Source organism: Benincasa hispida, chromosome 4, assembly GCF_027475165.1.
Source record: "Benincasa hispida cultivar pf3 chromosome 4, pf3_genome.v1.1, whole genome shotgun sequence".
NCBI classification, from domain to species: Eukaryota; Viridiplantae; Streptophyta; class Magnoliopsida; order Cucurbitales; family Cucurbitaceae; genus Benincasa; species Benincasa hispida.
This window is the reverse complement of record NC_143481.1, coordinates 21541433-21613521: the sequence shown is the minus strand read 5'-3', so window position 1 is coordinate 21613521 and position 72089 is coordinate 21541433. Positions and strand designations below refer to the sequence as shown.

Here is a 72089-nt window from a genome sequence, read left to right as displayed (position 1 = left end):
TAAATAACAAGGGAGAGAGTTCTGTACCAGTTGAAGACGTTCTTCACACTTCGGAACTTCAACGTAGCGGAAACCCTCTACGCGATCTATGTTATCATTATTACTTATAGTGTTAACTAAGCGCATAGCAATATAGGCATCCTTCTGATCAACGCCCAGCAGTAACATCAACAACAGTAGCACGAACAACCGCACGAAAACGGAACGCCATGGGAATGACACCACCATTAGAGAGCCCCAGGTATTCTCGGAGTGAAAACTCAAAGGGTGGTCTTTGGTGAATTTAGTAGAGGAAGGAGGAAACACGAATCGTATAGGCGATAAGCAAGTGGGAGGGAAAAAAATGCTATCGCATAGCAGACTGCTTATCGTTTAGGAGAAGCTACACGATCATGTTGGATTTACTGAACGATCATTTAGGAAAAGGTATACGATCGTTTAACAAAATTGGCACACTATACGATCGTTTAGAGAAGCTATCCGATCGTGTAGGAAATAGCGTATGATCGTTTAGGCACAAGGTAGATGATCGTTTAGGCAGAAAGGACTATCGTATAGGCTTTCATTTTACGTAAACGATCGTTCTCTATTCTCCAACGCGCGCTTTCTATCTTTTCTTTGGGACGACCGATCAGAATGAAAACCATTTTCATTTTAACTCATCGGTTACAATAATGGACGTTGCCCCACTAACCCATGTTCGAACATGAATTTTGGATTAATTATCATATAGTTAACCAACTAATTAATTAATAAATATAATCATATTATATTTTTAGTCTATAGTTTGATATCACATATCTACTATAGTATTTTCTCCTCTACTTGATATAAATCATATTTATATCTAATTTTCTCCAAAATAATGTATCTCATACATTTAGCTAATTATATCATATATAATTAACCAGTCCAACTATATCATATATAATCGAACTTCCTCTTGTCAATTTGAACATTTCAAATTAACCCAAATACTGGTTATCGACTTTATCAAAGCTACTCAGGGGATCTAATGAATCTGTGGCTCGAAGCTCCAATGGTCTGTGAATAGCTGACTAAACTCTTTAGCCACGAGATCCACCATCCATTAACTGTCAGGCATTCCACTAAAGACGAACAGCTGAATTCTTGTTACCGAAGATATATTTCTGTGTCCATCGGATATAACCAATCATTAGTACGATGACCCTTCACATATGCTCATAAGTACAGCTGGCCAAATTATCGTTTTATCCCTATAGTTACATCTCACTCCTTAAGTACCACTAATTTCTCTAATGAACAATACAACATAGTCCAACTATGTGTGAACACCTCTCGGGCCAAGAGAAGGTGTGTGGCTCCACATCGTTCAATCCCCGGAATCAACCCTTAAGGGAGCTATCTATCTACGTACCCCTGCCTCGGGGAAGGAGTGAATTCCATCTTGTGTACCTGAGTTCTCAACTCTTAAATTAGACGAATCCCCAAAATGGTAGGTTTGAATCGGCGAACTGGCCACTCGCACCCATACAAATCAAAGGAACGCCCTCAATGGCAGAAGTTCCCAACTCACTCAGGATTGAGGTCATGTTACCTATGGTCATCCCAGTGAAGTGAAGTCTCTGTCATGAACGGTTTTATATAACAAGACGTTAACACTTTGTGGTCCAGTCTTTTACAAACTCTTTGTATAGGACGCCCCTGTTCGCATGTCCCTAACACGAATGATCAGGATCAGACCATTTGTGACAAGTCACAACACTTGTGACCATTCCACAAAGCGGGCCGCATCCGTAGCGTTACCAGGATAATGTTTCCCTCCTATATCCATATACTACAGATCATTTTGGTTATCACTCAAGACATGATCCACTTGTATGTCACCATATACATGCTTGAGTCACATACAGATAACCAGAGATTTTATGTTTATTGGTTTGTGGTAAAGTAAATAAAACATACAACTGAGCAAAAATTTAAGATGTGAAGTAAATATCATATATTAACAACACAAGCGTTCGTACAAACTGTTTACAAACTACAGGACACGAGACTTTAGGGCATCAACCGCAACAGTCTTAACATCTGCCTCTGAAATTACTATTTCTTATATAACATTTTTCTTTTCTAATCTATAAATTATTTGCGAAATATCTTTAATACCTAATATGGGAAATCTTAATAGAATTATTTTGATCAATATTTTCCTTATTTATGTTGCATTTATTTTGACAAAAAAGAGAAATATTTTCAAGAAATTCTTTTCTTTATTTGGCCTCGGCTTTTAAAAGGTGAATTCTGGTCTTCTTTGAGCATTGTTGCATCTGTTCATCTTGAGAATAGTGTTTTTATTCTTTAAGGTCGAATTGTGATTTAACCTTGGCAGCAGATTTGCTTTTGACGGCTGACACATCTTGGAGTTTTTCATATTTGCCCACTTTATTTTGTTATGCGTATTCTTGGTCAATTCGTTAAAACAGAACTTGAAGCTAACTTCTGTCTTAGGGGGAGCCTAAAATGTCGTTGAAGAGAATGGATCCTCGATCTTAGGGGAGCCTAAGACTTCATTCTCGAGAAGGATTTCTCCATCTTAGGGAAGACCTTGTAGGATTATATCAGCATGCAGTGGAAGTAACAAGGATCAATAAACATTCTAATTCTTCAATTTTGGTTATAAATGAAGTATGTTTATACAATAATAAGAGGGTTTTAAGTCATACCTTTGTAGGATCTTTAGAATCTCGAATTCAACTACAAATCTTATCGAATTCTTCTTGTTAACCACCTTAAGATCTTCTCCACTATTCTCTTGAAGTTTTAGATTGAGTTGTGGGATTTAAAATAAGCTTGAATGAAGGAAATTTAGAGAAGAACTCACTACTGCACCCACTTGAAGAACACCTTTCTTCAACTCGAATTTTTCAGCAAAAACTCAACTGATGCATGCTTCAATTCCACTTCAATCTTCTCTATATATTGCAAGACATGCAAAGGAGAAGCTTGCATGAGATGCAGCTCATGCTTGGAGTATTGAAGCTAGAGTCAAGTGGGTTTGGTGTGATCTCCTTGGTTAGGTGAGTGGAGAAATCCCATATTTCTTTTTTGTTTTTTTTTGCATCTTTACCAATTACAATATGATTTTCCAAAATCAATTTTATTTCAAAAATTGGAAAACCTTATCAATTTTATAAAATTAATTTTCTAATTAATAATAAATAAATAAATAATTCTAATTAATTCTAATTAATTTAATATCAAATATTAAATTCATTTTACCGAAAATTCCACCTTTATGAATTTAATATTTAAATCATATTTAAATATTAATTCTCCAATTTCGTTTAATTTCAAAATTAAATGCATAATTATATCTCATATAATTACTAATTTCCTTGATTCTAATTTGAACGTTTCAAATTAAATTATCATGCTACTCTAAAGCTAATCCATTTACGAGCTAGTAGGGGGACCTTTTGGACCTACAGATCATGGGCTTCGACGATCCGAGATTAATCTGCTAAACTCTTTATACCAAATTAATCCCCATTTGTTAACTAATGGGTCACTCCACTAAAGTCCATAGTTGCACTCCCCTCACTGTAGATATATTATGTCGACTCGATATAACCATGATTAGTAAGTTAACCCTTCACAGGTTGTTCGTAATAACGGTTGGGTCAAATGACTGTTTTACCTTCGAGATTACCTCTTGTTCCTGAAGTGCCACTGATCCTTTAATGAACAATTGGTTTGTGATCCGATTAACAAACCGTGTCCCTCTTGGGCTAATGAGAGGGTAGGGCCCCTTGTTCAAGACCCGAAGTCAACACGTACTATCCCTAAAAGCGGGTAGGAGTGAATTCCATCTTGCACCCCTGAAATGGAGGTTTATTGAGTTGGCACTGTTGAGCAATCCTTACCTATTTAAATCTAAGGATAATCCCGAATAAACGGGAATTCATAGTTAATTCAGAATTAAAGTCAAGTTCCTAGGTCATCGCTTTGAAATAGTCAGTCTTAAATAGTAAACAGTGTATGACATAACATGTATGAATTAGGATCACATTGTCTGTTGCAGTTTACAACTCTTTGTAACAACTACAGAGTGGGCCACATCCAATAGTGTTACCAGAATATGGCATCCAACCTCATTCATATACTATAGATCATTTTGATTATTTACTTGAACCTGGTCCACTTTTATGTCTCTACATAAAGTTCAAGTACTCTTGTAATAGGCATGGATCTTTTAGTTTATTGGATTCATTTCTAAAATAAAATACCAATACATATATTCAATAACAACTTATTGATTTTTCAGAATAAGTTTTATTGTTTACAAACTACGAGTTTTAGGACATAAAACCCAACAGGCCTAAGATTCGTCAATGAAAGGAGTTCACTGCATTACAAGGAAGATAATCAAGTAGAGAGGAGTCTTACACACCATCGGAAGTGAAAGTGTTGAACACTAATATTATCACGCTTAGATGGGCTTAAGTACAATTGCGAGGAAGTCTCACATCTAGGGGGAGCCTTGGTAATTTGTGAGTTAGGCTCTACGTGAGCCACTGTAGTAGTCGGTTTATTATAGATAAGTACTGCGTTGTAATTACTTAACTCTTTAATATTAGTGGATTATCTTTCCTAGGCACTCTGCCCCCTAAATGTAGGTGGTTTATCTCCTAATTGGAATACCTACTGCTATGTGCAATTACTTGTTTTCTTGTTGTTAGTACTTTGTTGTTACAGTGCTTGTCAGTACTTTCCATTTGACATCCATAATTCGAGTGACGAGTCAACCCAATGCTTTTCCAATGGTATTAGAGAGGGCCACCTTTATCTTAGGTGTTTCGATCATGTACGAAATCAAGGAAGGTGACTTCATCACTCGTCCTTCTATCATAGATGGGACAAACTATTCATACCAGAAAGCTCGAAAGACTGCCTATCTAAAGTCGATTGATAACAAAACATGGAAGGTTGTGGTTACTTGATGGTCTCATCTAACCATCAAAACTGATGATGAGAAGGAAATCTTGGAACTTGAATTACAGTGATCAAAAGCAAAGGATGTGGCATTCTTAAGAAATTCTCATGCCTTAAATGACATATTTAATGGTGTGGATTTCATATATTTATATTGATTAATACATGCATTTTTTCAAATGAGGTATGAGATATTCTACCCGTTACTCATGAAGGAACTTCAAAATTTAAAATGTCAAGGTTACAATTGTTGACTTTAAATTTAAGAATCTCAAAATGCAAGATGATGAACCAATTACTAAATTCAATGCTTGATTACTAGACATTGATAATAAGTCATTTGCTCTAGGAGAGAAAATTTCAGAAGAAAGACTTGTCAGAAAAGTACTTAGATCTCTATCTAAGAAATTTGATATGAAAGTTATTGCGATTGAGGAGGTTCAAGACATTACATCACTAAAAGTCGATGAACTATTTGGCTCCTTGCTCATTTTTTAGATGTCTCTAGATGGAAAGCTTGAGAAGAAGAATAAGAGAATTGCTTTACAGCCCTCAGTTGTTGATGAATAAGAAGATGTTGACAGAGAGTCTGAGGATTGTTGGGGGTGATGCCCTAAATCTCGTAGGGTCATGTAGTTTGTAATTGTATTGTATAATTTTACTTTTTTTTATTAAAATATGATATATTTATTTGACATTTAGTAGCATTAAACCCATAAATCAAAAAACCAAAATCCAAGGTTATCATTTAGCTTAAAAATATAGAGACATATAGGTGGATTATGTTTAAGTGATAACCTAAATGGTCTTTAGTAGATGGATAAGGCTGGATACCTTATCCTGGTGACACTACGAGTATGACCTGCTTTGTAGATGTTACAATTGTTGTAAAGTGCTGCAAATGATCTGATCTTGATCATTCAGTGGAGACATGTGAGTGCGAATATTCTATACAATGAAATTTGTATAAGACCGGACCATGAAATGACTAGTCTCATTATATAACGTCGTTCATAATAGAGACTTACATTTCACCAGGATGACCAACCTGAATCCTTTATGAGTTGTGAACTCCTGCCTATGAAAGTAGTTCTTTTGGGGATTCGTCTGATTGGAGAGCTGAGAACACAACTACACAAGAAGGAATTCACTCCTTCCCCGATGTCGGGGTAAGTAAATTAATTACTCTCATAAGGGCTGATTTCGGAGCTTGAACACTGTGGCACCACACCCTCTCCTAGTCCGAAGGGATTTGGTCATAGTTGGACTATTACTGATTATTCATCAGATGGATCAATGGTACGTAAGGAGTTAGAGGTAACTACAAGGGCAAAATTGTAATTTTGACATAGTTGTACTTATGAGCAATTTGTGAAGGGTCATCGCATTGTTGACTGGTTATATCAAATGGACACATAAATATATTTGTAGTGCGAAGTGTGCAGTTGTCGATCTTTAATGGAGTGCTCGACAATTAATAGATGTTGAATAATCTAATTAAAGGAGTTTAATTAATTATTCAAGTACCATTAGAGTTTCAAGCTATAGGTTCATGAGGTCCCCTCTGTAGCTTAACATAGATTAAATGAGAATCAATTTTGGATTAATTTGAATTGTTCAAATTAATTAAGAGTATTAATTATATGTGATATAATTAATTTAATTTAATTATATATGATATAATTTCTATAATGTATTTGATACATTATAATATAAAGTTTATTTGAGAGGAAATAGATATTTGAATATGATTCAAATATTAATTATGTGAATTGGATTCATATAATTGAATTTAGTTTAAATGATATTTATATTAAATACCATACATTAATGAGAGAATGAAAATTATATATTATATTGTATTTGATACAATATTAAACTATAGATTAGATGTTATATTTGATATAACATGTTATAAAGTTTAATGTATATTATATGATAAAGTGGTTATCATATAAATATATATTAATGTTTTATTAAAATATATTTTTAAAATTTTATTCATTTAAATTTTGAAAAATGATTTTGGGAGGGAGTTGTAACTCCCTGTCCCATCTTCTCCCTACTATGTGAAACTGGGGTGGTTGAGTAGATTGGTTGGTTTTCTCCTTCTTCCATTTTTTTAACAGAGAAATCAGTAAAAAGAACTCCTTGAGAAAAAGTTCTTAAGTTCTCACCATCTCCTTCTCTCAATCTCACTCCCTTTCTTCCAAAATACCAAGAGCCCACAACTCTTTGGACTCTCATCCTAGAGAACATAGAGGAAGCTTTTGTGGTGGTGGCCAATTAGGCTTTCGAGCACCCTGCAACTTTGGAGAAGGAATTACATGAAGATATGATCTTCAAGAGTTAGTGTTCTTCCCATCTCTTTTCTTTTTTTCATAATGCATGTTGTAAATTTTAAACTATTGATCAATGCATAATGTGTATGATTTTGTAAAATGGAATGTCTGAAAAAATTAGGATTTGGGACCGATCCCCAATTTCACTGTAAACCTTCACTGGTTCCTTCAAGGATTTTTGTTGAATCTATTTCACTGCTTTCAAAATAATTCAAACGATTTGGAATGAAGCCTGACAGTCTCAATTCTCAAAATAATAAGTTTGGTGGTTCTCATCCACTCAAGAAAGTCAGAACTCAAGGTAGTTGGAAGGAAGTCAATAAGTCAAGTGCTTTAATCCTTAAAAAAGAAACGTTATTCAAATGCAAATAGTGTGGAGGTTATGGTCATTTTCAAGCAAAAATGTCATATTTCTTGAAAGGTAAGGTAAAAGTTATGTTTTAACTCTATCCGATAACGAGATTGAAGACAACACTAATTCAGAGGAAGATGCCAAAGCTCTTGTCAGTAACATCTCGTCGGACACATTGTCATTTGAGATTTCGAAATAAATCCTTCTTATCAAGCTCTTTTTATTAAATGACAAGATGACTAGAAAAGAGTTGTAGTTACCTCTAACTCATACAAGGGCAAAATTGTAATTTTGGTTCTATTTTGTTCTAATTTTGTATCATATAAACGAAAAATCGAAATGCAAGATGTTCACATGCTTTCGCTTGGGATTCGATCCCTTCAAATGTAATGCTGGTTGAAGGACTAACATCAGTCAGTTATGTGATAAGCATCTGAACGTGAGTTTTACAAAAGACCAGTGTATTGTCACAAATGATGTTAATGATAGAGTAAATATGCACAAAACAGAATGTGATAAGCATCTGAGACGACGTACCTGGTGCCTACTTGCATCATCATCTCACCAGCCTCTAGTTGTCACCAGGATCTAATCCCCTAAAAAGAAGAACAAACGTGGTTGATGGCGCCCGAATCAATTATCCAGGCAGAATCATCATTCTCCATTAAACAAGTTTCAAGTACAAGTAAATCATATTTACCTTTATCTGCCTTGGCCTTAGCCTTGGCTGCTTTCTTCTCTTTTAGATAGCAAGAATAGTTCCTCTTCCAGTGTCCATCTTGGTTGCAGTGGAAACACTTTCCCTTTTCAACCGGTGGACACCTCCTTGGGGCGACAGGCGGTGGGTTAGCAAGCGCTTTCCCTTTTCCCTTACCATCTTTCTTCTTCTTCCCCTTTGCAGAGTTAGAAATAAAAGGTGCAGACTTCGTTCCTGAGCTCAAACCTCTATGGAACGTCTGGAGGATGAAGCAACATTTTCCTCACCCTTCTTCCTCTCCTTACTTTTCAGTAAAGATTGGTAGGTCTACAAGTCGTTGAGGAGAGTTGTAAGATTATATTTCACTTTGTTAAGAATCACATTGCTAACAAAGTATAGGAAGTTCTCCGGCAATGAATACAGGATTATGCTAACCTGGTTACCCTCATCTATGGTAGACCTATTCAACTCTGCCACATTGAAGTGGACCATCTTGTTAAGCACATGTTCACGAACAGAGGTGCCTTCTTCCATTTTGGAGTTGAATATATATTTAAGAGTCTCATGCATAAACTGTTCAGACGGTTGTCCAAACATCCCCCGCAAGGACTCCATGATCTCACGCACTGAGACCATAGGCTCATGTTTCTTGGCCAAGACTTCAGAAAGACTTGCCAAGATGTAGGCTCGGGCCTTCTCATTCACCCGTGTCCATCGCTCATATGCCTCCCAAATATTTCGAGCAGCAGTTAGAGCTGGAATAGGAGGATAGGCATCCGTAAGAGCGAACATGAGATCCTCGATGATAAGGATCATTGTGATCATATGTTTCCATGTCACGAAATTATCGCCAATTAATTTTTCGGCGCTTAATAAAGCTAACGTGGCTGTTGCCATTTTGAAAAAGATGTTGCTAAAAATACGAATAAAACTTTGTTAGATTTTGTTAAACCACATTAAACCAATCGGTTTTGCAAAAAAATTTCAAGTACCCTAAGTGAAAAACTTCTATTTTGCAATGATGCCCCAATAAGGCAGGACAAACGTCACAAGTGGGGTGATCAAATGCCCCTTCGCTGGGATGAGACATTCTCAACTACTAGGCAGAACCAACTCTTGGAACTGAACCTAACAACCACCATTTTTCGGTCCAGAATTGTTAACCTTTAACTATTCTGCGTAAGTGTCACCCCTCGCTTTCAGTGCTAGAGTCCTGCCCTAATGAGCCCACTGTAGGGAAGAAGCATATTAGGACAAAAGACTAAGTTACCTTATCTTCTTACATGAGATCAAATAAAGAAACGTGTAATACTAACAAATATGTTAATATGTCAACCCAACAAAATTCATTTTCTAAGTTCAACATATAAAATCTAAATATTATACATTTAAATCAACCCAAATCTAATATCCATAAACTATACATTTAAATCAGCCGAAATAAAAACAAAATAATATATCCATGAATCATACATTTAATTTAGCCCAAATGCAAACAAAATAATATATATATGAAGTCATCTTCATTTTTATAAACATATACATATATTTCTAAGTTTAATCCAATAAATTAATCATTAAAAAAAACCAAGAAATAGGCCAACATAATCATCCAAAAAAATAGTCTAACAAAATCTAATTTCTAAGTTCAACATATATCCAAATAAATCATGGATCCATAAACTACACATTAAGTTCAGCCCAAATGCAAACAAAATGATATATATATGAAGATTATACATTTAAATCGTGGATCCATAAACTATACATTTTCGAACTTGATCTTCATTTTTATAAACAAATACATATATTGAAAAAAAATTAAAGAAAATACTTTATCTCAGTCAAAGAAAATGCTTCAGATGAAGAAAATCCTTCTGTAGATCGACTCACGGTGGTAGCAATAAGAGAAAATAAGTCAAAGCGGAGGTGTTCGGACAACGTTTGGACGGAGGAAGATCGAAGTTTTCGGAGGAAGAAAGTTTCGGATGGAGGAAGAAGAAGATGAGTCGCGGCTGTTTAATGGAGAAGGAAGTCGTGTACCCGGTACAGGACTTAAGGTAATCGTGTACCGGGTACAGATTATCTCAGTCAACGCTGTTGGCAGTCATCGCGTGCCAGATCAACAGGCACTCATGTACCGGGTGCATAATTAAAAAAATCTATTTTTGTCAATATTTTCAACCCTACCCTATTTTTGTTAATATATATTAAAATAACATTATTTATTTATTTAAAAAAAAAACCTTTGAGAGGTTTTAGTTTAGTTATTGGGAATGACCAATATGTTTATAAAAATTAAGATTGTTTATAAAAATTAAGATTTCAATCATTATCAAAGGATAACAAAATAGACATTTTGGAAAAATAAGAACCAATATAAAATTTCCGAAAAAACTGAAATAACAAAAAAAATCATTTTCATGATTTGAATGTGTCCATTCTCACATTGAAGTCCATGGGGACCCTTTTGACCAGGGGAATGAAAGTTGCTTAACAGTCCATCTATATATCTAAATCAGTGGTTCAAACAATATATTATGTACTTAAATTAATGGTGTTTTATTTATATATTGTGTTGTTCACCAAAAATTAGATTTTATAAAATCTTAGCATTACATACATTGAGCCATTTTGCTAACCCTTGATTTTCTTCATTCATAAATAGCATTCATTCTACAATGTGTTGAAATTCAGGTAGTGTTTTATCACCAACTTGTTCATGAAAATTAATGTCCTTAGCCTAACAACCTTCTTGCTTCTAATCTAAGATAATAATTTATTGAGTCAAACTAACACTTTATGTGTGTATATATAATGTGAGTTTGATAAAATAATCTCTCTTGATTTGTTGGTTTTTTAATAAAGATATTGGAATACATTTTCCACGAATATCTCACAATAGTATGATATTGTCTACCTCAAATATAAATTTTGGTAGTTTTGTTTCTCAAACCACTCAAAAAGGTTTCATACCAATTGAGATAATTTGTCTCTTTTAATTATATATTGTGATTCTCTCGGACCTTTCTTTTTACTTAATAGTTGGCTTGAGAAACACAATGGAACTTGCTATTCTGGGGATTGAAACTTGTTTTGTTACGTAGATGAAAATTTTATTGTCAACTCGAGTATAACTCAACTAGAATCATAATATATTTTCTTGACTTGGAGATTAAAAGTCTACGTCCTCCATTTCATATATTGTTGAATTTAAAAAGATAATAAGAGTGAAAATTTAAACCTCTTGATGTCAATGAAAAGAGTAAATAGGCTTTAGCTGTGAAGTTTTTTTCTTTTTTTAATTCAACAATATGCGAAATGAAAACTTTGAACTTTGACCTCGTGAACGTCCATACTTGTAAGTTGAATTATTCTTATATTTTGACAATTCAGCTATTATATATATATATATATATGTGTGTGTGTGTGTGAGGTGAGAAAATTACATTTTTATTCAAAGTCAATGGTATAAATTTTATGTGTCTGTTGAGTGGATCACAAATACAAATCCATATGAACATAATATTGAGGCGGTTTGGGAGGTTGGAATATAAAATCTGGATTGCTGAGAATCAAATGACTATTAGAAAGAGTGAGAAATCGAAGGCAGAATCGATCCTGAAGCATGAAAATAGTAGAAAGGAGGGTTGAGCTAAAAATCGAGATAACGAAATGAGTTTAATATTACAAATCAGACCCAAAACAATCAATCTAAACATAAACTTCGGATTACATTATATTACAAATTATTTTCATTAAGACTTCCAAACAAACCCTAAAATTGGGTCGATGTAATATTTATTCCTCACTTAAATTTATTTCCATCCTACTTGTTTCAATAATGGAAATTAATTTAAACAAATATTCTTAAATAAAATCCCAAATCTCCCTATTTTAGATGCCATTGTAGACTAACCAAAATAATAATTAAATAAACAGGTGGAGTCTGATTTGTCGCTCAACTGCCTCCGAACATTTAATTCCACCGTTTTTCTTTGGAGGAAATAATTCAAATAATTGAAGCCATTTTCGGTATTGTTTGGCAAATTATTTTAAGGGATCTTTTTAAATATAAAATAAAATATTTAAAAATATTTATTTATAATAATTTTTCTAGTAGATTAATTAACTTTTGACTTTACTTTGAAAAAAAAATCAATTTTAAAAAGAAAAATTGGGCCATAAAGTTAATTCTATTAAATCAAATACATTTTGATTAAATTATTTATTGTCTTACACTGAATAGTTTCTTAATTTGTTGGGATTCATTCCAAATGGAAAAGGTGTGTCTAATTAGATTAGACAAATTTGTATAAATAACTTGTTTAGTATAATATATTATTATCTTTTAGTACAATAAACGTGAAGTGTAAATTTTGAATTTTTAAATTTAGGAAAAGAATTTATATTAGTTACTATTGACAATATGCAACCATTTAAATAAAAGTAGTTTGTTGTTAAAGAAACTTGACCGATTCAAAATGTTAGCATGCGATTATTAAATTTATAAAATTTAGTAAATAAATAATAAATTAAAACATTTTAAATATTCAGAACCAATATTGTCTTTTAAAAAAAAAAATATGTATAGGGAGTGAACATGAAAACACTATGGAAATAAAATTTAGAGGGGAAAACTATTTTATGACTAAGTTTTTTTTGTCCAGTTTGTATTTGGTTTTTAAGTTTCAAATCTACCATTTTATTTTTTATTTTTTATTTTTATTTTTAAAATTAAGTCAATAAAACACGTATTCATGGAACATGAAAACACTAAAACACATATTCATGGAAATAAAATTTAGAGGAAAAAACTATTTTATGTCTAAGTGTTTGGTTCAGTTTTTATTTAGTTTTTAAGTTTCAAAACGACCATTTTGTTTTTTATTTTTATTTTTGAAAATTAAGTTTATAGACATTACTTTTATTTCCAAATTTCTTCCTTTATTATCTAATTTTCACCAATGATTTAAAAAACCAAGCCAAAATTTGAAAACTAAAAAAATAACTTTTAAAATGTTGTGTTTTGTTTTTGGAATTTGGCTAAGAGTTCAACCATTGTACTTAAACAAAAATGCAAATCATAGTAAGAAATGAAGAGAAAATAGGCTTAATTTTTAAAAGATAAAACAAAAAATGAAATGGTTACCAAACGGGACCTACATTATTAGTTTTTAAGTTTTGAGTTTTATTTCATTTTAATTTTTTTTTCTTGCCGTTGGAGTTTTATTGTAGTTTTAACATCAATTTTTCACTAAATACTCACTCTTTGTCTCTAATGTAAATGTCTTTTGATTGAATGTAAACGAATTAAAAGAATTATTGTTTTCAAATTTTAAAAAAAATGATCAAATTATTTATTAATATAACAAAATTTCACTATCTATTAGTGATAAACCGCAATAGACTTCTATCACTATAATGACATTTTGTTATATTTGAAAATATTTTCAATAATTTTACCACTTAAAACAATTACCCATAAAATAATTATAATTAATTTAAATTTAATTATTTTAAATTATTTAAAAGATATCAAAGGCTAAATGTGAGTATCTAATTAAAAAAAAATAAATTAAAAATATAAATCTTGAAACTTACCCATTAAATTGAAACATGACTCAAATTTGAGATAAATTAAATTAAAATCAAATTCAAAATTAAAAATATTAAAAATATAACATTTTCAAATCTATAGCCAAATAAAAAATAGCCGAAAATCAAAAGAAAAAATGTATATATTTCCTAAATTTATTAAATTTCTAAAAGAATAATTTAATTAAAAAGAAAAAAACTGGAAAACATAGACAACACCGCCACAATTCTCTACGCTACGGTTGATGAACGCCTCGTAATCAACGTCAAATCCTCTACACGCGGTCCGTTATTCATATTATCCTCTGCAGTCGAGTACAGAGTTATAATATCAAGAATCAATCCCTACCATTAAAATATTTCCCTAAAACTAACGGTCTAGATTTTAGTCTTTGTATAAGCGTTGACTCTCTTTGAATAGATTATTTATACCCATCGGTGGAAGGCTCGTTTTCTTCTCCTCTCTCAATTTTCCGAAATTCTCATTCCGAGTCGATTGTCCGAAATTCATTTGATCGTCTCCATTCCTCCGATTTCCCGTCTGTAAAATTTTCCATCTCCGCCATGTCAAGGGCCGAGATGGACCAGCTAACCTCCGGAGCGAGCAATCGGATTATTCCAATTTTCAAAACTCTGTGGACTTCTCTCATTTTCATTCACACCTTCTTCCTCTCTCTGCTTCTCCTCCTATGGCCACGCCGCCGCCGCTCGCAGGCTACCTCTACGCCTCCGGTCCAGTCCTCCGTGAAGAAGAGGCGATTGGTGTGGAGAAAGGAGGAGGAAGATACCCAGCGGCGGAGGGCGTTGGCTGAGGTCATCGAAATGGGCGTTAACGTTGGGGACGGGGGAAGTCGTGGCCGTTGGAGTACCTCGTTGTTCTACGGGGTTAAGAGAAACGCCTTGTTTTGCCGCTCCTGGTTGCCGGAATCGGGTGAATTGAAGTAAGGGTTTTAGCTTTCTTTCGTATTCTAATTCGGTTGAAATTTGGTATATTGCAACTGTTTGATGAAATTTTACCTTAATGATATCTCATGGGAGATACAGAAGGAAAGGGCTTGATTAGATTTCAGGATTAATTTACTTTAATTCCTGATAATTTTGTAGTATGAACTGGAAGGTTCCCTGTTTCTCACGGCAAGTTTTGTTGATGTTCTTTTAGGGGTATTTTGATCATCATTCATGGGCTTAACGAGCACAGGTGATCTTGAAGTTGTTTCATATGAATATGGAGATTTATTTATTTATTTATTTATTTATTTATTTACTGTGGATGGATTTTTGCTGTCAGATTTTTTTATTTTTAAATTCCTATGGTTTTGTTTGGTGTTTGGTGTTTGTTTGCAGTGGAAGATATGCTCATTTTGCCACCCAGCTAACTTCTTGCAACTTTGGCGTTTATGCAATAGATTGGATTGGTATAACTAAGTTACACATTTCATCTCTCTCATGTGGTGTTTTCTGAACTGCTACAGTTTCTGTTTAGATTTCTTCAGTGTTTTCCTCCATTACATTTTAATTGCAATCTAATTTAAACCTCCATATTGAATACCAATAAACCCAAAAGATTACGGTAACTGAAGAGGAATGACATTATAGGAGTTCAAACACAAAACCTCATATCATGTTAAATCACCGGGAACCTAAAAGCTTAAACTGATGGGTTATAGTTATATGAGACATTAATTGCTTTTGTTTATATATTCATGAGTACATTGACAAATAGTTTGTGCATATCTCATTACCACGACATTGTTATTCAGTTATTCTTTGGTTTCTATGACATTTTAACGAAAATTTTCAATACCCTGTTCTTGTCCACCTGAACAACGGTGCTTTTTGTTTTAGCTTGGTTGATAATGGGAATTAGTCGTTTTGGTGAAAGATTTTAATTGTGTTGTTATGGCTATTCTCTTGTGTTCATGTTGTAGGCCATGGTGGAAGTGATGGATTACATGGATTTGTTCCCTCTCTTGACCATGTTGTTGCTGATACTGTAAGTTTGTCGACATCTATTTACTTCAGTTTTAGACTTTTTATTTTTTCGTGTTTGATCAACTTGATTTTCATTGATCTGCATGCAATATCGTCATCCAATGTGAAGATTTGTTTGATCTTCATTTCTCGAACCCCAATACATTCCTTTGATTTCTAATGCTAATTTGTCATCTTGTTATAGTGCAACCATGTTTCCATCTTTTGTTTTCCTGCACATTAGAATAGACATTTACTAACAGATGATGACAGTTTCTTGATGTGATTGAGTCATTTGTTTAAGGAAGTAGTTTAGATTATGCATTCTGTTTTGAGTTTCAGACTGCTGATCGTGTCGTTTGAATGTATTTTGAGATTTGGAAGGGGATATTTATTGTTGTTTCTGTTCTGCAGGGGTCTTTCTTAGAAAAAATTAAGTCTGAGAACCCTGAAACACCATGTTTCCTCTTCGGACACTCCACAGGAGGGGCCGTTGTTCTGAAGGTCAGTTAATTTAAAGAACACTTCCTTACCCATCTTGCAAAATGACGTCAGTTTTCAGTCTCCTTAACTAAAATTTTATACAGGCTGCATCAAACCCTCACATAGAGAATATGGTGAAGGGAATTATACTGACTTCACCGGCCCTGCGAGTTAAGCCCGCTCATCCTATTGTCGGTGTAAGTAATCACACATTCTGTCTTGATTGGCCGAGAAGAAATACAGTGCAATTCTTGCTTATAAACACACTGATGTTGAACTTACTTCCCATAATGTAGGCTCTAGCTCCAATCTTTTCCATGGTTATTCCAAAGTTTCAGTTCAAGGGTGCAAACAAGAGAGGCATTCCAGTTTCAAGGGACCCTGCAGCACTCTTGGCAAAATACTCTGATCCATTAGTCTACACTGGACCAATCAGAGTCCGAACAGGTCACGAGATCTTGCGGATTTCATCATACCTAATGCGAAACATCAAGACAATCACCGTCCCGTTCTTTGTCCTCCACGGGACAGCTGACAAGGTCACGGATCCGCTAGCATCCCAGGATCTGTACAATGAGGCAGCTTCTGAATTCAAAGACATAAAGCTGTATGAAGGGTTCTTACACGACCTGCTGTTCGAGCCTGAGCGAGAGGAGATTGCTCGGGACATAATCAATTGGTTGGAGAAAAGGTTGAAATTCTGAGGTTGAGAATGCCAATAAACCTCTTTAGAATGAGGAGCATCTTCAGGGGATTGAACAGAAAAAAAAAATATATATATAGTTTATTGTGTTTGTTCCAGTGGTTAATGGGAATGTATGTATGAAATTTGTATATCTAATAGATTAACTTTTCTTTTCTTGATCATTAGCCCATTTTTTAAAACATTCATTCATGATATTTTGAGAGTTATTTGGATGTGTTATTTGCAAGTTGTTTCAAAATGGTTTTGTTCGTCTGTTATTTGAATTCCAAAATTCTATTTTTCCACTATATGTTTTACTTATATATTTGTTATTTCTTTGCATGTATAATCTGAATATGTTGAAAGAGTATTTTTTTTTCTTTTTTCTTTTGCTATTTCAATAAATAGTTTGACACTATTTTACCTCCAGTTAAATGTTTCTTTAAATCAAATCCATTTAATTTCATATTTTTATAAAAACCATCATACCATTGAGATAAAAATAAATAAATGAATAGTCATATTATATGGAATTTATATATGTCACACGTATATAGATACATTTTAGTTTTATGATCTCTGATTATCATATAAAACATTTTGATGATCATAACTTGATGGGTATGAACAAAAGTTTGTAGATCATATTGCATGAACTAAAATTTGTACATATACTTAACTGAGTGGAATAATTAGTGAGAAGAACAACAATAAATACTTCACAAAATGAAATCAAAACAATCAATCAATTCTATCTTTTCAACCTCCCTTTTTTCAGGTAAGTTTGACTTGAAAACGACTTGCTCAAATGTCACTATAAATTATTTGAAAAGTAGCTCTCATCAATTGGGTATTTTCCAATTTTTTCTTTTATCTGTCATAATGTTTTGAATTTGAATATTAAATATCTTAAATTTTAAATGTTTAGAATAATTCATTTTCATATTTGGTACGCATGATAATAGATAAATATGGGTTTGATTTATCAATTTTATATATAAAAGTCAAAATTAAATAACTATGTAATATATTTAATGTTAATTAATTATTCAATCATTTAAAATAAAAATATATTTATATTAAATAATGATTGAAGTACTTGATTTAATTAATAAAAAATAATTAGATAAATATAAAGTACAATATTAATGCTAATAGTAAAATTTGATATTAAGCAGTTAAGATAGCGTAAAATAATAATCAACTAAAATTAATATAATGAATAATTTATATTAATTTTTTAATTAATTGTGTTGAACGGAAAATTTTGGACCAATCACAAATTGACAGTCATTTACCAAATTAATGACAAAATTACAAATAATTGAATTTTGGACTAATTAAAAGTTGATATGTATCCCAAATTGAAATTGAAATTGAAATTAAAGCATAAATTGACAAATTTCGATGACGCCACATGTTTTCATCATATCCATTGGATTGAATAAAACTAGTTTTGTCCAATTTGATATTATAATTTAGGCTAAAGTCTAATTGAGCCCAAAATAGGCTTAACTTGGCCTAGATTAGACTCAAATCCAACTAATTGGGTCTAGGAGTCTAGGTCCGTGGACCAACCGAGTCCAAGCCCACAAAGTTTACCTAAAAACTCTATAAATAGAGTTCTCTTCATGTGTGAGTCAATAATTTTGCATTCTAAAGAAGAATCCCTAACTTTTGAAGTTGAACACTTGACGCATTCAAAGAGAGAATCGGAGAATCAAGAACCCGATATCGAATCACATCCATATCAAATCTACATCAACACAAGTTTAACTCTACGAAATAAGTTTCTCCGAAAATCTCATGCGAACAAGTTAGATTATACTTTTACTATTCATCTATAAGTACAAAAATCACACTTGTATGGAGGATGTTATAAACTTCATGTTACATGGATTCTTTTAAGTTTCTTGGAAAAAATCATAGATTTTTAAAAGTGAAATGATGTGAAACAAATAACGATATTAAATATCTATTTAAAATATACAAAATCTATAAAACAAATAGACGATTTATAATTGACCAATATGATCAATATTTGTATTAAATAATTTAATTTAAACCATACTAGATATATATATATATATATATATATATATTTAAAAAAAATATAGTTCATATAGGCACAAGACATAAGAACAAAATCTTAAATGATTTTTAAAAGTGAAATGATGTGAAACCAATAACAATATTAAATATCTATTTAAAATATACAAAACCTATAAAATAAATAGACGATTTATAATGGACCAATATGATTAATATTTGTATTAAATAATTTAATTTAAATCATACTATAAATATATAATATAATATAATATAATATAAAAAATATAGGCACCAACAAAATCTTAAATGATTTTAAACCAATAACGATATTAAATATCTATTAAAAATATACAAAATCTATAAAACAAATAGATGATTTATAATTGACCAATATGATCAATATTTGTATCAAATAATTTAATTTAAATCATACTATATATATAATATAAAAAATATAATTCACATAGACATCAGACATAAAAACAAAATCTTAAATGATTTTTAAAAGTGAAATGATGTGAAATCAATAACGATATTAAATATCTATTTAAAATATACAAAATCTATAAAATCATGGACCAATATGATGTATATTTGTATTAAATAATTTAATTTAAATTATACTATATATATAAATATAAAAAAATATAGTTCAGGCACAAGACAGAGAAACAAAATCTTAAATTTGTGGTCTTCAATCTCACACCAGTCTTGTCTTCATCCTCGTTAACATCACGTCGACTAATTTTCTGAATATTCCTCCCAAATAATTGAGTTTTTTTAAAAAAATAATAATAATAATAAAGAACAATCCAAATTCGAAGATCAATTATCGGATGTATACCAATAGAAAAAGAAGGGAAAAAAGAAAAAGCATCTGACTTTTAAAAGTGCAAACGTGGAATTTTCTTCAACATTTTGGTTCTGACAATATTAATTATCCATTGGAAAAATATATTTTTCTCTAAATTGCACGTATCTTTTTATAGCTTATCTAATTATCTAATCATAATTTATTACACGACAAATTTTCTATATATTTTTTTAATCTAAACAAGTTTAATACTTCTCATTACACTACAAAAATTTAGGACTATGTCGTTGACAACCGACATTTAAGATAGTGTTATTAAAACCTTTAAAAGCAACCGACATTAAAGATAGGGTTTTAAATCGACATTAAAGGGCTTTAATAACACTGTCTTTTATGTCGATTGTCAACTAAAGTCCAGAATCTATTGAAGGCCTTTAAACCGACATTGAAGCTCATAATCTATGTCCGTTTTTTCAATTATTGTCCTTTTTTTTTAATTTCGTCGTCAAATCCATTTTTAATATCAGTAGAAAAGTTAAAAACGACATTATATGTCTCGTGTTGGGTCAGGAAATGTCCGACATTGTTTTTTATTAAAAAATATTAAACAATGCATGGCAAACCATCAATATTTGTCTTCCACCTATGAATTTATCCACAAACAAAAATTAATATTTCCAATCCATTACATATACTCATCAAATATGAAATAAACACACTAATCACCAATATTTGAATAACAATAACACACTATCATAGAATAATTACACCAAGCTATCATTTCTCTCATTTACAAATATCAATTAGTACTTCCATGAATACTTAACACCAAATAGGATAAACACAAAAATATTATACATAAATCTTCCAATAAACAGATCATGATTAGATAAATTTACATTCATTCTAAGCTAGCATTTACATTCTATTGAGACAAAAAACAAGAAGTACATCCTTACATAAATCGGCCAACAAAACTTGCCCATTGGGTTCAAATTACGTCAATCTCTACTTGGGTAATGATTGGCCAACATCAACTTTGTCTCTTTCACTAGTAGACACATTTTCATTGTTTCTCTTAATCGGTAATGGTTCACCGTGAAAAATCCATGTTTGATAACTTTGATCTATACCATTAAAAAATAAGTGATCTCTTATTTTGTTCACATTTAGAGTCTTTGCATTCACACACTTCAAACATGGACAACTCATGACATTCGGTATATTTGAATGTTGTAGACCATTTTTAATAAACATCTCACCCCTAAACATCAGCTGAAATTCTATTCATTTTCATCCATGACTTATCTATGATCGTAAAATATGCAACTTAATCTACAAAAAAGAAAAACAATAACAAGGAAAAATTAGTAACCGTAAGCTTGTAAATTTAACCATAATCAACAATAAGACCTAAAACATTAACAAATTGGTTCTGATATATACTTGAACCACACCAAGCAAGACTATCAACCAAGTACATGTTTTTTAACTAATTTTATTCAAACATTAACAAATTTCAAGAAGCTTAATTATTGAAACAAAACATAAAATTAATGAAATAACACTTGAACCACACCAATCAAACTTAATTATCCAAATAAGACCAAATTAGTTTATATATATTTGAAAGAAAAGGATTTTGATATATACTTGAACCACACCAAGCAAGATTATCAACCAAGTACATATTTTTCAACTAATTTCATTCCAACATCAATAAATTTAAAGAAGCTTAATCATTGGAACAAAACATAAAATTAATGAAATAACACTTGAACCACACCAATCAATAATCAATAAATTTCAAGACTACCAACCAAGTATATATTCTTCAGCTAATTTAATTCCAACATTTCAAAATTTCAATAAGCTTAATCATTAAAATAAATATAGAATGAATTAAATAACTTTAAATTACTAAATTGAAAATTCATATGAAAATAAAATTATACCTTTCCAAGCAAACAACTTAAACAACCCACAAACTTAAAGAGATCCGAACTGGAGCTCGAAGATTGGAACGCTGGCGAGCACGAACGGCGAGCTGACCACGATGCCAGCGACCCACCTCTATGACCGGAACCAATTGGACTGAAACCCCACTTAAAGAACACGCCAGCGAAAAACCCCGCAAAGAACAATGGAGAACCCACGCGCCGATGAAGAACACTCCGAGAACACCCATGCGCCGATGGAAACCAATCGAAGAACACCCACGACGATGACCCACCACCGGAAGAAGCCTACGATGACAGAGATCTAAGCAAAACTGGTGACAACAACTCACGGGAACACCTCAAGAACACCGACGCACCGACGAAAACCAACCGAAAATCAACCGAAAAACACCCACGACGGTGACCCACCAACGGAAGAAGCCCACGATGACAGAGATCCAACCAATACCGGTGACGACAACCCACGAACTGATGTGCACGACCAAGCTGAGAGAGGTGAGGGTTTGGTAAGAGAGAAGTGAAATGAGAGAGAAAATCCTTTAATTTGAAATGGGTTTTTAATAAAGTTGAAAAAAAATAAGAGGCCTTTAATGTCGGTTTTAAATCGACATTGTAGCCCATCTTCAATATCGGTTTAAAACCGACATTAAAGATCCGTTTAAAAAAAATCGAAGAGCACTTTTTTCAACCGACATTGAAGTCCAAAATTATTGTAGTGTTATATGATGGAGTGAGCCACAAAAAGGTAGGTGTACCTAAGGATGAAAGTTGATTTGATTCCTACAAATAATGAATCCAACCCAATGTCCAAAAAAAACAAAATTAACATATTAGTTTTTATTCAATTTGGTTTATATTGGTTCTAGGTCGTTTTTTGTCCTTTTTTTGTCATCCAAATTTTTATCTTTGTTTTCACTTTTATTTTAAATGGGTCATTTTTGTTGTTTTTAATTAAAATTGGGCATATTCTTTTATTATACATCGAAATTGAGATTTTTTTTATCTAAAAAAACATGTAATTTAAAAAAATAATGATAATAATAGAGTGAAAGTCAAACTATTTTTAAAAAATAGGATAGGTGAATCGTGGATCTGGTTCACGGTTTCCCTAAATCATGTACCATATCTACTAGTTAATAAATGAAGGTGCACCCATAACAATTTATAATTAAATCAAATTAGTGAATCGATTCGGGTTGATTTGCACTGTAGGTATAGTTTGTAACGTACTTAGTGTTGGTCAAAAAGTAAAAGTTTTTATATGAAATCAACCACTGAATCCACCTCCAAAGTGTTACTTTTTTAATTTAAAATTTTTAAAATTCAAATTAATTATCGTTCTTATAGAACTCTGTCAAAACTTCACTTTAGACATACATCTTGGTCTTATATACAATCATCAAACAAACACAAATGATCATTTTTAAAAATTAAAATTTTAGATACAAGCAAACAATCTTATTCAAATTTAAGGTCCAGATAGTTTTAATATAAATATGGATGATATTTCATACCAAATTATTTCACACACAATTGGATGAATTCCAGAAAGTTCTCAGGGACTTTTCTGCAAATACTCAGCCATTTTGTTCACCATGTGATGCAAAGAAAAATCGAGATACTTCACAAACTCCTCCAGCGGCCACCCTTCGATCGGATCCGCCACGAACGACCACACGATCTTGCACCCTCCGCCTCCGTCGCCGCCGCCGTCCGGCAGCAGCTTCATGGTGGCCACATACGACTTGAATCCGATGTTGTTCTCACGGATCTCGTAGGTGAGAGTATATTTGGTTGGATCAATCTGAGTCAGCCTCTCGTGGGCCCACTTGATCGACGGCTCCGGCGACGATATCATGTCGGTGGAGGCGCAGTACCGGATCAGGCCCGGCTGCCCCGGGACGCCTTCCACGTAGTGACATGTGTCGATGGGAAGCCATTTGTGGAGGCTGCAGAAGTCGTCGGCCAACAGCGGCCAGATTTCGTGGGGCTTTCCGGCGGTTGTCTCGGCGGAGACTTCTCCTTCCCATTTCGGCGGCGGCGATTGTCCTTCCATGAGAGAGAGAAAGAGACAGAGAAGTTTGTTCTGTGAAATGTAAGGCAAATTCTGTTATCTTCTGAACTTCAATAAATGGGAAATAAATGGAAAGGCGGAGGTTACAACATCTTTGACTTTCATTCAATAAAGTAACACAATCAAATATTTATGAGATTAAATTACAAGTTTAGTTACCGTTAATATCTTTATCTTGATTCTAAATTTTTAAAACATATTAAAAAAAATTATTTAGTCCTTAGAACTTATATAAAATTAACAACTTAATTCTTGAACTTTAGTCGATAATTATTTAGATTTAGTTTAATAACTATTTTTATTTTTATTTTTATTTTTAAAAATTAGTTCAATTCACACTACTTCCATCCCAAATTTCTTCTCCCTTTGTTATCTACTTTTTATCAAATTTAAAAACCGAATAAATTTTTTTAAACCAAAAAAAAATTCAAAAAGTTATTTTTGTTTTTAAAATTAGTTAGAATTCAACCATTGTATTTAAAAAAGATACAAATCATTATAAGAAATATAGATGAAACATGTTTCATTTTAAAAAAACAAAAACCAAAAACCAAATGATTACCAAACGGGGTCTTAGTTTTTGTACTTTTAAATTTGTAACGATTTGGTTTCTTAACTTTAATAAGTAATGATTTAGTCTCTATTTTAAAAATTTTCAAGTCAATTTTTTGATATGCAACGACCTATGATTTAGAAATAAATTTGATTTCCGGTCAATTTATCAATATACATGTGTGATAAATTTCATTAAATCATACTACACTATTACAAATTTGAAAGTGAAAGAATTACATTATTACTATCTAAAGTCTAAGAACTAAATTATTACTCTTGTGAAAGTTTAGACATCAAAAATATTTTTTAACAAAAAGAAAAAAGAAAAAACTAATATACCCATTTTATTTTAACCTTTAAAAAAATCTAATACACATTAAGTTTAATTTTAACCTTAAAAGAAAGTCTAACATACACATTATCATGATTACATAAAGTTTTAATTTTGAGTGATGAAATAGGTACTTAAACATTAGCAAAAAGTATAGGATTAATTTTTAAAAACTAAAAATTAAATGATTTCCAAATAACTGGATCTCAATTAGATGCTCTAATATTGGGGCATATAAAGAAAATTTAAATTTAAAATAATCTGAAGTAGTCTAGCTTCATTCATAATTGGGTGCTAATTAGCTAAACTAACCAAATGATATTAACCCATTTGAACATAACTTCATTCATAATTATAATAAATTAAGTTTCACTATTTCTCAACATTTTTAAAAGTTTAATTTAAAGTTTAATTTTACAATTATTTTAAATTAGTTAAGAGATATTGACGTTAATAGTTGAAAATTAGTATTTAATGAAAAATAAATATTAGAAATGTAAAATCTTGAAACCTATATATCAAATTGAAACAAAAATCAAATTTCATAGGTAAAATTGTAATATTTTAAAATTTATTAACTAAATTAAAATCGAACTCAAAACATGATGACTATATACGTAACATTTTGAAATTTATGAATTATACAGAAACTAATTCCAAAACCTACGATGAAAAGGTATTTTTCCTAATTATTTTTTAACCAATTTACTTTTACTTATATTTTCTTTTTTTTTTTTCACTCCTTTTAAGAATATGATTTTATTGTTGGACGAAAAAGAAAAGAAAAATAATCATAGAAATATTGGCCTTTGAAGTTTGAACCTTATCGAGTGGGAATCGATAAAGGAAGTATCGCATGCTTGACACGTACTGGGCGTGTGAATTAAGCTAAGTTTCTATTGTTACAAATTAAAATATTAATATTACCATGAAATCTGTCGTCCATTATGTTTTTATAATTATTTTAGTTCTAACAATTGCAAAGTTGGAAGAAACTCATTTTAAATATATGTGTATGTATGCTTTTTAACTAGTTATTTTTTAACATATGTCGTAAAAAAATTTACTATAAAAAAAAACCACACACAACTATCTTTTCGATCACAATTACGAAAATACTCTCTTAAATTTTTTTTACCATTTTTCTAACTCTCAAATTAGTAAAGGTGTTCAAATGATCCGACAACTCAACAATCCAAACTATTCAATCCAAATTGTAAAGGTTGAGTTGAATTAGTTTTGTTTTTTAGTTTGATTTTGTTGAATTTTTTCTATTTTGTGTTAGGTTGGATAGGGTCTCAGGTTGATATATATATATATTCCAAATTGATTCAACCCAATACGAATTCCATATATATTAATAAAAAATATATAAATACTATTAATTTTTAATTTTTACATTTTAGCATTAACTTAAATCTGTAACATTCTTCTTTTAGAATTGTTGCCATGTATGTTTTTATTTAAAATTTATAATAGATATCATGAATATTTTGTATTCTTCCCATTTGAGTTTTATGGGAATTTTAATTATTAATCATGTGTCGTAGATAAATTTAAGTATTTTAAATTAATAGTCAATTCGATCAATTCGAATCTTTCGATTGGTCTAAAAATTCCCAACCCAAACTATCCAATCCAATTCAACCAACTTCTATATGCCAACCTATAAACTAGATAATAATATAAAGAAATTTAACTAAAGTTAATACTCTCAAAGTGTAAAATATTTCTAACCAAGATAATTTAAAAATGATTTGGAACCCATCACTTCCTAATATTTCGTTAAAACCCACAGGAAAAAAAAGTGAGTATTTTATAATATTGACATCCAACATGTGTAATTAGGTATTGAATTTTATCGACATAGCGACATTTTCATTAATATTTTTCACATATTTTTAAGTTTATCGTCAAATATAAAGAGTAAATATATATTTTCATTATATCGTTAACAAATCCATAATTAAAAAAAAAAAAAAACAAAACAAAATGTCACAATGTAAATACAATAAAAATAATAAATATATTAACTTGTTCAAAACCCATAGAAGATTTATTTATCATTTTAAAATATTATATTTATTTTTTAAATAATTTTTATCATATTCATTTTTAATAATTTTTTAAATATTTTATCAATATTTTCATCCACGTTTCCATAAAATTAAGACTTTAATACTATTATTGACGTCATAATCCTTCTTTTAAGGAAAAAAATTGAAGATACAACATAACATGAAAACAGCAGCATTCATCTATGAAGGGCACTTCAATCCAAACGCGTGAGCTGTGTTTTGTCCTCTAGAATGAAAAGCCAACAAGGAGCAACAGAGTTAATAATGCTCATTCATGGGACTCAAGGTAAAACCATGAACAATTGCCAACAAGAATGTAGCTCAACTGGCATAGTGTTTGTACTATCGACCTCGAGGTTCGAGATTCGATTCTCCCATCCCACACTTTAATTACAATACCTTAAAAAAAAAAAAAAAGAAAAAAGAAACCACGAACAAAATTCTCTTGACAAAAAAGCTCGATTCTTTATCAACAAATACTTGCACCTCGTACTTGTGATCTTGAACCAGATCTGTTGGAATTGATTTAAGAAAAAAAATGTTTTTTCTTTTTTTTTAAAAAAAAAAAAACTTTTCACTCAAATACTATTGATAAAAATGAATTAAAATACATTTGAAAAGTTATTTTGAGTGGTTGTTAAATACTCCAATTTCTTCTAAAATAATTTATTTTTTTAAAAAAAATTAAACACTTGAAAATGTATTTCTAACAATCTTTAACAAATACTTTTTTCACATTTACTTTTATTTTTTATTTTTTATTTTTTTTTAAGAAAAGATAAAATAAACCCAACGCGATCCTAAATTAAACCACCTCGAGGATTTAGGGAACAATGAACGCAGGAAAGACCTCTTTTCAAAACCTAAAAGACCAAAGACCTCTTTCCTTGCTTATGTTTTTTTTAAAGAAAAAAAATATAGTTTTTACCGTTCACAAGAAGCTAGAACAACATTATTATAATAAAATCTACTATGAATTGTGATTTGCCCCAATTCTTAAGATTCCGTTTTGGTAACTACAATCGTTTTTTTTTATTTATTTTTGAAAATTATGCCATTTTTATCTCCATTTGAATTGTTTTTTTTTTTTAAGTATATAAGTTGAATTCTTAACTTAAAATTTTAAAACAAAAGAAAATTTTCTAAATCTACTTTATTTACTTTTTAATATAGGTAGAGTAACAATTAAATATGCAATCATATTTCTAAAAAATTATAAATATAACAAAATTTATTCGGATGAATCATTATATCCAAAAATGCTATATTTGCCACTTCCACAAATGTGACTTTATTTTTAAAAATGTCACGCGTACCCAACAAAGCAGAACAAAGAAATTTAGAGGTTAATTTTCATTTAAAAAAAAAAAAAAAAACCGGCCTTAAATTTTATTTTGTACGGCAGCATCCATTCGCTTGGCCATGGAGCTCAATCCCACTTGGTACTTCTTCACCAAATCATCCACCGTCAAACCTTCCACCGCCTCAACCTCGAACCTCCATTCAATCACGCAACTGCTGCTGCCGCCTCCCTCAGCCACCTCGATCGTCGCCGCGTACGATTTGAATCCGATGTTGCTATCCACGATCTCGTAGCATATGCGGCGGCGCTCGTCGTCAATCTCCACCAGCCGTTCTTTGGACCAGCTAACTACGCGGTCGGAGCCGTCAGTGGAGGGAATCGAGAAGCCGGAGCAGAATCGAACGCAGCCGACCTCGCCGTTAATGCCTGAAAGTCCGTAGCAATTAGCTAGTGTTGGAAACCATTTGTGGAAATTGAAGAAATCCTTAATCATCGGCCATGTCTGGTCCGCTGCCGCCACGGTTAACGCCTCTGCAACTCTGCCTTCCCATTTCGCTGCAGAGTTTTGCGCCATTGGAGACTGGATCGGCTCTGCTGTGAGAATCCCTCCCAATTTTTTTTCTTTTAAATTCTTTTTTGGCATTTGATGTCATTCATAATTTAATATTATCATGGCATTGATGGCAAATGTTGGGTCCAAAATATTAATTTTTTTTCTCTCTTGCCGTAAAAATATGGGAGTTTGGTACCTTGGCTTTTGTGCCCTTTTGATGTGGAGGAATAAAATTTCGAGTAATGCGGTAGTATAAGAAAATTTTCAATACTAATTCCAATTATTGCTCGCCACAATAAGAATATGTTTTTTTGGTGGAATAAAATGAATTTGGAATGAAATATAATTAAAAACTCATATTTAGATTGATCATTCTGGGTTCGATTTGAAACACCAAATTTATTTTGTTTCTATAGTTTTCAATTTAACCCTCTTATCCTCTTTCTCACCATTTTCATACTTCACGATCTTATTTTCGTTCATTTTCTTAATTTGAGGTCGTTACTATGTTTAATGTGTTTATTTACTATTTTTACAGGTTTTGGACAGAGGTAGAATCAACTATTACGAGCTATTCGAGGTTAATTTAGAGTAATTATGAGCTAATTGGGTTAATTTGGAGTAATTATGAGCTAATTGAGCATTTGAAAGAAGAAAAATTACCAAAATACCCCTGCGAACATTGCAATGCTCCATCGAGCATAGCGTTATGCTTGAAGGTAGAATGCACGCATAGGCAGAAGTGTAGCTATGCTCCGGAGTTTTATGGACGAATGCTTGATGTGCACGTGCGAAAGCGTAAAGCTCAGCATAACTACGCTGAAGCCTTACGTTGCGGCAAAGTAAAAAGCATTGTTAGAAAAGTGTTGCGACATTGCACAAAGTAAAAGGCAGTGTTGGAAGAGTGTTGCGACGCTGCGCAACATATTTATATATTGTTCTTCGATTTTTAAGTCGAGAAATGACTCTGATTCGACCCCGACCGAATTTCTTCCCATTTTCTCTCTTCCACATGTATTTTTCTTCCTTTCCCCTCATGTCTCGATAAAGATGAAGTTGAATCTTGTCTTCTCCATTTCCATGGAAAGGTAAGGTTTATGGGTTTCTAATTTAGAGGATTTTGGGATGAACTCATTGTAATTTTGGGAGGTTTGTTGGAATGTAAATTTTTATATCTTTTCTATGAGGTTTTTTCTATTTGCTTTTGCTTTATGATTGTATTTTCTCTTGATTGTCTGACAATTTACTTGAAAATTTAAAATTGATTGCTTGAGATTAACTTGTAATATGTGAGTTTAATTATAAGTTAATTTATAAGAAGGCAAAAGATTAGATAGGCTTATAGTTGGTTGTCTATAACTAAGAGCATTGTTCCTATTGACCTAGGAGAAACTATATTGAATGTTTAATTAGACGATGGAAATTAAATATTCATCTTAGCATAAACCCTAGAATCTAATCCGTTAATACGATGGGTTAATCATGTTTAATATGGATTCATTTGAGCATGTTTAACTAACTAGGTAATTAGGAGCATTGGTTGGATTTCCAATCAATTGAGTTAGACATAGTGAAAAAAACTAAAATTACATTTGAATAATTCGATGAGCAAGGTTACATTGAATCATTTTGATCTTCATCCTCTAAGCTAGAATGTCTCTATTAATTATATTTCTATCCTTTATTTTCTATACTTTATTTTCTATGCATTTTCAATTATCCAATCCACATCAACCCTCCCTCTCCCCTCATTTACCGCTTTAACTAAAAAATGAGCTTCGAAGAGCTAATCTTTCGTACTTCCATGTGGTTCGACCCCGAACTTGCCACTTGTGTTACTAGTTAATATAAATAGTTAGTTCGGTGAGATTGTAAATTTTATTTGATTGGTGGAGAGAGGTTTATGATGCCCACCCTACCGGTTGACCAGTCAAGGCTGATTAGATGGATTTTGCTCTTGCAAGAATTCGACCTAGAAATTATGGACGAAAAAGGAACGAAAAATCAAGTAGTTGATCACTTATTGCGACTGGAAAGAAATGTGGAAGACTCGAATGAAGTTAGAGTGCTTTTATCGATAAGTAGTTGTTGGATATTGACTACGTTCCATGGTATGTTGATTTCACCAACTACTTAGCAACTCGAGTTATGTCACCAGATGCCAATAGTCAGAAATTGAAAAAGCTTTTCCATTATCTCAAACATTATTACTGGAATGACTCTTACTGTAACGACCCTAATTCTTGTATGTTTCTAGGACGCTATTATATGCATGCATAGGCTTGACAATACATTTCTCAAAGAATAATTAAATAAAATAGATAAAAAAATTTATTTCATTAAGATCAAATAAATAAGGAAGAGAATTCCTGGAGAAAAAAAAAACCGTTTGGGGTACCCCTGATCTAACTTTAAAATAAATAACAATTGAATCATTCAATAAATGAAATCAAGGAATATTCATAGGTTTTTAAAACGCCTAACTCCTAAACAAGATACTAGTGCATGAAACCTAAGTGTGGAAGCAATGACTCGTCCAAATGGCCAGGTCACGGATCTCTCTTGTCATTCACTAGTCTATCTCTACCTTTACCTAGAAAACATTAAAGGAAAAGGATGAGTATATAAGTATACTCAGTAAACGACCCACTACTGGGCCCACTCAGTGATCTGTTAGCCTTCCCATCGGGACACAAGTGCACAATGTCATCGTAAGCATAGACATAGGCATAAGCATAAGGGGTGAACCCGAAGACACGCTTTTATAAGTAGTGACTCCGGAGGACACAATCATAAATATAAGTAGTGTTTCCAAGGGAACACCGTACATAGGCATAAGGTGTGGGTCCAAAGGCTCACAATATGTGATGTGCATAACCCAATAGAAGTGCAAACAGTCACTACAATCTCAAATAATCATAAACATACAATCGAGGTCTTAAATCATGCTAAGATCACATAAAAGTTCACAATTTACCCATCCATCAAACGTAAGCTTCCAAAATTTTCAATAGACCAACAGGCATAGCAAGATATCTCATACTAACGTAGGAACCAGTACGTAACGCATGCTTGGGTTCGAGGACGAACCGGTAGTAAATCACCTACCTCAAACAAACCAACGTAAGTAATTTAACTTCTTCTTTTAGTTTTGAGAGACCCTAAATCATTTAACCACTACTACCTGAACCAAAAAAATCAATTAAACCCGTTAGGCTTAAATCCATACTTAAAATTATCTTAAATTTCCTAAAGCCACCTACCCAAAACCTAAAGTGGCCCCTAAAAACCACCAAATGCCAAAATAGACCTATCCTTAAGTGATATTAAATTCCAAGAATTAAAGACCCCAATTCCATCAACCAACACCGTTACCAAGGGGCTTCCAAGGATTACTACTCACCAAAACTCCTCTGAAGCAACCTCCAACCACTGGACAACAATTCGAATCTAACAACCCAACACCAAGAATTAGGCTGAGAATTTAATGAGCAACAACTAAACATCCAGGGACAGACCCAAAATGTTCCAAATCTTACCCTAAACAGCAGAATCTTAGAGATATCCACAGGGCGGGGCGGGGCCGGGGATGCCATTCCCCATCCCCGTCCCCACTCCCCATTTCATTCCTCATCCCCATGAAATTCCCCACAGGGATCGGGGCGGGATACCCCGCGGGGAATTTTTCCCCGTTATCTTTTTTTTTTTTTTTGTAAAAAGACAATTAATTTAAATCACTAATGTGAGAAAATTTTAATTAAATAATTAACTTTATCACTAAATTGTTTATTATGGTTAGTTTTATATGACAATTTGAATTTAAAAATAAATTACTCAAATTTTGGCCTAAAAAAGCTAACTAATTTTTTTAGTAGAAAGAAATAAATATAAATCAAATTATTCACATATATAATCTAAATTTATACATTCAATTTAAACATATTCATTATCTTTCCCAATAAATAATCAAATTTGAGTTTAAATGTAATATAATAATAATAATAATAATAATAATAATAATAATAATAATAATAATAACATAACATTAGATAACTAGGTCAGGGGCGAGGACGGAGAACATCCCCGTCCTCATTTAGCTCACGAGGATTCCCCCCGCTCCCTCCCCCATTTTCAGTCTAATCGAAAAATCTCCGTCCCCGTACGAAAATTGGACATCTTTATAGAAACTGACGGAAAGTGGCCACAATCCAACGACAAACGGGGTTGTCTGCGTCAGATTGATGAACGGGCGCTTGAGCTAGGCTGGTGGCACGACGAAAATGCAGGGACGAAGGACGACGACGTGGCGACTGGCGAACTCAGAAAAGACGTGTGGCGATTGGACGAGCGAGTGGCTTCGGGTCAACGACACCAAGCACTGGGCGTCGAGCAGCTTTGGGTCAGCGTTGGCAAGGCTGACGCAGCGGTGCAGTTGGGCGCAACATGGACAGAAAAGAAGAAAACAAAGAAAAAAAAAAAACAAAGGGGGGAGTTTCAGGCGGTGCTTTACGAGGAAAAAAAAAGAGTTTTATTTCTTTCTCTTTTTTGCATGCTTATCGAGGTAACCCTATACATAAATAAACCCCTCTTAAAATCTTAACTCCTTCGTATGTATGTATATTTTATTTCTAAACCCCCTGCAAGGTAAAATTAAAAAATTAACTCAAACCCCCAAATCTTATTTTAATAAATCGTCTCCAACAATGACCAATTCAAAAGATAAAATAAATTTAACCAAACAAAACATTCAATTGCCTAAGCTTTAGCCTTAAATTAAAAAGAAAAATCCAATAATTTCATGAACTAATTTAAATTTACCTAGATCCCAAGATGTCACACCTACTTGTTCAAATTGGGATCATACCAAATCTAAAGACGCCACGTTGTAGAAAAAGAAGTAACCACTATTAAATAAGCAATAGAACAATTTAAATATCAATCAACTGATAAAAATTTATTTAATAATGAATACGATATCAAAGTTATATAAAATAATAGTTTTAATTAATTAACTGACATGAAATTATACTATCAACATCAAACTAAAAATTCAATTCTCCCATCCTACAAGTTGTGTAAAAAAAACGTTACATCAGATGAACTAAAATAACAAACATTTATTAATTAATATTAAATAATTAATTAAATTATCAATTATTTTATCCCCTTGGCTCTAAGCATCAAATAATTCATCCAGGAAAAAGAGGAAACAAATCACATCAACCCCACAAGGGGATAACAAAATACATGATTTATGGTGTCTATTTTTTTAAAAAAAAAAAACTATTTAATGAATTTGAAACAGATTCTAGAAAAATGAAACATGTGAGAAATTTAATATATTGTCACACAATACATAGACAACCTTTGAAATAAGTTGACTGTCATGGATTATTCATTCCAATCTCCAAATGCTCTATTGGTCTCTTTTATTGAATGCGTATTTGATAGGGAAATTTGGATCGAGACCTAATATTTCGGCCCATAATACCAAATGACCAAATTTTATAAAAAACTATCAGTTGACCTTCTGCTGACGTCATCACGATATGAGATTACAAAAATGTCCCTCCAATCTATACGATACTTGTGCGCTCAAACGCAATGGCCGTCTTAGTCGCTCAAAATTCTTGTGTAGTGTCGTTTAATCTCACTATGCAAAACCATCATCCATCTACTTTCGTAATCGAAGTTCTTGGGTAATTGAATTTAATTTTTGTCTTGCATGTAGTATTGTGCCTGTTTAGGTTGGTTTCGTTTGCGAAGTTCTTGGTTTCGTCAGTTTAGGATGGTTTTGTTTATTTAGGTGGGTTTCAGGATTTAATCGATCGTAACCGTTTTTTATTTTGGGTTTTAATGTGTTTTCGATGTGTTCAACATTAGTTGAGGACGAAAAAGGTATAGTTAAAGCCAAACAAGGAAGAGAGTGAATTTTGCGAGAGCGAGATGGGCGAAACGAGATTGGCGAGTGCGAAATGAGCGAGATTGGCGAGAGCGAGATGAACGAGACGGGCGAGAGCGAGTTAAGCAAGATTGGTGAGAGTGAGACTTTAACAGTATGTATTGTTAGTGATTTTTTAGTACGAACTTGTTAACTCATAAATTGAATGTTCATGCAATGCAGGAGTAATTCAAGATGTCAAAAGCTTTGAAAATATGTGAAACTGATAGGTTTCTCAGGCAAGTAACGAGCATGGCCCACGTTGCGAATGCCAACAAGAATGTGAAGGATAAGTTGACTAGAAGGCAGTTAAAGATGTTCACGAGAACAGTTTTTGGGCGATTTATAAACATTGCACTTGTATTCAACAACCCACATATCCACCATATGTTATTGAGGGAAGTGAAGAAGCAGGGAGCGAACTCGATTAGTTTCCTTGTCAGAGGAAAGGTCATCACATTTTTTAAGGATGATATTTTATTGACCATTGGTTTGTAGCGGTCCCCTATGCGAGTTGTACAGAGTGAGAAGTCCTCACAAGAATTTGCGACAGGTACTTTGGTAATCGGTTGACCTCAGACACATTCCACATGAATTTACTGGAAGAAAAATACAAGAATTTAGTATTTGAAAACAACGATGATGCTGTTAAAATCACCCTAGTATATTACACAGAGATTGTAGTGATGGGTAAGAACAAGCAAAAAAGTGTTGTCAATCATACTCTTTTTTAAAATGTTGATGACATAGACTATTACAATAGTCTGGATTGGGGTACAATTATTTGGCAGAGGACACTCAATGCCCTCAAGACTGTACTAAATGATAAGGTTGGTTTATACAAGGAAAAGGTGAGGGCAAATAAAAATTATGTTGTGAAGTACTCGCTTCGTGGATTTCCCCAAGCATTCTAGGTAGATGTTACTTAACTTAATTTTATCTTTGGTTTAACATTAACATAGTTATAAATACGAGTTGTTTCATATTTAGGTGTGGACGTACGAGATCCTATCGTCGATAGCAGGGAATGTTGCCACTCGAAAGAGTAAGGTAGTTGTGCCTCGTATATTTCGGTAGTCATGCTTCTACTCGGTGTCATTCAAAGTACTCAAGAGAGATGTTTTTTTAGTCTCAAAATGTAAGTGTAATCTAGCCACAATATGTTTATTTGGTTGTTAAATGTTTATTAACCATCTTACTGGGTTGGATCCTTAATGCAGACAAAAGTCAAAGAGGGTCTTATCACGTCCGATGTTGAGAAGGAGTTTTGGGACACCCCAATTGATAGACGGGCTGTAAGACAAGTACGCTCCAATACCGAGAGTTCAAGGAGCTTTAGTAGTTCAGACAATAGTTCTGAAGGTGGGAAAGGCGATGAGCGGGATAATTTAGAAGCTGAAATGAGAGATGACGAATATGATGAGGTATTGAACATCCACCAGTCTGCTTACACCTCCAGTGATGATATGTTTCATGATGTGCTAGTGGATGACGTATGTCCTGAGCCTGAGGAGGAGCATTCCGTCCTTGAGGAGGATCGTTCTGAGCCTGAGGTTTTGGGTCGCAGGGAGGGAGCCAATTTTGATCCTCTTGTATATTCGTACCTGTGGAGTGTTGATAGCTCAATATCGAGCTTGGATGATTGTGTAGCTGGAAACAGACACGAGGGACATCAAAGCACAATTGTTAACCATTTTGTCTCTATTACAGTCTATGAAAGGTTCCACGATGTTTGAGGTGATGAGGTCCCCACTCTACAGACAGGCCACGATGCCACGATGCCACCCATCTCGCCTCTATCTAGGTTACCCACCCAGCCTGTACCTAGGTCACCTATTTAGACTTTACCTAGGTCACCTACTCCACCTCTACCTACCTCACTTGTACAGCCTGACACTATACATCTCGATTCATCTGTACAGCCTGAGGAGTATGAGGTTCCACCTTCTGAGAAACACTCTAACACCATATATCTCGATTCATAGGTATTATCGTTACGTGATTCGAAAATCTCTTTTTTAATATTTGTTATTTGACATGTTCACCATTTTGTTATATTTCTGTAGGTTATGGTCGAGAGTCGAAAAACGACACGTAAGAGAAAGGTTACTGATAAATACACACCTTCAGTCAAACCAAATAAGAAAATAACAAAACAGAAGGAAATTGAGATTCAACTTCCTTTGAATTTTCCAGATATTAAGTACTCTCTCCCTAGCGTACCTACGACACGATTTAAAGCGACGATCTAGTACTCCTTGGAGCATGAAGTTCCACGTGTTGTATTCACGAAAATGATGAACTTGATTGTCGATAAGAATATGGACAACGAGGTTCGAGAAAATGCATTTTGGCTATTATCCAAGTCATTTTTCCAGGAGTTGATCGAACCAAGTTCATGGGTTGAGTGTGACGTAAGTTTACGATCCTTGTCCTTTTTACCAAGTACATACAGTGAACTCTGCTCTCCTAACGTATATCTTGTTCTAGATGCAGACCCTAAATACCCTTCTTCAGTTCGTAAAAGATAATTTTATAGGCAACCGGAAATGTGTATGAACAAATTCACCATCCTGCTTATTGGAATAATGGTAACCATTTACTGCACTTCTAAATATGACTATGTTGGTTGATGCTCGAGATCGGGTCTATAAACATATTAAGAACAAGTCGACTTTTCATGCTACCATAAAATGGGGGGAAGAGACGTATCAGGATTATGTCATAGGTAAATTCAACGTCAAGTGGTCAGATGTGAACTTCGTGTATACGACAACAAACATCAATCAACATTGGATGTTGATTGTATTCGATCTAAATAGAGGTCGGTTGTTCATATTCGATTCACTACCATCCATGTCATCGAAGAAGAAGCTGGAGTCTTGCCTTGAACCATTGACATACACCCTACCATCGCTTTTTCACTACTGTAACTTCAAACGTTGAAAGTCGAAGATAGAAATGTCTCGTTGGAAAATATCCCAACCTACTGCTACGAACACACAACACGGATCGCTAGATTGAAGAATATTTGTAGCAAAATTCTTAGAGCATTTGGTGACGGGTAATTCTCCTTCTGTATTCACCCAAGAGAAGATAAGTGACTATAGGATGCATTTGGCATGTCAGCTATGGATGAACACTCCATACTATTGATGTACGTGTACATTATGTATATTATTGATGTAATTTTACTAACATATGATTTGAATTGTCAGTGTAAAACTAACATGAATAGATAAATATTTGAGTAACATGAATAGACAAACTTGATTAAATTCTAGAAAGGTAGACAACCAATTAATTAAATTTAGGGAGATTAGTGAAACATTTCCAGAGAGAGCAAGACATTTTCAGAGATTCATGAATAGACAAACTTGAGTAGAGTTATGAAAGTGATAACGAGATTAACAAGAATGAGATCTAGAGAGAGCGAGACATTTCCAGAGGTAGTTAGAAGACAAACTTGAGTGAAGTTGTGTAAGTGAGAGCGAGATCCAGAGAGAGCGAGACATTTTCAGAGATTCATGAATAGACAAACTTGAGTAAAGTTGTGTAAGTGATAGCGAGATTAGCGAGACATTTCCAACGATTTATGAATAGACAAACTTGAGTAAAGTTGTGTAAGTGATAGCGAGATTAGCGAGACATTTCCAAAGAGAGCGAGACATTTCCAGAGATTTTCGAATAAACAAACTTGAGTAAAGTTGTGTGAGTGATAGCGAAATTAACAAGAGCGAGATTTAGAGAGAGCCAAAAATTTCTAGAAAGATTTGTAAATGTCTAAAGAGAAAAAGATATACATTTGAAATTGACAAGTCTGACTATGCACATTGAGGATTACGAGTGGCACATAGAAAATCACACTCGATCGACATTTGAATCATTTGGATTTAATTTAGTAGGTCGCTCAGACATGAGCGGTGCATTGCAATTTTGTCAATTATGCCCATAGTTCCCACACATACCACATTTTATTTGTCTGCGGTGTTCTCCTCTTGATGGTATTCTCCGTACTCTTCGTTGCCCGTCCTGTATCACTCTTCTGGGAGGTGCAATATGCTTTTCCACATATTTTGAAGGTCTCTTCCATTTAGACATGTGACTGAATGAATTTACGGGCTTTACATAAGCAGCCATGACGGAGTCGACGCTATAAAATAAACTGCACAGACCTCGGATGGGGATGTTTCGTTCTCGCGTAGCCACAATTGTATGCGAACATAGGATACCGAGTGAGTCAAATTCCTTGCACGTGCACTCCTTCGTAATAGAGGTTCATAATACCGTCCAATCAATTGTCTCACACATGGATCCTATAACAATCAATTGGCTCAACTCGATATCGTCTACTCTTATCACACTCACTTGCTAATCGATTTTCATAGTAGTTCGAGTGTTACGTCGTTCAAGATGTCCAATAATTTCTCCATTCATAAAACCACGACTGAATGAGGCCTTGAACATGTTCCAATAAGCACATTATGGGTAACTGTCGATATTCTTTGGTCAATGAATTGAAACACTCTACACTATTATACGTCATGTTATCATATCTTCATTTTGTTTGGTAAACACGCGCCCACCTTTCAAGACCAATATCCTCCAAATATTTCGATATAGCACAATTTCGAAAAATACATAATTAGTCCCAGTGTAATTGGAACTCTGACATGCGAAATGTCCTAGTTGCATCCTTGAACATCCCAATAATCATACTGTCTTAAAGTTTGAAAGAATATTATTTTCTATGTGGTATGTGCACAATCCATGAAATGTCGTAAGAAAGATTGCACGAATGACATTGCTAATAGATACAGCTCGATCGGATATAAACACCAAGTTAGGGGGTTCTCCAATGGCACACTTCAAATTCGACATAAACCACTTCCAAGCTCGGTTAGTTTCATTGTCCACTATGACATATGCTAGTGGATATACTTGGTTGTTACTGTCCATGGAAATGCCATCCAACATGGTCCCTTTGTATTTTCCTTTCAAATGCGATCCATCAACAATTATTACAGACCGACAACTTGCAAAACCTCTAATAAAGGCCTTAATGTCATAACATGTACTTGAAATGCACATCATTTTCAAGTTTGATTTCAAACCATGTACCTATATTCTCCATTTTTAATGCTTCATCATATGCATATAAAATAGCGTACAATTCTTCTGAAGTATCCCTAGCGAGAGCATAATCGGTATTCCTTGCACACCACGCCTTATCGTAACTTATGTTTACGTCGTACTCTTTCCTCATATCCTCAACGATGTGATAAGGTTTATAAACATGTCCTATACTTGTAAACGTGTCTTTGATTAGTTCACCAACTACCGCAACCGTTGCTTGTCTATGGTCATTAATTACAATTCTAATAGAACATGTGTGCGACCGCATATATTTTGTGATCTTAAATATGCCACACCCCGGGATTTTCACTACACAAAGGCTCCACTTACGATTATCCTCGATACATTTAACGGTAAACAAAGACTTAGTTGATTTCCTTATTTTATATTCAAAATTATTATTTATGGACAGAGTAGACAATCTCATTTTTAAGTCACTCTTACTCAAAAAAAAAAAAAAAAAAAAAAAGTTGACCAACTCCAACATCTGTCTTAGATAAAGAGATACCAGGCATAATCAATTCCCTCTACGACATAAGACATGGAATTCAATCGTGTTGATCTCTTATTAACAGCAACTGCAAGTCTATACACCTCTGAAGGACCACAGTCCCTAGAATTCAATCATGTTGATCTCTCATTATTAACCATAAAAGGATTACGCTCTTCCAAAGGACCACAATCCATAAATTCAATCCTGTTGATTTCTTATTACCAACCACGAAAGGATCACGCTCTTTTGAAAGAACACAATCCACTGAAGTAAGTCCTCATGATCTCTCATTACCAAGATTAGATCCGTTACATTGAGTTTTTCTTTCCAAGTCCCATGCATGAATGTTGTCATTGTTTATTGATAGTGTTGATGATTGAGTATTTATAGACAATGGAATATCACCCTCTTCTCGATTAAGCTCATATGATACCTCATATTATCTGTTTACCCTTGTACCATCATAAACTCATATTCACATTTCCGTCATGGTTCGATTTTAACGTTACATATAGCTTAACTCTACAAAGATCTTCCTAGAAAAGAAGGAAGCGAACATCACCATCATTCTGTATGTACTGTGGAGGGGCTTCATAGTCGAGCTTATATTTAACTCTCATGACAACATCAAACTCTGAGCAACTTACATTTGCAATCCTATAAATGTGAACCTTAAGTTCTTCATACTTCAATGTAATAGGCACAATCATTCCTTTAGCTCGCTTCCAACATAAAAATTTTGGTTCTCATCCCAATTATCTCCGTATCGAATTAGTAGACACTATTTTGTCATCCTACAAAGCAAGAGAACATTTTTTATTAAGCAGATGAATATCATCTAATACAAATAGATCTCTCTTGTTGTCGCTCTCGTGACTCTCATTATCGTCTCTTGCTGTCTCTCTCTCACTCTAACTAAATTGTTATTTATAAAATAAATAACATTATGTGAAAAATTAAAAATATAATATGGTTCAAATAAAATCAAACTAGATTCTAAATCTATTTTTTCTCCATGAATGCTAAATTAGACCTCTTAAAAAAAATAAATGATTTGCATTTGTCTTTTTTAAATATATATGTGTATGTGCGCGTGTGTGTTTTGAAATAAATTCTAGAAAATGAAATATGCCAAAAAATTTCGAGTATTTAATACATTTTCCTGAAACATTTGAAATAAATTGGTTGCCATTGATTATTGATTCCAATCTCTTAATGCAATGTTTAAATCACTTCTTACCAAATCTACATAAACCCTTCATTTCTAAACCCTAATAGTTTGAAAATTTGAATTGAAAAAAAAATAGCCGTTAACTTTCAACTCAATCAAAATCACACACGTTCCATTTTCATCGAAAAAATGTACGAAAGAAATATATGAGATATGCTCATGTTAGCCTAGTCATAGACTTTCGAATTTATGATAACTAAGTCGTTGGTGATGGACTTTCTATAATAATATTTCTTCTAGTTTTATTTTACTTTATTAAATCGAAAAAGTGAGATAAATGTACACATTCGTAAAATTATAATGCATATTCAATATATTTTTACTCTAAACAAGATAAAGAAAAAGATGAAAGGACTTCTTATTATAGGTAATTGGTCAATTACAATGTGATGAATTAGAAATGAAACCAATGGGATGGAATGGAAAGCCCAATATTATTTGGGCCTATGATGGGCTCAAATGCAAAATCATTGGGTTGGGCTTCTTGAACATTGGAAGTCAACAAAGCAATCTCAGCTTGAGTTTTCGCCAACTGGGTTTCTGCCACGTGTAATTCATATTGTAATTGATAAATAATTCCAACACATCCATAAATTGGATCTTCAATTCTACATTTTGCCTCAAAATATAAAGTTTCTGCTGCTTCACCTCGTAGATGCATAGGAAGTTGCTGATTAATTTAGCCAAAAAAGAATGAGAGAATTATCGAGGAAATAATGGTAGATGATATAATATACTTACTTGGAGAAATTTAGCAACATTGCTAGCACCATAAATTCGATGAACAATGGCGAATCTTTGAGGATTATTAGAAGGAAAGAAAGGGGAAAAAATGCAGTCGGGAGAGCATTTTCTTCTTAAATATTTACAAGCCGCACAACGACCAGAAATCATAGTAGAATCTTTTGATCTCTCACTCATATGGAGATAAAAGATTTGAAAAGATTCGAAAGGAATAAGTTTGGAAGAAAATAGGAGAAAGAAGATTATGGAGATTTTGCAAATCTTTTGTGTGTGTATATATTTCAGGGTGAATATGAGATGTTCTAATTTTATTGAGTTGAAAGAGCCCAACGGCTAGTTTATTTGAAAGGAATTTATTGGGTGGTGATTATATGGTAATAATAAACCATTTAAGAATTTGAGAATTTAAAATTCTTCCTTCCTAAATTAATTCCTCCTCTCCCATCTTAACACTTGTAATATGAGATTTATGAGCTCACATCTGTTCTCTATGTATTATTCATATAGTAGACCTTTGTGCGATGAAACTTGATAAATTTAGTTTTTATATTCATAAGTAGATTGTGTATTCAAAGTGTTAATGGAAGCTTATTTGCACGATTAAAATGTGATTTTAGTACCATAAAAATTATGAATATCGTCTAATACAAATGGATCTCTCTTGCCATCGCTCTCTATTGTTCTCGCGACTCTCGTTGTCGCCTCTCACTCTCACTCACGTGTCCTATCGCTGTCGTTCTATCTTGCTTTTTCACTGTCGCTCTCTCTCTCTCCACCTTTCTTGTTGTCGTTCTTTCCCACACTCCTTTCGTTAGTATATATATATACCTTTTTTGAGACCACGTTCCTACAAACATTAATTAAATTGTTATTCGAGTCTAAATTTTTATTTTTTGCATTTAATAGATAGATTTTAAAAATTCAAAACGGTATAGATTAAGGCTTTGGGATTGCTAAGAAGCAAACATTAGTAAATTTCAGCTTTTCAGTTGGTTGCAGTGCTTGGTATATAAATATTAGATTCTTGTGTTTTAGATACAATATCTAAATAAACCTATTATTAAAACTATTTTTTAAAATAATTGATAATATAAAAGTATATCTACTTTTAAAATTTGTAATTTTTTTAGTATTTTAAATCTAAATTGATTGTTAAGTATTATAGGAAAAAAGATCTTTTTCTTTTCTTTTTAAAAACCAGTTTGGATTGATTTAAAAATAATAGTTATGTTTGAACCATGATGATGTGAAAAAGATATTAGATATATAATATAAATCTTAATTTTGGATGATAAAATTAAAAATTAAAAATTTAGTAAAAAAAAAATAAAATCTAATGTTACAAAAATCTAAAGCTTCCTGATTTTAAAGGTGGCATGAAATGAATGATGGTTGTAAAATTGATTAATTAATTTAATCTTAATTTGTTTTATCAAACACAAAATACGGCTAAGATTCTTTTTAAATCATTGTTAACCGTCTAAAATCAACCTCAAACACAATCTAAGTTTATAATTTAAAAAGTTTAGAAATGAAATATACATAAATCTTTTGAAATAAATTTGTAATTAAATAAAAAGAGAAATTAAAGAAGAAAAAAAAGAAGAAAATAATGAGTAGAGCATGCTGAATTGTTGACTAAGTTTTTTAATACTCAGTTATGACTAAGTTTCAAAAAGCATATTGGCTCAAGTGTTGTGTTGAAATTATGATTGAATAAAATTAAATGAAAAAGAAAATGAAGTAGCAAATAGGACACTTTGTAAAATTATACTATTAAAATAAGCCTGGGGACATAAATTTTTTATTTCTCTTTCCTCATTTGATTATTAGGAGGATATATTATGAAACTTGATTAATAAATATTAAAATATTTATTTAAAATCACATAGAGATTTAAAATCTAAATACTTTATCTTTAATTTTCTAACTAAATTGTGATTTATAAAATAAATAACGTTACGTGAAAAATTAAAAATATAATATGGTTCAAGTAAAATCAAACTCGATTCTAAATCTATTTTTTCTCTATAAATGCTAAATTAGACCTCTTAAAAAAACAAATGATTTACATTTGTCTTTTTTAAAAAATATATATGTTTCGAAATAAATTCTATAAAATGAAACATGCCAAAAAGCTTCGAGTATTTAATACATTGTCACAAAACATTTGAAATAAATTGATTGCCATTGATTATTGATTCCAATCTCCTAATGCAATGTTTAAATCACTTCTTACCAAATCTACATAAACCCTTCATTTCTAAACCCTAATAATTTGAAATTTTGAATTGAAAAAAAAATAGCCGTTAACTTTCAACTCAATCAAAATCACACACGCTCCATTTTTACCGGAAAAATGTATAAAGAAATATATGAGATATGCTCATGTTAGTCTAGACTTTCGAATTTATAATAGTTAAGTCGTTGGTGATGGACTTTCTATAATAATATTTCTTATAATTTTATTTTACTTTATTAAATCAAAAAAGTGAGATAAATGTATACATTCGTAAAACTATAATGCATATTCAATATATTTTTACTCTAAACGAGATAAAGAAAAAGATGAAAGGACTTCTTATTATAGGTAATAGGTCAATTACAATGTGTGATGAATTAGAAATGAAACCAATGGGATGGGATGGAAAGCCCAATATTATTTGGGCCTATGATGGGCTCAAATGCAAAATCATTGGGTTGGGCTTCTTGAACATTGGAAGTCAACAAAGCAATCTCAGCTTGAGTTTTCGCCAACTGGGTTTCTGCCACGTGTAATTCATATTGTAATTGATAAATAATTCCAACACATCCATAAATTGGATCTTCAATTCTACACTTTGCCTCAAAATATAAAGTTTCTGCTGCTTCACCTCGTAGATGCATAGGAAGTTGCTGATTAAATTAACCAAAAAAGAATGATAGAATTATCGAGGAAATAGTGGTAGATGATATAATATATTTTGAGAAATTTAGCAACATTGCTAGCACCATAAATTCGATAAAAAATGGCGAATCTTTGAGGATTATTAGAAAGAAGGGAAAGGGGAAAAGATGCAGTTGGGAGAGTATCTTCTTCTTAAATATTTAGAAGCTGCACAACTACCAGAAATCATATTAGAATCTTTTGATCTCTCACTCGTATGGAGATAAAAGATTTGAAAAGATTTGGAAGGAATAAATTTGGAAGAAAATAGGAGAAAGAGGATTATGGAGATTTTGTAAATCTTTTGTGTGTATATATATTTTAGGGTGAATATGAAATGTTCTATTTTTATTGAGTTGAAAGAGGCCAACGACTAGTTTATTGATTTATTTGAAAGGAATTTCTTAGGTGGTGATTATATGGTAATAATAAACCATTTAAGAATTTGAAAATTTAATATTCTTCCTTCCTAAATTAATTCATCATCTCCCATCTTTTCTTTTAACACTTGTAATACGAGATTTATGAGCTCACATCCATTCTCTATGTATTATTCATATAGTAGACCTTTGTCTGATGAAACTTGATAAATTTAGTTTTTATATTCACAAGTAGATTGTGTATTCAAAGTGTCAATGGAAGCTTGTTTGTACAATTAAAGTATGATGTCAATACCACTTATTTGATTTAAAGTTTGACTCTAGGATTTTTTTTTTTTTTGTGTAGTTGAAATATAGTCATTTTACGTAAGTGAGTTGTTACTCCCATTGATTATGTGATTAAAGTTTGATTTTCATGATCTAGTTGCCATGTTCATGAGATTAAATCTATTTAAGTTCGTTTTTGATGTTATGTTCATGTTTTGATTAATTTAGTCATTATTTATTTTAATTTGGTGAGTTTGGTTGTTAGTGTACGATAAATTTTGTTGTTTATCGGAATATCTATATGAATTGAGTGATGAATAAGTTATGAAATGATCACGAGCTTGAATTTCAATTTGTATATTTCGGGTGCAAAAATGATGTCTTATTTAATTCATATGACCTATAAAATTGAGGTTCATATTTGCCTAACAAATATCGAAGATCCCCTTTCTCTCTCTTTTTAATGACTTCGATGAATATATTTTACTTGATATTCTAAAAATACATTTGTAACGGAAATTGATAAATAATCTTATATTCTAAATCTAATGAACGTTTGAAAAGGTAATGTTGTAATCTGAATTAAATGAGTGTAAAATAAATAAAGTATAGTTGAAATTTTGAAGAGTAATTACTTTGCATTGTATAATGCGTATTTATACATGTGATAGTACCATATGGGCAATTTATAGAATAATGGACAATTATTATCAACTATTATTGATGTTAGTAATATACCAATTGTTTCTCCCACATGCCTACAAGGCTACAATTGATGAGATTTTTTTCCCCTACTTTTTAACAATTTGTCTTTTTTAAGGCCAATACGATAGTGAGCAAGAACAGAAAAAAAACGAAATAAAGATAAACTAGTTTTTTTAATTTATGAAATCTAGGTCTGATTTTGGAATTTTTTTTTTTTTTTAATTTTGGAAACGTGAAAGAAATAAATTATCAAATAAGTACGTTTCTCAAAAAATGATAATGAGAACCAGAAACAAAAAACAAAAACGTTATCAATATTTAAAAAGTTAAAAATACAAAAAGCTATATCGATATTATTGTGAGAAATAATGGACAATTATATATGCCAACATTTTCATATTTCCATGAGTTCGACATAAACATAAGGGATAAATTGATAAAAATATATAATATAGTATTAAAATCTCAACAATGAAAAAACATAATATAAATAATAAACATGTTAACTTGTTTAACAATTATAAAATATAATTTTTTTTAAAAATATCTATCGATAATTTTTATTGGACTTCCCTATTTTAAACCTTGTGGAACTGAAAGATAAAATTTAAGGATTAGAAAAGTTTTAACAAGAATTTTGGATATTTTGATTCTAAAGATTTTTATTGGATAATGATGTTATTAAAAATTTTACCCCCACAATTCAATACTTTTTGACGGTTGATTATATACTATTATTCTTTCCTTTTAAATAATATATGATATTTATAAAAGAATTGACATAATTACAAACAAATAGAGGTAATGAATTTACCCAAATGAATCTAACTTAACTAGAATAATGTTTGTAATGTCAATCTCGAAATTAAGAGTTTGATTCATCCATCCAACACGTGGTAAAAAAAAAAAAAAAGAATTAATAAAATTAAGAGAAAACATGTGCTCTACGGTTCAACCAACTCGTGATGCATCTATGTAAAGGTCAAAAGGGCACCAAGTACTTTATACTTGGGATTTTGCCCATAGTTGAAATCTTGTAGGTGGCACAAACCCTATAACCTATTAAAAACCTTAAACTGCAGTAACTAATTAGACATCAAATATAAATCTACAAGTTTATAGATTAAACTCTTAATTTAAGCTAACATGAACAAGCTTCCTAATATAAAGTTCTAAATTTGTCATTGCTGCTATACATAGCCAAAACGAACTAAGTTCGATGGTAATTGACTTAGAATCTCTCTCTTTAAATTAAAAGGTTCAATACTTGATTTTGTTGCGATTGTTATTCTATAATTCAAATCGTTATAGAAAATGAAATGTATCTAATAACTCTCTTTTCTATAATAAAATGTATTATAAGTATGATGACAAACCTGTTTTCGATATTGAACTATGTATTCTTTAATCGATATCTTGAATTTGACATGACTTAACATTTTTTTTTTTTGGAAATGAGCTTGAATTGTTGGAAAAAAAAATTCTACCAATACGGTATGAATAAATACAAAATTATAATAGTAATTGATAATTTTAAAAATATATAATAAATACATGAATCGTGGCAAACTCGAACCTGAAAAAATCACAACCATAAAGTATAAATCCATTACGTGAGAAACTATTACAATCACAATAAATAGTTATTCTCTCAAAACTTTTGACAACTCACACCCTATTTTTGCATTATCAAACTAGATAATGCAAAAAGTAAATTAACATAAGTTTCAAGTGTTTTTAATGGGTGGATTTGAATTTAAAGCCATAAAATCTTTTTATATTGCTTTGACCCAATCACTTTCTTAAACGTGGGATTACTACTATTATAATATTTTGTCAAAAGTTCTAAGAGTATTTGTACTTTTGGAACTTTCTACTATAAAGTGTAAATAGTTTTATTTTTTTTATTTATTTATAAGAACACTTTTATAACTTTTTGCTATAAAGTGTAAATATTTTTAAATATATTTTTTATATTTAAAAACACCTCAATAAAATAATAGTTTTAATTAATTAAGACCGAACAATATATTGATGTATTATAAGACAAAATAAATATAGTTCAATTGATATAAAATTCGTACTATCAACATCGAACTCAAACGTTCAATTCTCCTATCCTACCATCGACGTAAAATAATGAATACAAAAAATGAACTAAAATAACAAACATGGGTTAACTAATATTAAATAAACAATTAAATTATTAATTGTTTTATCCCCTTGGCTCTAAGCATCAAATAATTCATCCAGGAAAAAAAGGAAACAAAAAACATCAACCCCACCAGGGGATAACAAAAATACATGATTTATGGTGGTTTTTTTTTATAAAAAAATATTTAATAAATTTAGAAATAGATTATAGAAAAATGAAACATGTGAGAAATTTAATATATTGTCACAAAATACATAGACAAACTTTTGAAATAAGTTGGCTGTCATGGATTATTGATTCCAGTCTCCAAATGCAATGTTATGTTGAATGTTCTTTCACAAAATAAATAAATAAATAAATAATAAAATAAAATAAAATTTAATCCTAGAAATTTTAATGTCTGTGTCTATTTAATTTCAAAGTTTTAGATCTCTTTTTTTAATTGATATTCAATAGACCTCTCAATTTGTGACTGTGTCTAATTAATCTATGACAATTTCAGAATTTTAAAATTGGATTGATGTATTAGATAAAAAATTTTTTAATTTTATTCTAGTAAAATCTTGACACTTATTCGATACTCATTTGATTTTTTTAAATTAAGTCTATGAATATTATTATATTTATTGGCTTCCGTGCATTGTTATATATATTTTAGTTTTTTAAAAGAAAAAAAAAATCAAAACCAATTTTTGAAAACTAAAAAGGTAGAATCTTTTAGGTAACAATTGTAGACACACACATATTTTAATTATTCTTAGCCAATTTTCAAAAAATGAAAACAAATTTTTTAATGTTATTTGTTTTAGTATTTAAAATTTAACTTTGATTTTGAAAACGATAACAAAACATAGGAAACAATATATAGAGGTAACGCTTACGTGTTTAATTTTAAAAAAACAAAAATCTAAAACACGAGACCCCGATTGATAATTTTTTTGTTTTTTGTTTTTATTTTTGAAAACAAACAACCAGTCAAATTCTTAGCATTATCTACATACCTGTCAAATAAATAAAATTGAATTCTTAGTCAAATTCTAAAGACAAAAACAAGTTTATAAAAACTACATTTTTTGTTTAGTATTAGAAAAACTAGTTTGATTTTTAAAAATATTGGTAAAAAGTATCTAACAAAAAAAAATTAGAGGTGAAAAAAGTGTTTATGGACTTAATTTTCAGATATCAAATAATCTTCGAATGAGACCTAATAGTTATCAAATTGACTTTTGATTTTCAAAGATTTTCTTTTTTTTAAAAAAAAAATAGTTGAAAAATCAAATATTTACGCAACAAACACGAAAGCCATGAGAATTAAGCACAATTTTTTTTTTTAAAAAAAGCAAAAATTAAATTGTTATCGAAGTCTTAAGTTTTCAATTTTTCCATTTAATAGATCCCTAAAATTTTAAATTCAAAAGTGTATAGATTTAAGGGTTAGTTCGGGATTGCTAATAACTAAATTAATGTTTTGTAAATTTTAGCTTTAAATCTGAAAAAGTTGGTTAGTTGGTTAGTGTTTGGTATAAATAATATATTATTTTGTTTTAGATATAATAACTAAATAAACATACTAATAAAATTAATTGTTTTTAATAATTAATATCTAAATAAACCTACTATCACAATTTGTAGTTTTTTTTATTATTTTAAATTATTTAAATAAGTATTTAAAATGCCAGGCTTTATCTATATTAATTGTTAAGTATTATGGGAAAAAAAACTTTAGTCTTCTTTTTGAAAAATCAATATGGAATGATGTAAAATTATAGTTGTGTTTTATGAAAAGTGATGGTTACGTGAGAAAGATGGTATATATATAATATAAATCTTGATTTTGATGGATAAAATTAAAAATTAAAAATTTAGTAAAAAGTTAAGATCTGATTTTATGATAGTGGTTTGGAACTTCATAATTTCGATGGATTTCAATGAATTTCATTATTGGATACTAACGGAAATAGAATGATTTTAAAATCTTAAATGATTTCAAATCCTGTTTTCACTTTTAAAAAATCCCGACTAGAATGCTCAAGTTTTGCAGGATTTTATAGGATTTGAAAATAAATTATTTAATCAATCTGGTTAATTTTTAATTTTCAATGAATACGTCATATCTAAAAGCCCATGTTAGTACATTCTTAAGTTTATTTTCTTTTTCAGTTACAATCTATAACACAATTTTAAATTTTTTGTTCCAAATAAAAGCTATTAATTTGATTTAGATTTCATTGATTGCAATATTTTACATATTTTTTTATACTGTGGTAACTAAAACACTCTAAACCTTCCTACTTTATATCATTTTTGTTTCCGTTCTTCTTCTTCGAGTCTCTCTACATTATTTCACCACATAGTTTCTAGTTTTTTCATTTTTTCATATTTAATTTTTTACTTCATTAATTGTCATTCTCTTTACATTATTTTATTTTCATCATGATTATAACATTTGTAATTTTTTATTCAATAAATTAATTTATTTTAATTAAATAATATGTTCTTCAAATTGTATGCCATTAATATTGTTATTTGATATAGGAGTACTTATAATTAATAATATAATTCCCTGCAACATACGAGGGGGAAATGTAAAATGTGAAAAATGTAAAATGTCATAACTTTTTTTCATTTTCTGTGATATCCAAACAAGAAATTTTAATTTAAATGATTTCAAACACATACTAATTTGAAATCATTTACTGTATTTAAAATCTTGTTGTGCATAGGATTGATTTTAAAAGTTGATTAGGTTGTAAAAATGATTTGAATGGATATAACCTTAATTCGATTTACCAAACACAAAATACAGTTAATATTTTTTTAAATATCACTCCTTACCTTATAAAATCAACCTCAAATGCATCAGAAATTTGTAATTTAAAAAGTTTAGGCCTAGTTTGTAACCATTTTGTTTTTGGTTTTTACTTTTGAAAACTAAACCTATAGACACTACTACCACTCTAATTTTTTATCCTTACCAACTCTTCACCAATTTTGAGAATTATAAAAATAAATTTAAAAAGTAAGTAATTTTTAAATTGTTGTTTTTGTTTTTGAAATTTAGTTAAGAATTCAACGATTGTATTTAAAAAAGTTACAAAACATCATAAAAATGTTGATAAAATAGGTTTAAATTTAAAAAAAAACAAAAACAAAAAGCGAAATGATTGTGAAACTAGTTCAAGGTCCCGCCTCGAATGGTGTGGAGATTCCCGATTAGGCGGGGAATGGGGGAGGGAATGGAGCAAAAACATTCCCAGTGAGCTAAACGGGGACGGAGAATGCAATTCCCATCCCCGGCCTCAGCCCCGTCCACCCCGATTAACTTTTACATATTTATTTAGTATAATTATCTAATGTTATGTTATTATTATTATTATATAAATATTATATTTAAATTCTATTATTTATTGAGAAAAATAATGAATATGTTTAAATTATATATGTGAATAATTTGATTTATATTTATTTATTTCTATTAAAAATTAATTAGTTTTTTTAAGACAAAATTTGAGCAATTTATCTTTAAATTTAAATTGTTATATAAAACTAATAATAATAAATAATTTAGTGATGAAGTTAAATATTTAATAAAAATTTTGATTTAAATTAAATAGAGAGCAAAGATTGAGATGGAGAATAGCATATCTAACCTCGCCCTGTGTGTGGACATCTCTCGGTGAAACAGACCATTAGAGGTCGAATTTGCATAATTTTGAAAATTTTGGAAATAAAATTGTAATTTGATAAAAAAAGAAATTAAAGAGAAAAAAAGAAGAAGAAAAGGAGGAGTAGAGTATGCTTTGCATAAACAAAGGCTAAGCTCTCCATATCTCTCTATTTCCATCGTTTTGCTCTTCTTCCTGCTCCTCTGTACTTCAAAATCAACTCACCCTTCTCTCTTCTTCTTTGTTTATCGTTCCATAGATCTCCCCCTTCCCTATCGCTGTGCCCTAGTGATTTTCCCACATTTTCTCCTCTCAATTTGAAATTTGGGGTTCCGATGACCCTAAATGCTTCCTGATTCTTCTTCTCCGGCGAAGTCTTTCGCCCTTCATGGACCACCATCTGTACCATGCCTGAGCTCCGTCGCAAACCAGGTAGGAGCCGGGTATCTGAAGACCCAGTACCGATTGCACACCAGACACCCATTAAGTTAACTGTAACAACACGCCACCGAGGGCAACCCGCTAAACGCAGTGGTGGGAAGAAGGGGAAAGACGCGATCGATGCCGATGGTGACAGGGATATTGTGAACCCTGGAATCGGTCTTGAAACGAGGCTACTGTGTGAGAATAAAGACGAAGTTGGGAAGGATAAAGACCTACTGCAGGTTGGTGTTAGAGTATTAGCTATGGACGAGTTCGATAGCGGTGGACGGAACGGCGATAAGGCTCCTGTAGCTGAAGATGAAGGCACGGCTACTCCTCTTCCGGAGAAGGTGAAGAAGCTTTTTCATTCTTGGATTTGTGTTTGTTTTCTGACGTTTCTTGAATCGACGAGTTTGTGTTGATGGTGGAGGAAAGACGGGGAAGAATTAGTGAAGGAAAGTTGGGGCTTTGAATCTATGTCCCTGTTTTCACATGCTGATTTCTTGGATTTCTTGGGTTATTAATGGGCAACCCCAAGTTTTTTCGGCTGGTCTTGTTACTTATGAGCTGATGCAACTTTTAGAAATGGTTTTGTTTGAGATTGGAGAATAATTTTGCTCTGACTTCTGAGAGGGTTTCATATATTTGGAGTTAAAACAATCGTTGCTAATAAAGAAATGGGAATTTGCTATTCCGTTTGATTTCAGTAGTTTCTCTATACTTGTTTCTGATTTTAGATACCGTTCTGGTTTTTACCTCAAATTTGTGGAGCTCCTAGGATCCGACTGTGAACGGCAAATACTTTGTTTGGAAATTATTGTTGCTCTACCTTTATCTTTTCTTTTGTGATTTTATTCATTACCATATCTTTCAGCATTTCTTTCTTTATCCTTGAGAGAATTATTTCTTGTAATTTTATTCACTTTATTAGCTCTTATTTGTCTCCATCTTATTGATGAATCTTTTTATACTGTATTTAGCACACGATTGTCTTCATTTAAATTTGTTTTCCTGCAATGATATGGAAGTGACATGATGCCTATTGAAATAACACTTTATTATCAGTATTATTTTAGTTTTTTGGGACAGTTATAGAAAGATATTATTATATCTGGGAGTATCACTTCATGGACTTTTTCCCTTCATTTTACAGGTTCAGGTTGGTGGCTCTCCATTATATAAAGTAGAAAGAAAACTGGGTAAAGGGGGTTTTGGTCAGGTGTATGTGGGTAGACGGATGGGTCCTATGAGTTTGAATGAAAGATCTGGCCCTGGAGCTGTGGAGGTATGGTATCCCTATCTGTAATGTTTACGGAACTATTTGTTTCATGTTACTAACATTTCAAATGCTCTGTCTAAATTTCAGGTAGCCTTAAAATTTGAGCATAGAAGTAGTAAAGGGTGCAACTATGGACCTCCTTACGAGTGGCAGGTTTACAAGTAATCCTCTTCTCAGTTATTGTATATTGCATTTTAATGTCAAAAGGTTCTTATATTATTATTACATATATGTATACCTGTTCTAATCACCTCTCTTGGTTTTCAGTGCACTAGGTGGTAGCCATGGTGTGCCACGAGTTCATTACAAGGGTCGGCAAGGTGACTATTATGTCATGGTAAGTTTTAGTTCCTTTAAGTTATTTACATTTTAAGACTGTTAAAGCCTAAAGTGCATCGGGGATTTACATTATTATTATTATTATTTTGAGTTCAACAACGGCAAGGTAGGAAATTATACCATCAACCTTTGAATGGAAATTAGACCCTTTGTACACTGAGATTGGCCAGAGATTTACCTTGTTAATTTATTATTTTTATTATGTTGCGAATAACTATACTTTGGACGTAGGTGATGGACATGCTTGGACCTAGCCTCTGGGATGTCTGGAATAACAATGCTCACACGTAAGTTTAAATTAAAAACTCATCATTCGTTTTTTAATCAATTTGTAGTTTTTCTACTAGTTGGAATTTAGTCTGGAATAACAATGCTCACACGTAAGTTTAAATTTAAAACTCATCATTCGTTTTTTAATCAATTTGTAGTTTTTCTACTAGTTGGAATTTATACTTCCAGATTTACTGCATCGTAATATGTCTACTTTATTCTTTGAATCTCAGGATGTCAATTGAAATGGTAGCATGTATTGCCATCGAGGCAATCTCCATATTAGAGAAGATGCATTCTAGAGGGTGAGGCCTTTCTTCTGTATTCTCCTTATAGTGATTATTTTCTGGTTCAACATTGTGTGATTGGATTGGCATGGGAATCAAATGGGAAAAAACTCAATGTAATCACTTTTGGATTAACATTTTAGGCCTCCCTCTTTTAGTTCATTTCACATCCATAGAAGCTTCTGATACTTTGCTGCTAGGCCTCCCTTGTAATTTGGAGGGAGAGTAGAGTTACATGGGGTCATAGGATGCTGTAGCTGTAAAGGAACATGTTACGTCTGTCAGATCTCGGTATCTTTGTACAAAACATCGTGCCACTTATGATGAATGATTCTTGCATCTACTAGGGCTAAGCCGGACTATTTTTACATATTTGGCTCTCTCACTGGCTTATGAATGATTTAGTTGTATTCTTGTAATTATTTTCTGCTCTTGAATATCTCTGTCAATGTCTCTGACAGGTACGTGCATGGTGATGTGAAGCCTGAAAATTTTCTGCTCGGCCCTCCAGGAACCCCAGAAGAGAAAAAGTTGTTTCTTGTAGATCTTGGTTTAGGTATCTCATTTTTTATTTACTGTTTCCATCTCATGGAAGGTTATTTTTACTACTTATGAAACACAGCTTACCATTTTATTGGTTCACCATGTAGCAACGAAGTGGCGAGATAGTTCGACTGGTCAACATGTTGAGTATGATCAACGACCAGACGTTTTCCGGTAAGAAAGCTGTATATATGTTATGATATTTGTATGCATATAGTTAACATTTAGGATCTTAAACAACTCCATCTTACATCTACATTCAGGGGAACAGTTCGGTATGCTAGTGTGCATGCACATCTTGGCAGAACTGCTAGTCGGAGAGATGACTTGGAATCGCTTGCTTACACTCTTGTTTTTCTTCTTCGCGGTCGGCTGCCTTGGCAAGGATATCAGGTTTATGTTTTTTCAGGGCTGATGGATGTTAACTCTTAGTGCAACTATATGATACATTTGTTCTGAACTTGATTATATTTCTCCAGGGAGAAAATAAAGGATTCCTTGTGTCCAAGAAGAAGATGGCTACTTCCTCTGAGACATTGTGCTGTTTTTGCCCTCAGCCTTTTAGACAGTTTGTTGAGTATGTTGTGAATTTGAAATTTGATGAAGAGCCAAACTACGCAAGATATATCTCCCTCTTTGATGGTATTGTCGGTCCGAATCCAGATATCCGTCCAATAAACACAGATGGTGCACAGAAAGTACTCCCTGTTTCCTTGATTTTTACTTATCTGTTGGCTACCTATTGCACTTTTTGGTTGTGAAATTTGCACTCGATTATCATCTAAAACATCATTTGTTATGTGAAGCTTATATTTCAGGTTGGGCATAAGAGAGGAAGGCTATCCATGGAGGATGAAGATGATGAACAACCAAAAAAGAAGGTTCGAATGGGGATGCCTGCAACTCAATGGATTAGCGTTTATAATGCCCGTAGACCAATGAAACAAAGGTTCACACTCGAATCTAAAGATGAAGCTCAATTATAACAACAGGTTATTGACTAATTTGTCCCGATGTAGATACCACTATAACGTTGCTGATATGAGGCTCTCTCAGCATATTGAGAAGGGGAATGAAGATGGTTTATTTATTAGTTGTGTTGCTTCATGTTCGAACCTTTGGGCCCTTATTATGGATGCTGGAACTGGATTTACCGCTCAAGTTTATGAACTCTCACCATTCTTTCTTCACAAGGTCGGTCCCCCTCCCCCGTCCCCCCAACACACACACACAATTTTGGTCTATGGATTGTGAATGCTACTTTATTGCTTATCAACAGAGTTAGGCTCTCGTTAGTCAAATAGGCAATAACGTTCATGTTTGTTTATTTAGGAGTGGATCATGGAACAGTGGGAAAAAAACTATTACATCAGTGCAATAGCAGGAGCTAATAATGGGAGCTCATTGGTGGTAATGTCGAAAGGTCAGTTTTAATACAACATATTTGAAATGTCTAGAACATGCTGTCCTATTGTGTGTCTGTGTTTGTTGCTTCGGATACTTCAATATAATTTAATGCAGGGACTCAGTATCTCCAGCAATCCTATAAAGTCAGCGATTCATTTCCCTTCAAGTGGATAAATAAGAAATGGAGGGAGGGGTTTTACGTTACTGCCATGGCCACTGCCGGCAGTAGATGGGCAATTGTCATGTCACGTGGTGCGGGATTTTCTGACCAGGTATTAGACTAATAGTTTTTACTAAACTTGTTCTATTGGAAGGTATTGCATGACATTCTTTCCAAAAAGAAAAAGAAAAAAGCTATTGCATGGGGGGTTTTTCCATCAGTTTTGACTTTTGACCACTTCACAGGTTGTGGAACTAGATTTCCTGTATCCCAGTGAAGGCATTCATCGCAGGTGGGATAGTGGTTACCGAATCACATCAACTGCAGCAACTTTGGACCAGGCTGCTTTTGTTTTGAGTGTGCCAAGGAGAAAGCCTGCTGATGAAACTCAAGAAACACTCCGTACATCTGCCTTTCCTAGCACACATGTCAAGGTTAGCCTTGGAGACGTACATTACTTTATATCTTTGCTTTATATTGTTAAATTTCTTAAAGGCTTGGTTTCTGTTGTTTATATAGGAGAAATGGGCAAAGAATCTTTATATTGCATCTATTTGCTACGGCCGAACTGTTTCATGAAACACCCCCAAGTTGTTGCCACTTAGAGCCTGGACTTTTAACAGATGGTGCTCTTCTTTGGGCGGATATGAATTTTTAAGACACAATTGACTGGGGTTAATGGAGTTGACGTAACCAAACTGTTCAGTGACATCGCCAACGTATTGCATCAATTTTTGACACCTGTGCTCTGGCTTTCATTCATGTTATTCAAGTATGAGCTAATTTTAGATCTTTCATGTCCCTGGGGTTTGGGTATTTTTACCAATTTGTTAAAGGTTTTGTATAGTCTTGAGCACTAGTTCTTGGTTGAAGGCATGTGCACAGCATAGGTCATCTTTTCTGGGTGCTGGGGAATATGCTGTTATGGTTATCAAGCATCAGTGGGCTCTGGATATTCATACCCATTTTGCTTGTACTTAGATCTTTATCTCTCACCTTTTTGGAATTAAGGATATTCTAAACGTCTGAACCTGGAAGATATCAATTTTACACTTTTAAGCGACACTTCTAGTGGATTTTCTATCAATATAATCATTAGTTAACTGACGACTTTATGACTTGTGCCTACCCCCTTATTTTTGTGGATATGTACTAGGGTAGCAGATATTGTCAAACACTGTAATTGCTGTTATATTTGCTCCCCCCATTCTTGTTTTAGAATATTACATTAGTTCCTATTTACAAGGTTGATATGACCTATGTATTTATTTATTTTTTACCCTTAAATTCTCATTTCCATTTTGGACCCAGATGGTCTATAATTTTTCTTCCCTGGCACCTGCCACTATGTAAGATTATAAAGTTTCCTTCCCCCTGCAGTAGATTACAAGATTTCTCACGATACCAGAGATTCCATAGCTGGATATAGTCAAGGCACAAATTGCACCTACACTTGGCTGTACCAGAGGCTGAATGTGGCATTTTGCTAATGGACTTGTTGGTTGCAGCAAATTATGTCAGATTCAGCCATCAGATAGTTGGCCACTTAGATCTTGTCCATTTGGTAATGACAGTCCACTATTACCATTGTTTTCATGTCTTTGGCCTAGATTTTGGAATCGGAAAATTGTGGGGCTCCATCATCTATCAAGAATGAAGATGGCTGCCATCTGGTTTTCGAGTGCCTCAAACAGCTTCATGCAGTTCTTCAAGCAATTCTACCTTGCTGTCACATTTTTCTTAGAGCAAGTTCATCGGTGTAGTGTGGTAAGGGAAAACTATCCATTTTTAATGTTTGTTTATATGGACTCTGTGGTTATTAATTTTGGAGGTAGCAAAGTTAATATTGAAAGAGAATGCGTTTAAATGTAATATAAGTAGTGGATATATGAAGAAAAAGGAAGAATGTTCAATTAGGATTTTGTATCTCATGCCCCTGCATTGATTTTTGATAGAGAGGAGTTTTTTTTTCTGCCACTACCCAACTGCCCCTTGGAAATTCGTAACTAGAAAAGTACCATGGGCTGAAAAGTTTTTGAACTTTTCATTTAGGAGATTTTACACTTGGAACTGGCAGTAGCTTCGTTATTTGTTGCGTTTCGTTTACTACTATAGTATGATTTATGAATTGTGTGATTGGATGATGTGCTGTATGAGATTTGAGGTCATTAGAGAATGGTTTCTTGAACTGAACATGGAGACAATTCGTTTCTCGATTTTTGTGATTGTAGAGAGACTGCTCAGAGTTAAAGAATTGAATAATCTTTGTTACTTATTCTGGTTCCATTATTAACTGCAGGTGTCTGAATTTTGAATTGGCACCTTCATATTCTATATACATAATCTCTGGAGCCTCCCAGCTCGATACTGGATTCAAGAAAAACTGAACTGTGGACTGATCACATATGCCATGGACGTCACAATTTTAAATTTTAAGCATGAAGGTACATTAACGTGTTTTGCTGGGGATGTTTGTTGCTTCATTTTCCTGCTTGGTTTGTCATCTGGGTAAAGGGCTCCTGACATTTTGGATTATTGGTTTCTTTGACAGCTGCTATACATTATTAACATCTCGCCTTATTACTCAACATCTTATAACTCACCTTACTCTCTTCATTTATCCTGGGGTTTGGTTTTTCTTTGATGAAAATTCTAGGTGAATAATAGTTGCGTGTTTGTGGTGTTCGCTATCATGGCATTTTCTGATAAGAATACAACAATGAATATGATAACCGATAAGAATACCTCTGAAAATTTAGATCTTTCAAATTTCAAATCTGGGCTGATCATAAACATATAATGAATATGAATACAATCTTGATCGTTAAGATTCATTTGCCTTGATATGTAAGAGATCTTGATCCCCCCCCCCAAGTTTCCTGTTTTGATCCTTACATTGTTTATATTATAGAACTTCGTTGATCATTATAAACTGTTTTCAGGTCTGATCTGAACTGCATGGAACATGATCTTTAATGGGTAGACTTGAATGAAAAGAAAAAGGATTTATATATATATATATATATATATATATATTAATTTATAATTTGGCCATGACGTGCCTTGTGGCCTACCACCATTACAAAACCGAGCAATTTAAGCCTATGAATTCTCCCCCTTGCACTTTGCCTCTTCTCCATTACCTACCAAAACTATCCCCTCAAACTACACAAAGAATCATGTGGCCACGTTCCTTAACCCATCTTCCTTCCTGAAATGTATGTTTGTGTGTATATATATATGTGTGTGGATATATCTAAGAACTGTTTACCCCCATCTTCATTGTTTTTCCTTCCAAATTCTAATGGAGTCCGTTGCCTCTACTTCGTCCCTGCAACACGTTCCTCGGTTCAAGCCCTCCCCAGCTGTGGCCGACAGGATTGTTAGAGCTCTCCACCATCACCTCCGTCTTCTTCACCGCTCTGGTTCTAATTTCTTTGTGTTGGGAGCCACAGGCAATGTTTACATTGTGTCCCTATCCTCCACCCCTTCGTGCACTTGCCCGGATCGTATTACCCCATGCAAACACATACTATTTATCTATCTTCAAGCCCTGGGTTTGTCGCTTGATGACACATGTCTTCGGCGAAGGACACTTCGACCTTGCCAATTGAATCGTTTGCTTGCTGCACCCATAATGTTAAAATCACTTGCAGAAGTTGGTTTACGTGATGTATTTCATCAACAATTCTTTCAGGTAAAAGAAAGAGCTTCTGTAACTGTTGTAGATATGGAAGATGGGACTACATGTCCAGTTTGTTTGGATGATATGAAGAAGAAGGATCGGGTTGTTGCTTGTTCGACATGTCGGAATCTTGTTCATGAAGATTGTTTCTCGAGGTGGAAACGAAGCAAGGGAAGGAGAAGTGTTAGTTGTGTAGTTTGTAGGGCACGGTGGAAAGATAGGAAAGACCAACAAAAGTACTTGAATTTGTCTGCCTATATCAACGAACACGATGCAATTGACGACAATCTCTATAGTTGAATGAACTTCATAAGATCTCAAAATAAAATGATTGCGTAAGATCATCCTCGAGTATTTCAAAACGTCTAGCTTAATGTTAAGTTAAAGCGTCCTGTTTAGTTGTAGCACTATTAAATAATTATTAAAAAGAAATGATAGGGAAATGTATATGAAGTTTAGAGGAATATAGGTTGTACCAATAAAGAAAAAAAAAGGTTGATCATACATTATTTCAATTTCCTTTTTTGGGTTTAAAATTAAAATTAGTTTTTATCCTAGAATTGACATTTATTTGGGTTAAAAAGTTAAAATTTAAAAAAAGAAAAAGAGGATTTTTTTTTTTTTTTTGTGCAGATTTTAAAATTTTAGGGATTAAATTCTAAATCAAACTTGTAAATTAACTATAATTTTCCTTGAGTATAATAGGAGTGAAAGATTCGACCTTTAATATTGTTAGCTGAGTGAAGGATTTTTTTTTTTTTTTTGTGCAGATTTTAAAATTTTAGGGATTAAATTCTAAATCAAACTTGTAAATTAACTATAATTTTCCTTGAGTATAATAGGAGTGAAAGATTCGACCTTTAATATTGTTAGCTGAGTGAAGTTTATTTTGGCAATTAAATTTATTAAATGTTAGTCGAACTAAGATCATTTTGACAATTAAATAAATAATTTAACAAGTTGTACAAAATCTTTGTAATTTGATTATATGTGTCAAGAATTTTTTAACATATAAATAGGATTTAAAATCGTTTGAGAATTCAAATCATTCTCATGAATTCATAATAAATGTGTTAATGGAATAAAATAAATTTTCAGTACAAGAAGTAAGAATAAGAATAAAATGAAACGATATGAACGTATCTGAAACTTAACCTAAATATAAGACTCATGTGACGTGGACTCGTATGAGTTTCAAAATTGAGGTGAAAAAAGTGATATTTTCCCAAATGATTGCATAGTATAATACGTATGGGATAGGCTTCTTCTTTGTAGATAGATATCCAGGCATTCTCGAGTTCATTGATGAACTGGATCAAGCAATTGTAGAAGTGAATTCATAGACAAATCAACCGATCCGATCTTCGTTTCTTTCGCGAGCTCAGCTTCTGATAGCAGCAAAGACGCCCCACCTCGGTGCCTTCCTTTGATCCGTTTCGCATTCTAAAGTCTGAATTCTCACCGTTACGCTGCTTTCGTTGCCAAGGCGATGGAGGAGTCCGGAACTCGACCTTCTGCCGCTAAGTTGTCTGGAAAAGTCGTTGCTATTGCGGCCGGTGAAGCTCACACTCTCGTTCTCACAGGTAAGAGCTGACGATGGAGGTAGGGAGATTTTCTGATTTGTGCATTTGTGCATTTTCTGTTGTTTCTCGGTTAACGGAGAATCTATCGGAGCTGGTGACGGAGCTTTCTGGTGTGGATTTCAGGAGATGGGAGTGTGTATTCATGGGGAAGAGGAATGTTTGGGCGGCTTGGGACTGGGGCGGAAGCGGACGAGCTTTTCCCTGTTCGACTTAAGCTTGGTTCGGAGGATAAGAATCTCAGAGCTGTGGCAATTGCTGCTGGTTCTTATCATAGCCTCGCTCTTGCTGGTTAGTGTGCTTGTATGTCTTTTTGGACATCAAATGTTGAATTCTATAGAGAGCTTTCTTTGCATTAACAGTTACGAAATTGTTTGGGTAAATGGAGACAACAACCATTTATTCTTTGCGCTATTAGTGGATTCATACTCTTGCAATATCTGATAACTTTTGTGTTCTTCGACGAAGAAGCTGGAAAAGTTTGATTCGCATTCATTTCAGTGGCTTAGAGATATTTGTTTCAAATGGCAGAGAGAGGAAAAACTTTACCTCATAAAGCTGTAGAAGTAAGAACGTTCTCCAAATGGTCGAGAAAATGGGCAACGTTATTTTAAGAAGAAACTGAGATAAAAATTTAAGGTAGATCTTTTATGAGTGGAGTGCTGTATGTGATAGCTCAATGTACCATACAAGAAACTAATGGCATATACCTGAATGAATCTTACAAGTATGACCAAAGTAAAACTAAAACTAATATATTTATAGCCATGAAGACAGGACACTGAAAATTATGTGGTGCTACTTTATTGGTTTGTAAATTGCTCACCCTTGATTTATTTGCAGATGATGGGTCAGTTTGGTGCTGGGGTTACAACATTTGTATCCTATGAAATGTGTTCACATGGATGGTTGTGCATTCAATGAATAAATTATTAAGAATGCTTACACGATCAGTTAGCATTCATTGTAACTCTTACTGTATACGCCCTCTTTTCATCCTTGACTATTGTAAAGATGGCCAACTTGGATTTGATGGAGGGAATTCCGCCACCCCCTGCTTGCTGAAGCAGTTCCTTGAGTTGGAATCTCCTGAATCTTTGACAGAAGAGTCAGGCTCAAAGAGCAAGGAGTCACTAAAGGTCTGTTGGGGTTCTCTCCGGGTTTTGATGGATAGAATCTGAATCGTGCTTCTTCGTTCTTATTATTATTTGATTTTCCGTTGCATTTATATCAGATTTGTGACATCAAAGCCGGGGGGTTGATTTCTTTTGCAATTGACGATCTTGGAGCTTTATGGATGTGGGGTAATTGTCCAAAACCAGACAGTGAGGATGAAGTTGGCCTATCTTATGTTAGCAGCTTCACACCCTCTCCGGTGTGGGAGTTCCATGGCCATACTGTTGTTAAGGTTGCTTGTGGAAATGCGCATATTGTGGCCCTGGTTAGTGTTGGGGAAACCTACAATAAAGGTGGAGACTTAGTTTGCTACTCCTGGGGAGATAATTCTCATGGTCAATTAGGCCTGGGAGATGGAGATGGGAGGCCACGCCCCCAAATTATCGAGACGTTTAACGAGGCATCCCCTTGGGCAGTGTACGAAGTAGCGTGCGGGGCATTCCATACTGCTTTGCTTACCCGCAGAAAGAGATCATGTGATGACTTAGAAAGTGTGTGTTGGACATTTGGTCTTGGGGAAAATGGACAGCTTGGGCATGGAACCACCCAAAATGAATTGCTTCCTAAGCCTGTAAAAGAATTGCCACAATCTGTATCTCTGATCTCAGTTGATTGTGGCCTATTTCATACGAGTGTTGTTTCATCAGATGGAGATCTGTGGTCTTGGGGAATGGAAAGGGGACTTGGCCTTTGTCCAGATGCTAGTTTTACTGGAACGGACACCGGGGATGCTATATCTCCCCTATCCATCTTCTGTAATGGGTCTGCATCACCAAAATTTTTGGATCCTGTTCAAGTTGCTTGTGGGGCTGCTCATACTGTTATAGTTGCACATAATGGATATAAATTGTGGTCGTGGGGACGAGGAAGAAGCGGGGTTCTGGGAAATGGTAAGACAGTCGATTGTTTTACTCCCACGATCGTCTTGTGGCCTCCACTTGATGAGGATTTCAATCAAGAGGGAACTGAAACCAAAAGCGAGGAAGAAAAAGTTGAAGAAAATAAAACCGAGGAAGTAACCGAAGAAAATAAAAAGCTATTAATAGCAATGGAGGAGATAAAACTTCTTCAAGACAAGTTATCCATCATGGAACGGTATGCAAGCTTTCTTCATGGCTCGATATTTGGAAAACCTTTCCAAGAGGGAGATATCCCACTCTCATTGCGAAATTCTGGTTATTTCGACATTGCTAAGGAATGGGAAAACATGTTAGAGTCAACAGATCGCCCAAATCTTTTGAGGTTGGAGGTGGTCTATCAAAATATGCTGGTAAGTATCAAAGACAAGATAATGAAGAAAAGGGTTCAGGAGCTTGTGAAGGAGTTTCTTCAATCATCGACGTCCTCAAATTAGTGCTGTAATCTGAGAGGCACTGAAGCTATCATTAATCAGGTATCAAAAAGTCGAACATCTTTTAAGTTATTCTGCTTTTCAAGTTTGCCATCAAAGATTATCAGTAATATTGTACAACAGATTGTAGGTTATGTAACTTCTAAATAGCCTGCCCTTTTTGGGCCTGATGTTTAAGTTCTGTAAAAGTGCATCAATATGATTTCCAAAGCCATAGTTGATATTTTTAATATCGGGTTATGGAGTAATAGGAATATGCTCAGCTTAAATGACTTCCTTATTTGAGTTGATTAATTAGTCCTGGGGTTTCGAAAGTTGTGGTTTATGTGCGTAGCTAGCTTGGTGGTTAAGGCATCCATTCGTTGTGAGGTAAGAAGTGAAGGAACCATTGAAAGTCTTTGAGTGGAAAACGGGAGCGGACCAAAAACTCAAAATTTACAGAACATTCAATTTATAGAATACAAAAGAAAACTACGCATTTAAGATGATGAATACAGCATACTCTTAAAAATAAAAGAGAAATCAGAGTAGGGAGAAAAGAACTAACCTCTGAAGAACGTTTCCTTCACATATCATTACCAAAATGGTTTCCTTTTATTTTATGGACGAGATTTCAGGAGGGTGTGGACTCTAGCTTTTTGGTGAAGGAAAAATTAATTGAGATTTGAGAGAGTGGGAAGAAGAGAAATTTTTTTTTGCATAACCTTTTCTGTAACCTAACAGAAGGATGAAGAAGATGATGAACGGATTCAACTGTGGTTCCCACTAATGTAGTAGAGAGAAGAAGGAGAAATTCCCTCCCTAAAAATATTTTTAAATAATTAAAATTAATTTTAATAAAAACTTTGATATATATTTATATAATAACCACTTTATCATATAATATATATTAAACTACATGTTATATCAAATATAACATATAACTTATAGTTTAGTATTGTATCTCATTCAAATTTTAATTATATGAATCAATTCATATAATTAATATTTGAATCATATTGAAATATTTATTTCCTCTTAAATACACTTTATATTATAATATGTCAAATAGAATAATTATATTATATATAATTAAATTAAAAAAATTATATCACATATAATTAATTCTCTCAATTAATTTAAACAATTCAAATTAATCCAAATTTGATTCTCATAAATACTCCGTTGAACTACAAAGTAATTATATTATAATATGTTAAATATATTAATATAATTAATTCTCTCAATTAATTTAAACAATTCAAATTAATCTAAAATTGATTCTCATAATACTTCGTTGAGCTACAGATGGGACCTCTTGAACCTTGACCTTGAAGCTAAAACGGTATTTGAATAATTAATTAAATTCTTTAGTTAAATTACTCACTATCCATTAATTGTCGAGCAATCCACTAAAAATCAACAACTGCACTACATATATATTTCTGTGTCTATTGGATATAACCAATCAACAATGCGATGATCCTTAACAAATTGTTCGTAAGTACAACTAGGTCAAAGTTACCGTTTTGCCCTTGTAATTACATCTAACTTCTTAAGTACCACTAATCCCTCTAATGAACAATAAATCATAATCCAATTATGACTAGACTCATCTCGAGCCAAAAGAGGGTGTGGCATCACATTGTTCAAGCCCTAGAGTCGGCCTTTAAGGGAACAATTTATCTACTTTCTCTTGCCTCATGAATTCACCTTTCTTCTTCTTTTCGGAGTGTCACCAGGATAAGGTATCCAACCGATATCTTATCCATCTACTACAAACCATTTAGGTTATCACTTAAACATGATCCACATGTATGTCTCTACATGCATGTTCCAAAAATAACCTTGGATGTTAATTTATTGGTTGTGGGTTTAATGCTACTAAATGTCAAATAAAACATCTCATATTTTATTAAATAAATAAAATATTTGTACAATATAATTACAAATTACAGGGCCATACGAGATTTAAGGCACCAACTCCAACAATCTCACACTTGTCCTAAAGCTAGTGGACTGTACAATGAAAAAAACTAATATACAAGTAAACAAAACAATAAACTACGACGTATAACACGCGTCCAATACAAAATCTCCCACTTTCCCTAGACTATATATGGCCTGTCCCGTAGACCCATACTCTGCAGGTGACCCTCAAACACCTAAGCTGCGAGAGCCTTTGTAAATGGATCAACAACGTTGTGCTCCGAAGCTATCTGCGTGATGATCACGTCCCTTCGATGCACAATCTCTCGGATGAGATGATACATCCACTCTATGTGCTTCCCGCATTTGTGACCCTGAGGCTTTCAGGAATTAGCCACAACACCACTATTATCACAATAAAAGGTGATAGGTTTTGACATATCTGGAACCACTTTCAAATCAGTTAGGTATTTCCTGAGTCATACAACTTTCTTAGCAGCTTCACAAGCTACTACGTACTCAGTCTGCATGGTGGAGTTAGCAATGTACCCCTGCTTCCTCCAGACAAACTGTCCCACAGGATCCTAATGTGGATTTCCTAGAATCCTTATCTATCTAGAAATCAAAGTCTGTGTATCCTGTAAGGATCAAATCCTTAAAACCATGCACGAGCATGTAGTCCCTTGTTCTCCATAGGTACTTGAGGATGTTCTTAACAGCAGTTCAGTGATCAAATCCTAGATTACACTGATCTCTATTGATTATCCCCACTGCATAGTAGATGTCAGGTCTAATACATAACATCACATATATCAAGCTGCTTGCAGTTGATGCATAGGGGATCCGTCTCATTTTCTCAACCTCTTGAGGTGTCTTAAAACACAGTTCATTTGACAATATAACTCTATGGCTGAAAGGTAGTAAACCTTTCTTAGAACTTTGCTCGAATACTTGACAAACATTTGTCAATCTACGATACTTGAGACAGAGTTAGCGTTTTGTTCTTTTGATCTCCAAAGATTTGAATTCCAGAAAAAATCGAGCCTCTCCCAAATATTTCATTTGGAATTGGGTCGCTAGCCAGTTCTTAACTTCAGTCAGTAGATCTATATCATTCCCAATGAATAGAATATCGTTTACATACAACACTAGAAAAGTTACTGAACTGTTGATGATCCTCTTGTATACACAAGGTTCATCAACATAATGATCAAAGCCATAAGATTTGATCGCAATATCAAATCTTATATTCGAAAATCGAGAAGCTTGTTTTAATCCATAGATGGACCGATTAAGCTATAAACCTTTGCTCTTGACCTTGAGTTATGAATCTTTCAGGTTGTTGCATATAAATGGTCTCCTTAAGATTGCCATTCAAAAAGGCAGTCTTGATGTCTATTTGCCAAATTTCATAATCATAATATGAGACAATGGACAGGAGGATGCAAATAGACTTTAACATGACAACGAGTGAGACAGTCTCCTTATAGTCAACTTCTTCAAATTGGGTATAACCCTTTGCCACAAGTCTAGTCTTGAAGGTTTGCACTTTCCCATCAGTATCCCGTTTTCTTTTGTAGATCCATTTGCAACCTATAGGTTTAACCCCATCAGATTGATCTACAAGATCCCAAATCGATTTAAAGTACATTGACTCCATTTCAAGATCCATAGCTTGATCTAATCATCTCTGTCAACATCCTTCATTGCCTTCTTATAAGACAATAGATCATCAACATCTCCGTCAGCTACCATAGCTAAGATTTATGTTAAACCCATATAACGAACAGGTGGATTTGCAATCCTCCCACTACGTCGAGGCTTCCTCAATACTTGAGGTGGATTTGACCTATTTGTTGATCAAACTTCAACAAATCTTGTTGAGGTGTTGGGTTCTTCAACAACTTTTGTTAAAGTTTCAGTAGTTTCTTTGGAAATTTCGTTCAACACCATTTTACTACAGGGCTTGTGTTCCCTTATGTGGTCTACTTCTAGAAAAGTAGCATTTTTCGACACAAATACTTTAATTTTCCTTAGGGTCGAAGAAGTAACCACCTATTGTTCCTTTGAGATAGCATACAAATAGACACAATTTTGAACGAGGTTCCAGTTTCTTAGGATTTGCCTTAAGCACGTGTGTTGGGCAACCCAAATTCCGAAATGACGTAAACTAGCTTTACAACCATTCCATAACTCCAAAGGTGTTATCTTAACACTATAGGATGAAACACATTTCAAAATATAAGTTGCAGTTTGTACTACAAAACCCAAAAATGAATAAGGTAAGGAAGCTTAACTCATCATAGATCGAACAATGTCCAACAGGATTCGATTTCTCATTTTTGATACACTATTTTGTTGAGGTGTACCAAGTGCTGATAGTTAGGATACACTTTCATGCTCTATCAAATAGTTCTGGAATGTAAAATAAAAAAACTCTTTACCTTGATCAGATCGAAATGTCTTAATTATTCTATTCAATGCGTTTTCAACTTCGGTCTTAAACTCTTTGAACTTTTCAAAGGATTCAGACTTATGTTGTATCAAATAAACATATCCATACCTTGAATAATCATTAGTAAAGGTGATGAAATATTTAAACACTCTTCTTGCTTTTACATTTATCGGACCACAAAGGTTTGAATGTACAAGCTCTAAGGGTTCTTTGGCCTTATGACATTTTCTAGTAAAAGATCTTTTAGTCATTTTGCCTTCAAGTCATGACTCACACACGGGTAAAAAGTTTCTTCTAACTCGTTTAGAAGACTATTATTTATCAATCTCTCAATCCTATTGAGATTGATGTGACATAAGGTGCCAAAGTTGAGCATTTTTTTAGGAGAAATTTTAATTATTTTATTTTGAGTTACCGCAATTTTAAACATTTCAGTGTTAAGGAGGGTTTTAGTTGCTAACGGTCTTGGCACATAAATATTGTTTTCCAGCTTAACAGAACAAATATTAACACCATTCTTTGAAATAAAAATTTTATTTACAGAGAATTGAATACAATAATTTTGTTCTAACAAACACTTTATAGAACTTAAGTTATGTTTCAGAAAAGGAACAACATATACATTTCCGAGTAAAACATATTTATTCTATAAAGTCAGCTAGAATCTTCCCACTGTCACAAATGAGACGATGTGCCCAGTTCTAACAAGCATCGTCATCTCCCTAGCTTCTAGTTGCTGTCATGAACTAATTCCCTAAAATGAAAAACAAATATAGTTAGTGACTCCTGAATCAATTATCTAGGCAGAATCATCATTCTCCACTAAATAGGTGTCCAATACAAGTAAATCATATTTACCTTGCTTGGCCTTCTTTTTTTCTGTCAAGTATTTGAGACAGTTCCTCTTCCAATATCCCTCATGGTTGTAATGGAAATAGATTCTCTTTGCAGTCTTGGCCTTCTTTTCTTTTGAGCAGCAACTGGTGAGTTAACTTTCCTCTTTTTACCTTTCTTCTTCTTCCATTCTTCTTCCACTTTTTGGTGCCGAAGGACAAAGGCATAGACTTTGTCTCAAAGGTAGAACCTCTGAGATACTTCTTTGAGGATGAAACAACATTTGCCTTACCTTTATATTCTTTAGTTTTCATCAAGGACTGGAAGGTTTGTAGCTTGTTGAGCAAGGTGGTCAGATTGTAGTCAATTTTGTTCATAACAACATTACTACTGAATTGAAGGAAACTTTCAGGTAAAGATTCCAAAACGAAGCTAACATAACTGGTTTCATCAATGACAGACCCATTCATCTCCGACACGTTGAAATGGACCATCATGTTGAAAATATATTCTCTAACAGATGCCAGATGCCCCTTTTTGCATATGGACATTGAAGATGTGTTTAAAAGCGTCGTGCCTGAGTTGTATGGACGGTTGTCTGAACATCTCCGTAGGGATTCCATGATCTCTCGGGCAGTATCATGGGTTCATGCTTCTTGGTCAAGACTTCTGAAAGGCTTGCCAAGATATACGTCTGGGCCTTTTCGTTTCCCCGTGTCCAATACTTGTATGTCTCTCGAAAATTTCGAATGGCATTTGAAGCATGAATAAGAGGACACTCTTCCATTAGGACAAAATGGAAGTCATCAATTGATCAGTATAGTGTTGATTGTATTTTTCCAAGATGTATAATTATCACCCGTTAGTTTATTGGCAATGAGCAGATTTAAAGTCGCAGAAGTCATAATTAAATTGTTGAAACCATACAAATTATTTATATTAGTATATCTTGCATTATCTCATTTAGAAAAACCAATCAATTTTAGCAAAAATAATCTAATGCACACTAAATGATATCTATTTTGCAATGATACTTCAGTGAGACAGGACAAAAGCCACCATAAGGTGATCAGGTGCCCCTTCACTGAAATAAGATTATCTCAACCAATAGACAGAACAACTCATTGTTACTGTAACTATCAGTCACTATTGTTCAATCTAGAAATAGTTAAACTCGCTTAACATTTCTTGTAAGTATAACCCCTCATTTTAGATTTTAGAGTTTTGCCCTAATGGGTCAGCCGTAGGAAAAAACCGATTGGGGCAAAAACTAAAGTAACCCTTATCCATTTCTGGAGTTTGAATAAAACGTCATGCAAAATGCTATCCATAGGGGGACACTCAAGGTGACACAATGTCGAACATGAAACTTTACTTCAAACTAATGAGAGAGACCGAGGGATGAGTTGACACTTGTTCTGCTCCCACTTATTATAAACACTCCCTCCTCACCTTGGTATTGATCTATACGAAAACCATCTGTAGGGGACATTCAAGATGCCTCGAGGCCGAGTATAAATCTCATGGTGTGAATATTTAAGGAGAAACGTGAAGAGGAGAAATGAAGTATCAGATACCCCATTTTCCTCCCATTGAGCGTTTTACCTAGGGTTAATTAACTTAGGAAAATCCGACTATTGATTTTAACTAAATGTTTGTTTAATTTTCCCAAAAGTAACATTTACTTTAGATAGTTAAACAACTTTGATTAATGTTTATTAAAAAACCTTAATCAAATATTGCATGCTTGTAACAAATCTATCTAATTTACTTTTCTAAGTAAGTTCCCAGGTAGAGGTATTACATTTTCGTCAACTTAAATACCCGAACCTAGACAGAACTAATCCTACACAAAATGTCCCTTATAGATACATTTATTACAAATTTAATCTTTTAAAAAAGAATCAATTTAATTGTATTAAACCG

The 72089-nt window shown here is 32.9% G+C and overlaps 7 protein-coding genes across 10 annotated transcripts; 4 read left to right on the top strand and 3 right to left on the bottom strand.

The window, feature by feature from the left end:
• The first annotated feature begins 14411 nt into the window (after positions 1-14411).
• LOC120076832 (alpha/beta-Hydrolases superfamily protein) lies at positions 14412-17284 on the top strand. The gene is made up of 7 exons (XM_039030774.2): positions 14412-14904; positions 15123-15161; positions 15308-15378; positions 15892-15956; positions 16349-16438; positions 16522-16614; positions 16714-17284. Exons 1-7 carry the CDS (start codon positions 14528-14530, stop codon positions 17119-17121), a joined length of 1143 nt encoding a protein of 380 aa, XP_038886702.1. The 5' UTR covers positions 14412-14527; the 3' UTR covers positions 17122-17284.
• Positions 17285-21745: 4461 nt separating this feature from the next.
• LOC120076329 (uncharacterized) lies at positions 21746-24100 on the bottom strand. Its single transcript, XM_039030124.2, has 2 exons — positions 23444-24100; positions 21746-22415 (listed from the first exon to the last, which is right to left on the bottom strand). The coding sequence occupies exon 1, from the start codon at positions 23983-23985 to the stop codon at positions 23485-23487; it is 501 nt and encodes a 166-aa protein (XP_038886052.1). The 5' UTR covers positions 23986-24100; the 3' UTR covers positions 21746-22415; positions 23444-23484.
• Positions 24101-28242: 4142 nt separating this feature from the next.
• On the bottom strand, positions 28243-29069 carry LOC120076597 (Polyketide cyclase/dehydrase and lipid transport superfamily protein). The gene has a single exon (XM_039030472.2). The coding sequence runs from the start codon at positions 28911-28913 to the stop codon at positions 28350-28352; it is 564 nt and encodes a 187-aa protein (XP_038886400.1). The 5' UTR covers positions 28914-29069; the 3' UTR covers positions 28243-28349.
• Positions 29070-42018: 12949 nt separating this feature from the next.
• On the bottom strand, positions 42019-42593 carry LOC150036573 (LOB domain-containing protein 23-like). The gene is made up of 2 exons (XM_090313173.1): positions 42366-42593; positions 42019-42294 (listed from the first exon to the last, which is right to left on the bottom strand). Exons 1-2 carry the CDS (start codon positions 42543-42545, stop codon positions 42019-42021), a joined length of 456 nt encoding a protein of 151 aa, XP_090169299.1. The 5' UTR covers positions 42546-42593.
• A 9839-nt stretch (positions 42594-52432) lies between these two features.
• On the top strand, positions 52433-59762 carry LOC120075725 (Protein kinase family protein). Of its 3 annotated transcripts, none has more exons than XR_005481412.2 (18): positions 52433-53239; positions 54043-54174; positions 54256-54329; positions 54436-54505; positions 54739-54794; positions 55011-55082; positions 55526-55620; positions 55715-55781; positions 55871-56000; positions 56087-56305; positions 56414-56556; positions 56627-56801; positions 56940-57030; positions 57129-57286; positions 57420-57608; positions 57694-57946; positions 58558-58941; positions 59474-59762. XR_005481412.2 is itself a non-coding variant. In XM_039029358.2 (16 exons), the coding sequence occupies exons 1-16, from the start codon at positions 52874-52876 to the stop codon at positions 57751-57753; spliced, it is 2097 nt and encodes a 698-aa protein (XP_038885286.1). In that variant the 5' UTR covers positions 52433-52873; the 3' UTR covers positions 57754-58281. The 3 variants fall into 3 exon arrangements, 1 of the variants encoding a protein (XP_038885286.1); XR_005481411.2 differs by having other exon boundaries at positions 58555-58941; XM_039029358.2 differs by lacking the exons at positions 58558-58941; positions 59474-59762 and having other exon boundaries at positions 57694-58281.
• Positions 59763-60250: 488 nt separating this feature from the next.
• Positions 60251-61378, top strand: LOC120075728 (SWIM zinc finger family protein / mitogen-activated protein kinase kinase kinase (MAPKKK)-like protein). The gene has a single exon (XM_039029363.2). The coding sequence runs from the start codon at positions 60395-60397 to the stop codon at positions 61157-61159; it is 765 nt and encodes a 254-aa protein (XP_038885291.1). The 5' UTR covers positions 60251-60394; the 3' UTR covers positions 61160-61378.
• A 577-nt stretch (positions 61379-61955) lies between these two features.
• On the top strand, positions 61956-65196 carry LOC120075727 (Regulator of chromosome condensation (RCC1) family protein). 2 transcript variants are annotated; one of them, XM_039029359.2, is made up of 5 exons: positions 61956-62442; positions 62566-62730; positions 63283-63318; positions 63454-63578; positions 63674-65196. In XM_039029359.2, exons 1-5 carry the CDS (start codon positions 62349-62351, stop codon positions 64967-64969), a joined length of 1716 nt encoding a protein of 571 aa, XP_038885287.1. In that variant the 5' UTR covers positions 61956-62348; the 3' UTR covers positions 64970-65196. The 2 variants fall into 2 exon arrangements, with proteins under 2 accessions (XP_038885287.1, XP_038885288.1); XM_039029360.2 differs by having other exon boundaries at positions 62049-62461.
• The last annotated feature ends 6893 nt before the right edge of the window (positions 65197-72089 follow it).

Excerpts from the sequence above, each read along its gene's own strand:
- LOC120076329 (XM_039030124.2), bottom strand. The coding sequence starts at position 23,985 with ATGGAAGGACAATCGCCGCCGCCGAAATGGGAAGGAGAAGTCTCCGCC.
- LOC120075727 (XM_039029359.2), top strand. The coding sequence starts at position 62,349 with ATGGAGGAGTCCGGAACTCGACCTTCTGCCGCTAAGTTGTCTGGAAAA. Across the intron at positions 62,731-63,282 it reads TCATAGCCTCGCTCTTGCTG|ATGATGGGTCAGTTTGGTGC; the intron begins GTTAGTGTGCTT and ends ATTTATTTGCAG. Across the intron at positions 63,319-63,453 it reads GTGCTGGGGTTACAACATTT|ATGGCCAACTTGGATTTGAT; the intron begins GTATCCTATGAA and ends ACTATTGTAAAG.
- LOC120076832 (XM_039030774.2), top strand. The coding sequence starts at position 14,528 with ATGTCAAGGGCCGAGATGGACCAGCTAACCTCCGGAGCGAGCAATCGG. Across the intron at positions 15,379-15,891 it reads TTATGCAATAGATTGGATTG|GCCATGGTGGAAGTGATGGA; the intron begins GTATAACTAAGT and ends TTCATGTTGTAG. Across the intron at positions 16,439-16,521 it reads GAGGGGCCGTTGTTCTGAAG|GCTGCATCAAACCCTCACAT; the intron begins GTCAGTTAATTT and ends AATTTTATACAG.
- LOC150036573 (XM_090313173.1), bottom strand. The coding sequence starts at position 42,545 with ATGAGTGAGAGATCAAAAGATTCTACTATGATTTCTGGTCGTTGTGCG. Across the intron at positions 42,295-42,365 it reads ATGTTGCTAAATTTCTCCAA|CAACTTCCTATGCATCTACG; the intron begins GTAAGTATATTA and ends TAAATTAATCAG.
- LOC120076597 (XM_039030472.2), bottom strand. The coding sequence starts at position 28,913 with ATGCCAAAAAAGAATTTAAAAGAAAAAAAATTGGGAGGGATTCTCACA.
- LOC120075725 (XM_039029358.2), top strand. The coding sequence starts at position 52,874 with ATGCCTGAGCTCCGTCGCAAACCAGGTAGGAGCCGGGTATCTGAAGAC. Across the intron at positions 54,795-55,010 it reads TGGAATAACAATGCTCACAC|GATGTCAATTGAAATGGTAG; the intron begins GTAAGTTTAAAT and ends TTTGAATCTCAG. Across the intron at positions 55,621-55,714 it reads TCTTGTAGATCTTGGTTTAG|CAACGAAGTGGCGAGATAGT; the intron begins GTATCTCATTTT and ends TTCACCATGTAG.
- LOC120075728 (XM_039029363.2), top strand. The coding sequence starts at position 60,395 with ATGTTTGTGTGTATATATATATGTGTGTGGATATATCTAAGAACTGTT.